General features: G+C 43.8%; 3 protein-coding genes across 7 annotated transcripts; all 3 read left to right on the top strand.

Annotated features, from left to right (window-relative positions):
- The first annotated feature begins 18633 nt into the window (after positions 1 to 18633).
- LOC149768231 (uncharacterized) lies at positions 18634 to 29321 on the top strand. The gene is made up of 3 exons (XM_089927792.1): positions 18634 to 18815; positions 18897 to 19201; positions 29204 to 29321. The coding sequence occupies exons 1-3, from the start codon at positions 18636 to 18638 to the stop codon at positions 29319 to 29321; spliced, it is 603 nt and encodes a 200-aa protein (XP_089783918.1). The 5' UTR covers positions 18634 to 18635.
- A 2313-nt stretch (positions 29322 to 31634) lies between these two features.
- On the top strand, positions 31635 to 61013 carry LOC103713860 (P-loop containing nucleoside triphosphate hydrolases superfamily protein). Of its 5 annotated transcripts, none has more exons than XR_605116.6 (6): positions 31665 to 31964; positions 32959 to 33090; positions 34047 to 34238; positions 46042 to 46388; positions 58266 to 58308; positions 59403 to 59724. XR_605116.6 is itself a non-coding variant. In XM_008800908.6 (5 exons), exons 1-4 carry the CDS (start codon positions 31704 to 31706, stop codon positions 46378 to 46380), a joined length of 924 nt encoding a protein of 307 aa, XP_008799130.3. In that variant the 5' UTR covers positions 31635 to 31703; the 3' UTR covers positions 46381 to 46388; positions 59403 to 61013. The 5 variants fall into 5 exon arrangements, 3 of the variants coding, with proteins under 3 accessions (XP_008799130.3, XP_088571634.2, XP_008799131.3); XR_005510009.3 differs by having other exon boundaries at positions 58190 to 58308; positions 59403 to 59540; XM_008800908.6 differs by lacking the exon at positions 58266 to 58308 and having other exon boundaries at positions 31635 to 31964; positions 59403 to 61013.
- On the top strand, positions 40448 to 42242 carry LOC149768230 (uncharacterized). The gene is made up of 3 exons (XM_089929307.1): positions 40448 to 40697; positions 40744 to 40815; positions 41133 to 42242. The coding sequence occupies exons 1-3, from the start codon at positions 40448 to 40450 to the stop codon at positions 42095 to 42097; spliced, it is 1287 nt and encodes a 428-aa protein (XP_089785433.1). The 3' UTR covers positions 42098 to 42242.
- Positions 61014 to 71453: the final 10440 nt, after the last annotated feature.

The following is a 71453-nucleotide window of genomic DNA, read 5'->3' as shown; positions in this document are numbered from 1 at the left end:
ACACGCATCCTGATTTTTCTTTTGATGAACTTTATGATGCATTTAATAAATTAATGGTAGAATATAAGGCTATAAATCTTAAGAATAAAGAACTGAAAATAACTAATCAATCATACCTACATAAATACGATAAATTAGTTAAGGATAAGGATTTAATCACCAAAGAAAATATAGAACTTAAAACAAGCAACCTACTTTTAACTCAAAAGACTAACACCTTAAGTAAAGAAAATGAAAAACTAACTAAGGAATTTTCAGAACTTAAAAAATATAAACAAACCTTAGATAAGGATCTTACTAAAGAACTTAATGATCTAAAAGCCGAAAAACAAACAATAACTAAAGAACTTAACAAATATAAACCCATAGTTGAAAAATTCACATATAGCTCTGAAAAATTAAACATGATACTAAATAGTCAACGTGCGGTATTTAATAAAGCAGGTTTAGGGTATAAACCAAGGAATAAGCAAAAACTTCTTAGTAACTTTTTTGTTAAAGCTGGAAAAACTAAAATTAAGAAAATAACTTGCTTTTGTTGTGGAATAGTAGGACATAAAGCAAATGCATGTAATTTTTGGAAAAGTAAAACTAAAAGAAAAATTAAAAGGGTATGGGTTCCAAAAGGAACCAACTTGACTAACCATGAAGGACCCAAGAAAACTTGGGTACCTAAGATGACATGACTTGCTTGTGTAGGAGTGTCTTGCAGCCAAGGTCAACAAAAATTGCTGGTATTTGGATAGTGGCTGCTCAAGGCACATGACGGGTGATAAAGACCAATTTTTCACCCTTGAAGCTAAGAAGGGAGGTGCTGTGACGTTTGGAGACAACAACCAAGGTCACATCATTGGTATTGGTAAAGTTCAAATCACCCCTTCTACTTTTATAGATAATGTTAGATATGTTGATGGTCTTAAGTATAACTTGTTAAGCATTAGTCAATTATGTGACAAAGGATATGATGTTATGTTTAAACCATCACTATGCATTATAACAAATCCTAATGATAATAGTTTAGTTTTTAAAGGGATTAGACGTGGAAATGTATATGTGGTAGACCTAGAAGACCTTGCAAAACATAACCAATGTTTAGTTGTTAATGAAACTAAAGATAATGATGCTAGTTGGTTATGGCACCGTAAGTTAGGTCATGCAAGCATGGACACAATAACTAAATTAGTTAAAAGAGATTCCGTGATATGTTTGCCAAAGTTAAAATTTGAAAAGAACAAAATCTGTGAAGCATGTCAATTTGGCAAACAATCTAGGAATTCTTTTAAACCCATAAAATGTGTCTCTACCTCTAGGCCTCTAGAATTATTACACATGGACCTATTTGGTCCAACTAGAACAACAAGCCTAGGTGGAAATAAATATGGTCTAGTCATAGTAGATGATTACTCTAGGTACACATGGGTCATGTTTCTAGCACATAAGGACCAAGCATTTTCCATGTTTAAAAAGTTCCATAAGGAAGTAACAAATGCTAGAGAGTCTTCAGTCATAGCCATTAGAAGTGACCATGGTACCGAATTCGAAAATCAATTATTTGATGAATTTTGTAGTAAAAAGGGGATAACCCATAATTTTTCTGCACCTAGGACACCACAACAAAATGGAGTTGTGGAAAGAAAAAATAGAACACTAGAGGAAATGGCTAGAACGATGTTATGTGAAAGTAACCTCCCTAAGTACTTTTGGGGAGAAGCCATTAATACTTCTTGCCATATATTAAATAGAGTTCTATTAAGACCCATCATAAAGAAAACACCTTATGAACTGTGGAAAAGCAGAAAACCAAAGGTTAACTATTTTCATGTTTTTGGATGTAGGTGTTTTGTACATAATAATGGAAAAGATAATCTAGAGAAATTTGACCCTAAATCTGATGAAGGAATATTCTTAGGTTATTCTACAACTAGTAAAGCCTATAGAGTCTTTAATAAAAGAACACTAGTTATAGAAGAATCTATACATGTTGTATTTGATGACTCTAGTGACATCTCCTCTAGTAAGAAAGCCAATCTTGATGATGATATTGAAATACTTGAAGAAAAGATAGATGAGGTGGGATTACAAGATGGTAATCAAAAGTTGATTGAAGGAGAATTATCAAATCAAGAGCCTATAGTGGATCATGGGCTAACTAAAGCTTGGAGGTATGCTCACGGGCATCCTAAGGAACTAATTCTAGATGATCCATCACAACCGGTTAGGACTAGAGCATCCCTTAGGAATTTGAATAACCATCTAGCTTTTGTTTCACACTTTGAGCCCAAACATATAGAAGAAGCCGAAAATGATGTAAATTGGATAAATGCAATGCAAGAAGAACTAAACTAATTTACTAGAAACAAAGTGTGGGATCTAGTAGAGAGACCTTCTGAATATCCAATAATAGGTACAAAAAGGATATATAAAAATAAACTAGATGAAAATGGAATTGTTATAAGGAATAAGGCTAGACTAGTAGCAAAGGGTTATAATCAAGAAGAAGGCATAGATTTTGATGAAACCTTTGCTCCCGTAGCTAGACTTGAGGCGATTAGACTTCTATTAGCATATGCATGCTCTAAGGACTTCAAGCTATATCAAATGGATGTAAAAAGTGCTTTTCTAAATGGGTTTATTAATGAGGAGGTGTATGTAGAACAACCTCCTGGTTTTGAAAATCATCAATACCCTAATCATGTGTATAAACTGAACAAAGCGCTTTATGGACGAAAACAAGCACCTAGAGCATGGTATGAGAGACTTAGTAAATTCCTATTAGAACATGAATTCTCTAGGAGAAATGTAGATACAACATTATTTCTGAAAAAGAAAAATAAGGATATGTTATTAGTACAGATTTATATTGATGATATCATTTTTGGTGCTACTAACAATCGCCTCTGCGAGAAATTTGCTGATTTGATGCAGAGTGAGTTTGAGATGAGCATGATGGGAGAGCTGAACTATTTTCTCGGGCTTCAAATCAAACAATCTGAAGGAGGCATCTTCATTAATCAAGCAAAATATATCAAGGAGATGCTCAAGAAGTTTGATATGGAGGGAAACAAGTCAATCAGCACCCCCATGAGCTCATCATGCAAGTTAGACCAAGATGAATCAGGTAAATCTGTAGATCAAAAACTTTATAGAGGTATGATAGGTTCTTTACTGTATCTTACTGCAAGTAGGCCTGATATTATGTTTAGTGTGTGCATGTGTGCTAGATATCAGGCTAATCCTAAAGAATCACACCTAGCTGCAGTTAAGAGAATCTTTAAATACTTAATTGGAACTAAGAACATAGGGCTGTGGTACTCTAAAGAATCTAGCCTAAACTTAATAGGGTACACAGATTCAGACTTCGCTGGATGTAAGCTTGATAGAAAAAGTACCAGCGGGTCTTGTCAATTTCTAGGAGAAAACCTAATCTCATGGTTTAGCAAGAAACAAAACTCGGTTGCATTATCCACTGCAGAAGCTGAATATGTTGCAGCCGGGAGTTGTTGTGCTCAAATCTTATGGATTAAACAACAATTAGAAGATTATGGCATTAAACAAGATAAAATTCTCATTAATTGTGATAACACAAGTGCCATAAATCTAACTAAAAATCCAATTCAACACTCAAGAACTAAACACATTGAGATAAGACATCACTTCATAAGAGATCATGTATTGAATGGTGATGTGTCACTCCAATTTGTGTGTACTGATAATCAATTAGCAGACAATTTTACAAAACCCCTAAGTGAAGAGAGGTTTAGTGTGCTTAGAAGGGGATTAGGAGTGATTGATCCATCCTAGTGGGAGTTTTTCACTAGATTAATTGATTTTGATGATTAGAATGAGGTTAAAATAGAGTTTCTATGCAGTGATCATCAAATCAGTCCTTAATTAGGTGATTTTCCCTCATTTGGCACGATTATGGCATGGTTTTTAGGTGCGTGCCAAGGTTAGAGACGACTCGAGTAAGTTTCAGAGCCGGCTCCTAAAGGGGAGTCGACTCGCGCATTTGCGGGAGTCGACTCGCAAAGATAGCAGCTGAGGGAGAGTCGACTCGCATATTGTCGGGAGTCGACTCGAAGTCTACAGGCGCATAAGGAGAGTCGACTCGCGCATATTCTGGAGTCGACTCGAGGTCGAGTCGACTCGCGACTCAGGGGAGTCGACTCGCAGTCGGGATCCTGTTGGGGTATGTGGAGACCTTTAGTGATGAAGAGAATTGAAGGAGAATCAATTCTGAATAGTTCCGTCTGGTGGACTGTCGGAGTCGACTCGAGTTACAGTCGAGTCGACTCGGGAACAGTCGAGTCGACTCGAGGTCTGTCGAGTCGACCCGAGAGGAGAAAGCCGCAAAAATCATGTTTCTGTCTGGACTGTCAGAGTCGACTCGAACTACAGTCGAGTCGACTCGGAGCATCGTCGAGTCGACTCGAGATACAGTGGAGTCGACTCGAGATCGTGCCAGTCATACTGGAAGTTGTCCAGACGTGCCCGAGTCGACTCGAACTAAAGCCGAGTCGACTCGAGCTCGCGGAAATCATACAAATGAGTTTTCTTTTGGTGTTTTGTTGGCGTTTTGACGGCTATGATCATCTGAAGGTCTTGAGACTATATATAGGACTCATGAGAGCCCTAGGGTTATAGCGATTGGCCGTATATTTGAGAGATACTCTTGTTTGTGAGGCTAGGGTTCTAGAGAAGAAGAGGATTGGGATCCTACTTCTTGTGCAAAGGGAATTCTGTGTGAATCTCTTGTAGATCGATCGCTTGTGATCGTTCGGGTGTGTGCTATCTCTGTAATCAGTTCATCCTTATTGAGATTTGGAGCGGTGGAGGACGTAGGCTATTTGTAGCCGAACCTCGTTACATCTTTGTGTTTGCTTTGCTATTTTCTTCCTTCTTCTTCCTTTGATCTTTGATAATCCGTTGCGGTGCTCAAGTGTTTTACCCTACTGATACCACGGGGTAATCTTTTGCCCTTCGTAGGCGGAGCGAAGAGGTGATCCTTGAGTCCGGAGTCGAGGGAGCGAGAGAGTGCTTATCCGTTTGTATCTCTCTTGCTTGTCCGACGTCGGTGGCGGCGCTGGTGTGAGTGGGTTCCGGCGTGGGGTGCCGACAACAATTGGTATCAGAGCTATTGGTTATTCTGCAATGGCGGATGAAGGGAAGTTGCGAATTGAGAAGTTCAATGGCACGAACTTCGGATTTTGGAAGATGCAAATAGAAGATTACCTTTACCAGAAGGATCTCTATTTACCTCTTGGAGGTAGAGCAAAGAAACCAGAGAAGATGTCCGATGAAGACTGGGAGGTCCTCGATCGGAAGACGCTCGGCACCATCAGATTGTCACTTGCATCCCAAGTGGCATTCAACATCAAAAACGAGAAGACGACGATGGAGTTGATGGCAACATTGTCGCGGATGTACGAGAAACCCTCAGCATCAAACAAGGTATTTCTCATGAAGAGGTTGTTTAATCTTCGTATGAAAAATGGCGGCAGCGTAGCAGAATACCTCAACGAGTTCAATGGACTCACGGCCCAGTTGGAGTCAGTGGAGATTAGTTTTGACGATGAGATTCGGGCATTGCTAATTCTCTCCGGATTGCCTGATAGCTGGGAGGGCCTGGTGATGGCGGTGAGCAACTCTTCGGCAATGGGGAAGTTGATTTTTGATGACGTTGTGGGAGTGCTTCTGAGTGAAGAAGCAAGAAGGAAATCTTCTGGAGCTACGGAGTCGTCTGGAAGTGCACTAAACACCTCTGACCGGGGAAGACAAAAGAAGGACGGTCGATTTCGAAGTGACTCGAAGTCGAGATCCAGCAGGTCTCGAGCACCTCAGAACAAGGGAGCGAAGTGCTGGAACTGCGGGAAGACGGGGCACTTTAGGAGGGATTGCAAATCTCCTAAAGGGAAGCAAGGCGACCACACCGAAGGAGTCAGCAAGGATCTGGCAAATCTTGCTGAAGACGGTGATATGGATGCCCTCGTTCTATCTTTGTCTACCTGTGACGAGTCTTGGGTGATAGACTCGGGTGCGTCTTTCCATGCTACATCTCAACGGAAGCTTCTTGGAGGATATGAGAAGGGAGACTTTGGCAAAGTCTACCTAGGGGATGGAGAGCCTTGCACCATACAAGGAAGGGGAAGCGCGGAAGTGAAGTTGGTTTCTGGATCTTCACTTGAGCTTGAGGACGTACGGCACGTACCTCAACTGCAGAGGAATCTGATTTCTGTTGGACAGTTGGCGAGCTAGGGGTACAAGGCTACTTTCACAGCTGATCAGTGGAAGATATTCAGAGGTTCGTTGACGGTGGCTAGTGGCAAGAAGGTTGGGACACTTTATGTCACCAACGGCACGGAGAACTCTATTGGAGTTGTTGCAGCAGATGTGGACACCAAGTTATGGCATTGTAGACTTGGGCACATGAGTTATCAGGGACTGGAGGTGATGCACCAGTTGGGAAAGCTGCAGGGTCTCAGGAGTGTTGAGATGGACTTCTGTGATGATTGTGTTCTCGGAAAGCAGAAGCGTGTTTCATTCAACAAAGAAGGTAAACCTCGGAAGCAAGAAAAGCTAGATCTCGTGCACACGGACGTGTGGGGGCCTGCACCAGTTTCTTCCATTGGTGGATCTCAGTACTATGTTACTTTTATTGATGATGCTACCAGGAAGCTTTGGGTGTTCTTCTTGAAGCACAAGTTAGAGGTATTTGGGGTCTTCAGAAGATGGCAGGCGATGGTAGAACTCGAGACAGGAAAGAGGTTGAAATGCCTGAGATCGGACAACGGTGGTGAGTATTGTAGCAGGGAATTTGAGGACTACTGTGCAGATGCTGGGATCGTCAGGCAAAGGACAGTTCCAGGAACACCACAACAAAATGGAGTTGCTGAAAGGATGAACAGAACAATTAATGAGCGTGCCAGGAGTATGAGGATACATGCTGGATTGCCACAGCAGTTTTGGGCGGAAGCAGTTAACACTGCTGCCTACTTGATCAACAGAGGGCCATCAAAGAAACTTGAATTTGGGATTCCTGAGGAAGCATGGACAGCGAAGAAGATTGATTTGGCGCACTTACGAGTATTCGGTTGTACCAGTTATGTCCATGTTGATTCCAGTCAAAGAAGCAAACTAGACGCCAAATCAAAGAAGTGTATTTTCGTTGGATACGGAGGTCAACAGTTTGGGTACCGGCTTTGGGATCCCGAACACAAGAAGATCATTCGTAGTAATGATGTGGTATTCAATGAGAAAATGCAGCAGAGCACTGAATCAGAAACAAAACCTGTTGAGCCGTGTTTTGTGGATCCTGAAAAGGAGTCTACAAATTCTGGTCAGAAGACTCAGTCAGAGCAAGAACCTGAAGCAATGGCACCCCCTCCACAACTAAGAAGGTCCACTCGTAGTACTCATGGGAAGCCTCCTCAAAGGTATGATGGGACTCTTAGTTATTTGCTGCTCACAGATAATGGCGAACCTGAATGCTTCACGGAGGCATTGGAGGTTGATACCAGGAAGGAGTGGGAGTTGGCCATGGATGATGAGATGAAGTCATTGGAGCAGAATCAAACGTGGGATTTGGTGGATCTGCCCAAGGGGAAGAAAGCACTGTCAAACAAATGGGTTTACAGGCTGAAGGAAGAGCAAGGCGGGAAGAAGCGATACAAGGCCAGACTGGTTGTAAAAGGATTTCAGCAGAGAGCAGGTATCGACTTCACAGAGATCTTTTCTCCTGTAGTCAAGATGAGTACTATTCGAGCGGTGCTGAGCATGGTGGCAGTAGAGGATCTTCACTTAGAGCAGCTTGATGTGAAGACGGCCTTTCTCCACGGAGATCTCGATGAGGAGATATATATGCAGCAGCCGGAGGGATACATTGCAGCTGGCACGGGTGACTTAATCTGCAAACTAAAGAAAAGCCTCTATGGTTTGAAACAGGCACCCAGACAATGGTATCTCAAGTTCGATAGTTACATGCTTGAGATAGGATACAGGAGACGTCAAGAGGATCACTGTTGCTACTTCCGGGACTTCGGTACATCTTACATTATCTTGCTATTGTATGTTGATGACATGTTAGTTGCAGGAGCTAGCATGCATGAGATTGCAAAATTGAAGCTGAAGCTGTCAAGAAAATTTGCAATGAAGGATCTAGGAGCAGCAAAACAGATCCTTGGGATGCGGATCAGCAGAGATAGGTCTAAACATATCCTCAGACTATCTCAGGCGGAGTACATCAGCCGAGTACTCAGGAGATTCTGCATGGAGGGTGCCAAACCTGTTGGCACACCGCTGGGTGCCCATTTTAAGCTCTCAAACGGGCAAAGTCCGAAGACGCGGGTGGAGGAGCTCAATATGTCAAAAATCCCGTATGCATCGGCAGTGGGGAGCTTGATGTACGCTATGGTGTGTACGAGACCAGACATTGCTCAAGCAGTGGGAGTTGTGAGTCGCTTCATGAGCTGCCCAGGCTTGGAGCATTGGCGCGCGGTCAAATGGATACTGAGGTATCTGAAAGGCACTGAGCACATGTCATTGTGCTATGGAGGTTCTGAGATCCGGTTACAGGGCTATGTGGACTCAGACATGGCAGGAGACTTGGACGGCAGGAGAAGCACGACAGGGTACTTGTTCACCTTGGGCAGTGGAGCCGTCAGTTGGATTTCCAGGTTGCAACCAGTTGTTGCATTGTCGACTACGGAGGCGGAGTATGTGGCGGCCACAGAGGCGTGCAAGGAACTAATATGGCTTCAAGGCTTGATGAAGGAGCTTGGGAAGGAACAGAAGGATTGCATGTTATATTCAGACAGTCAAAGTGCAATTCATCTGGCGAAGAATTCAGCTTTTCATTCAAGGACGAAGCATATTGACATACGGTACCACTTCGTGAGGTCATTGCTCGAGCAGGGACTCGTCAAGTTGGAGAAAATTCATACAAGTCAGAATCCTGCAGATATGTTGACGAAGGTCGTCACGGTGGAGAAGCTGAGGAGCTGTTCAGCATCTGCTGGTCTTCATGCTTGAAGACGTTGAGGAGGCATCGTACCGATTTCACTAGGATGATCCAATTTCAGTGGGAGCACAGAGGAGAACCAAGTAACAAGAGAATATACCCAAGGTCTCCAAGTGGGAGATTGTTGGGGTATGTGGAGACCTTTAGTGATGAAGAGAATTGAAGGAGAATCAATTCTGAATAGTTCCGTCTGGTGGACTGTCGGAGTCGACTCGAGTTACAGTCGAGTCGACTCGGGAACAGTCGAGTCGACTCGGGAACAGTCGAGTCGACTCGAGGTCTGTCGAGTCGACCCGAGAGGAGAAAGCCGCAAAAACCATGTTTCTGTCTGGACTGTCAGAGTCGACTCGAACTACAGTCGAGTCGACTCGGAGCATCGTCGAGTCGACTCGAGATACAGTGGAGTCGACTCGAGATCGTGCCAGTCATACTGGAAGTTGTCCAGACGTGCCCGAGTCGACTCGAACTAAAGCCGAGTCGACTCGAGCTCGCGGAAATCATACAAATGAGTTTTCTTTTGGTGTTTTGTTGGCGTTTCGACGGCTATGATCATCTGAAGGTCTTGAGACTATATATAGGACTCATGAGAGCCCTAGGGTTATAGCGATTGGCCGTATATTTGAGAGATACTCTTGTTTGTGAGGCTAGGGTTCTAGAGAAGAAGAGGATTGGGATCCTACTTCTTGTGCAAAGGGAATTCTGTGTGAATCTCTTGTAGATCGATCGCTTGTGATCGTTCGGGTGTGTGCTATCTCTGTAATCAGTTCATCCTTATTGAGATTTGGAGCGGTGGAGGACGTAGGCTATTTGTAGCCGAACCTCGTTACATCTTTGTGTTTGCTTTGCTATTTTCTTCCTTCTTCTTCCTTTGATCTTTGATAATCCGTTGCGGTGCTCAAGTGTTTTACCCTACTGATACCACGGGGTAATCTTTTGCCCTTCGTAGGCGGAGCGAAGAGGTGATCCTTGAGTCCGGAGTCGAGGGAGCGAGAGAGTGCTTATCCGTTTGTATCTCTCTTGCTTGTCCGACGTCGGTGGCGGCGCTGGTGTGAGTGGGTTCCGGCGTGGGGTGCCGACAACAGATCCGACTTTTTAACCCTAGGTTTGTCGTTTCGCAAACACTTTTCCTCAAGCCGCCACTGTTCACAAAGCCCTAGAGCCGACTCCTAGGTCATCCCCGATCGTCTCCAAGCCCTTTTCCCGTCGATTCTTCGCCGGACATTGAGTTTCCGTCCGTTCCTAGGTCATTTCCGGTCCGTCCCGAGCTTCCTCTGTCGGTTCTTCACCGTCCTCTAGGTATTTTTCTTCCCGTTTAGGTCAAGATGCCTCGTAAGACCGTCGTTAGGAAGAGGTCCCGTCCTGAGGCCGGTCCCGAGCGACGCTCCAAGGCGCGGCACGATCCCGCGAGGCAACCACCTCCGGATCGTTCCCCGCCTAGGGTGGTTCTCGTTAGGCCGTTGGCCGGGAAGGCCGTCACCTCCGGGAGGTTTGTCGATTTCGACTATCTCTCCCGGGAGGGGTTCACCATAGGCGATAGGCTTAGAGCCCAGGGCCTAGAGTACTTCCTCACCTTGGACCTTCCCACCTATCCTGGCCTAGTTCAAGAGTTTTACAGTACCGTCCATCGGGGAGATGGAGGTATCGAGGGTACGGTAGTAGGTGTCCCGTTGCGTGTCACAGAGGACCTCATTGCCCATATCCTTCACCTTCCATTAGTAGGGGTGGCTCCCGCACACCCTGAGGATAGAGTTGCGGCCCTTACGGTCGTCTTAGGGCATCCACCTCATTCCCCCCTAGACGAGGTATCTGCTAGCTCACTTCCTATTGAAGTGAGAATCCTTTTGAGTATTCTGTCCAGGTCCATCTTCCCTAAGACAGGAAGATTTGATTTTGTAAATGAGAGGGACCTAGCTATTATGTCTTACATTCTTCAGGACACCCCGGTCAACTTTCCCAAACTCATCTATAGGTATATGTGTGAGCCCCTAGATAGACCTAGGCTCAACCTCCCATACGGCATGATTTTTACTCTTCTCTTTAGGGAGTACGAGATTCCCATTCCTGAGAGGGAACCCTCTCGTGCATTGCGATGGACAGATCGCTTGTGTACGGGGACCATGCACAGGATGGGGTTTCGGAAGAGAGAGGGGGTATGGGTTAGGAAGTCTACCTTCATCGCTCAGACCACCAGACCTTCACCCAGTCCTGAGCCCGATTCAGACTACCCAGACCTTCCATCCACTCCTCCTGCTCCTACCACCTCCGCCGGACCTTCCTCCTCGGCACCACCCTCTATGGCGGTCCGGATTGATCCAGAGCAGCTCCGGGAGCTGCGGCAGGAGATCGTCCGAGATCTGAGGGACGAGCTGCTTCGGGAGCTCCGAGGTGCGGTGCCTGCTCCCACTCCTGCACCCGTATCTTCTCAGTTGGTCCCTTCCTTGACAGCCGTGACTGACATGACGGCTCATGTACGGGAAGAGATCTACAATATCCGGAGTTTGGTCCAGGCCCAGTTCCAAAGCATGAATGAGGTCACGAGCTCCACTCGACAGATGCGAGAGGAGATAGGTCGTGACATGCACACCACCACCGAGGGGGCCGAGCGCTTGTCGAATGTACTCATCGACAAGCTGGACGCACTACAGACATCGGTGACTGGGCTTCAGGCGTCGGTGACAGAGCTCTCCACTACACATAGCAGAGCCACCACGTCTATTATCACGCAGCTCGGACATGTGACAGATGCAGTCACCCTCCTCATGGAGCAGAGCCGATTGAGAGGAGGAGCACCATCCTCGAGAGGAGGTGCCACATCCTCGAGAGGAGGAGCCACATCCTCCAGAGGAGGAGATGCATCCTCGAGAGGAGGAGCCACACCCTCCAGAGGAGGAGATGCATCCTCGAGGAGGCCATAGATGTTTTTGTGTGATGTATTGTTTTACCTTACTTATTGTATGCTCAAATGTGTTCACATTCATATCAATACAATGAGTAGATATTTTATCTTCAATTATGTGCCATTTGATGTGCCATTTGTTGATTGTGCCATTGATTGTGTGTGATTACCTCCTTTTTGGTATGATGACAAAAAGGGGGAGAAATATGTATAAAATATGGTAAAATATGTAAAAGGGGAGAAATATTGAAAAAAATATGTAAAAGAAATCAATGGAAATAAATAAAACGATAAACTCTTAAAAACACACACAAATTTGTTCTAAGTGGATTCGGTACCTCGAGGCTCATTATCTCTCTTTTGGGGCTCCTAATGGAGTAATCTCCAGAATCTATTCAAGGGATATTCGGAGATTAGCTGAATCCTACTCAAGAACAAATTGACAGATTTTTCCTCTAAAAAGATAAAATTCAGTTCAAAAAAAAAAAAAAAAACTTCAAAGCATGAAGAGGAAATTCAGAAAATCAAAATATAGTTGAATGCATATGTTGAGGGGGAGAATCTGAATTTTAATCAAGCTAAATCATTAATGACATATAAGCCAAACAATTGATTGCATAATATGAAGGCTTATATAATTCCAAATGAAAGGGGGAGCTTTAACTCCGAAATTTAATGTTTCACTCCTTTCAAACTTGGATAAATTAAATTATCAGACATTTGAATTCATTTATGGATTTTACTTCATTGTTTTATGAGCAATTCATTTTACATATACTCAAAGTTTTGTCATCATCAAAAAGGGGGAGATTGTGGAGTGATTGATTAAAACCCCATTTGATTTTGATGAGCTCAAAGCAATTGAGTATATCTTGTGATTACTAATGAATTCAATTGAGTGTTTCAGTGAAAATCCTGTCCAAGTGTTTCTAGACTTGGTTCATAGTATTTTGGATAAGTTAAGAAGTCTGCATGAACCAATGTCTGAGACTCGAGTCGACTCCCGAGTATCACGAGTCGACTCCAAGCGTATCAAGTTCACTGGCACGAGCTCGAGTCGACTCCAGATTAGTACGAGTCGACTCCGACTGAGAACAGAAAGAAGAACAGAAAGCTTCATCTCAGAACCTGTCAACGAGTCGACTCCTGAAGTGCGCGAGTCGACTCCAATGTTCACCGAGTCGACACCAGGGAAGTAAGAGTCGACTCCAAGCAGTCACAGGCAGAAAAGTCAGAGAGCAGTTTTCGGGTTTGAGATTCGAGTCGACTCCAGTGGAACGCGAGTCGACTCCGATGGTTGGCAGGTCGACTCCAAAGAAGGTAAGAGTCGACTCTCAGAGGAACACAAGGAAAAAGTCAGAGAACGATTTTCGGACTCTGAGATTCGAGTCGACTCCCGCAGTACACGAGTCGACTCCGAGACTGAGCGACCATCAACAGACAGAAGACCATGTTACTGCCTCTGAGATTCGAGTCGACTCACAGACAGCTCGAGTCGACTCCAAGACAAGCTACACGTCAAAAGGCAGAAGACCAACTTTCGGAAACTGAGAGCCGAGTCGACTCCAAGGAGGTTCGAGTCGACTCCAAGACTGGATGAGCCAAACGACAGAGAATCGAGAGTTCGAGCTCTGAGATTCGAGTCGACTCCCAGGACAGTCGAGTCGACTCGAGTGGACAAAATTCAAATTTGGATCCACGGACTTCAGTGGATGAGCCGACTCCAAAAATTGCCAGGTCAACTCCAGAAGTTGGCGAGTCGACTCCAGGTCAAGACGAGTCGACTCCCAGTCAAGACGGCAACTTTAATTCAAATTTGGAACAGTTGCCGAGTCGACTCCGGAAAAGCGTGAGTCGACTCCTGCTACAGCCGAGTCGACTCCTGATCGCGCGAGTCGACTCCAACCCACCAACGGTTATATTGTCAGGCTGCGCAGAGTGTGCAGAACGGCCAGAAAAAGCAGAGTAACGGCTAGTTTCCGTGGGGGTTGGCTTAAATAGCCACAGAGGATTGTAGCAAGGCAGAGAACAGATATTCCACTCCAAGCATTCAAGTTTTCAAGCTCTCCAAGTGCTCTTAAACGAAAAAGGGGAGATCTGCATTTACTGCTCCAACAACTTCTTCCCAACAATCGAAGCTTCCTCCTCCTGCATTCAAGTCGACCACTCTTTCAAGAGGAGACCGGAGTTCCAGAAGCCATACCTCTTCACCAGCTTAAAAGCGTTTGAGGGCTTCTAACTCCTTTACGATTATATTGTCTTAAATCTGCTTTTTGAGAAGCTATTTTCTATTTTCTTCTATCTCTTGTATTTACTTGATTCAATCGGGGGATTGAATCAAGGGGTTTAAGGTTGGTTGGTGAGCCAAGTTAAAACCAACGTTTGTAAGGGTTTGATTGTGAGCCCGGGAAAACAATCGGGGTTGGTTCTAGTCGGTGAGCCTGGAAAAACCGACCGAGTTCGTTGTGAGCTCGTAAAACAACAAGTTTGGTTGTGAGCTTGCAAAACAACCGGCTGTAATCCAAGGGGGTTATAGTGAAATTCCCAAGTGAGACTTGGGGAGTGGACGTAGGAGCAAGGGTTAGCTCCGAACCACTATAAAACTTTGTGTTTGTAGTGCATTGTCTCTCATCTTCTTCCCCGCACATTACTCACAGCACTAGACTTTAATTAAATAACTTGCTATAGTTTTTAATTAATCATCCACAAAGTTTTAATTAGCCAAATTATATTAAAAACCCAATTCACCCCCCCCCCCTCTTGGGTTGTCTATCTGGGCAACAATATGTATGTTCTTGGGTTGGAGAGAACTCATCCTTGAGTTGAAAGCATCTCTTCTCATTATCTTTAACGAAGTCATTGATATTGAATTATAATAAATTTTTTCTATTAAAAGTGTAAGTGTTCGTCATTCCATCATACATGACCTCTCGATTATATTGTTAAGGATGAATCAATAGTATGTAATAGGCATCCATTGATGTTATGTTGCATGGTACAATATCAATGTAAGTGGCACCAATCAAGAAATTGACAAGACAATGTTTGGAAATCTCTATCTTATTGTCTTTTTGAACCAAGCAATTTCACATGACCTTGATGCTTATCTATCTTTAGATTGAGCTTATCAATGACTTCCTAAAATACAATATTTTTGTACAACCAGCTATTAACAATGACGTTACAAACATGCCCACTAGTAGTGCAGTGAGTGCCAAAATATTGGTTTGAGGCTAATCCTCTTTTTCGACTTTAGGTACATACATCATTCATCATAAGATTAGGCTTTGGTCTTGTCTATTCAAGCTCGATAATGGGTCTATCATCTAGTTCGTCATTATAAATAGGTTCAACAATCAACTCTCATCGATTGGTGTCATGCTCTTCATACTAGAAAGTACGGTGTCCTAGATCTCCATAAGTGCAATAAGATGTGAGGTTTGCGAGAACTTGCCTTGCTTAGAACCATGATATGATGGTTGGGTGACTAGTCATGGTCTCCTTGCAATATTAGATTAAGAAGTTTTATTGTCCTTGGAGGAGGAAGAGTAGCACATATTTTGGCACACACATTGATGGATTCCCTTCTTGTCATCTAGATTCATTGTAATTTCTTCTCTATACGCAACATTTTGTGAAAGGTGTCATATATAAGCCACATAATGTGGTCAATGATCTCATCGTAGATCAAAACCTATAAGCCATACAAGTAATAAGCTACACAAGTTCCCTTGTCCTTAGCGAGCACACCCAAGCAGGGATCTGAAAACTCCTTCGTATTATTAGTGACTCTCATTTTTCTCTGACTAAGATTAATATTGATTGATATAGAGAATAAAAGTGATCTTCCATAAGAAAGTAGCAATATAGATGTTTTCTCTATATTTAGTGTATCATTATTTTTCCAATGCCCACTTAAGAGTGTCGATATTCTCCTAGTCTATAGATGCATAGACTTGAAATTTCAAGGCCATAATCTTCATCTTCTCATTGTTAGAGATGTTCATAGCTTCAAAGAACCTTTTGATGGAGGTGATCTAGTCAAGAAAATTCTTGATTGAGCCTCCTATGAAACTAAGAAAACTCGATTTTGATGTTGAAGAGCCTATTACAATCTCATAAGACTCTCTCATCAAGCAGACGCAGGGGAAGGTGAATAGGCTCTTGATTTAGAGCATGGTGGTAGAAAGGCTTGATGAAGTGCTCAGAAGATGCATCCAATAACATATTATCCTCCCTATTTGATCTTTTAAGGTAGCAATTGTTGCTGGGGGTCCAAACCGAGAACGATTGGCACAGCGGTGTGAACGGGGTTCCCTTGGAATTGCTTCGGTTGCGCTCCACCTTCCGCTGGGAAACCTGCAAGCAAGCCTCGCACCACCACCGGGGTGGTGGGGGCCCTCCGACGGTCAAGTTAGGGAAGATCGAAGGAGAAGGAGAGGTAGCAGGTAAGATGATACTCTGAAAAATCTTGCTTACCCTCCCCTTCCCCCCCAGCCGCATATATATCAGGCTGGGGGGTTTTTTTGGGGATTGGTCATCGTGTGGCACGATGGGGTTGCCACTGACATGGTCGTTACAGGGCGTCGTGGGGCAGCGCCGGGTATGGCCATGGCAGGGCGTAGTGGAGCTCCGCTTTGTACGGCTGTTACAGGGGATCGTGGGGCAGCGCCGGATACGGCCGTTGCAGGGAGTAGTGGAGCAGGGGGCCGCGGCGTGCCTCAGGGGAACAGTCTGTTGTTGTCAAGAGATTGCCGACTTGGGGTCGGATTGCTGGATCAAGGGGCACCCGACTCGGGGTCGGGCTGCGGAGCCGAAGATATCCGACCCGAGGTCGGATTGCTGGATCAAGGGGCACCCGACTCGGGGTCGGGCTGCGGAGCCGAAGATATCCGACCCGAGGTCGGATTGCTGGATCAAGGGGCAGCCGTAGTCTTCCTGGGCGCGCGTGCCGGTCACGTGGGGCATGGTGGCTAAGTTCCCCCGTAACAGTAGCCCCCCACTTCCGAGCTTGGAACCAGGAGGGGAACGGGTGAAGGGAGTGATGCTTCGAGATTGCCGCCATCCCTCGGAAAGGCGCGCGCGCTCCGAGCTCCCCGCCTTCTTTATGGCGTATGGCGGTTGTCGCTGATCTGGCGGTCTGCGGATTTCGGCGGACATCCTTCCTTAATGGCGTCGATTCGCCTTTGGGGCGCGAACGATCCTTCGGTAGCCAGGCGTCCTCTGGCGTCACCGAGGCGTCACCCGCCTTTCTGCCTATTTAACCGGGGGCCCTCCCCCGTCCGCCTTTCTCTTCACAGGCATCCTCGAGTTTCTTCCTTGTGCTGCTGCCGTTGCCGTCGGACTGTTCGTTCGCTCCTCCTTTGACGCTCTCGGAGCCGTTCTTCCTTCCCTTCCGGTGAGTTGCCCCACTCTTCAATTTAGGGCTCACCGTACTTTCTCCTTTCGTATTAGTGTACCCCAGTCGTTCCGGTCCCTTCTCCCCTCTTGACCCCGTCCTGACCGTAGATTCACTGGCCGTTAGGGATGGACGAAGTAAGAGCGGACCGCATTCAGTCGGAGCTGGTCCCCGAAGACCTAGATAGGTTCGTGGCCCGGTACCACCTTTCCGAAGCCTGCAACGTTACGCTTCCGGGGCCTGAGGAGAGGATGTCCCATCCTCCTCCAGGGAAGGTCGCCATCAATGAGGACATCCTTCGGGCTGGGTTCCGCTTTCTCTTCTCGGACTTAGTCGTGCAGGTGCTTCGAGGTTTAAGAGTGGCGCCGACGCAACTGGTGCCGAACTCATGGCGTACCCTGACGGCCTTCCAGGTTCTCTGCCGCATGCACGAGGTTCCTGCCACCCTGAACGTCTTTTGGGAATGCTACGGCCTGAACGGCCACCCCCGGGACAGAGGGTGGTGGTGCTTTGCGGCGCGGCGAGGGTGCGGCCTCGTCAAGGAGGCTCCTTCCTCCATTCATGGCTGGAAGGAGCGTTTCTTTTTCATCGACGTAGATCCCTCTTGGGGAATCGGGACAACCTGGAAGACGCCGATGAAGTCCCCGATCGGCCTATCGAGGTTGTCGAGGGAGGAGTCCGATGGCGTCGCCGTCTTGAGGGGGTTGGTTGCCGAGGGCCGGCTCCCCCTGGTGGCTCGCCTTATTTCCGAGGATGCCTTGGTGAACGTCGGTCTGAGCTCGGTCCCCGCCGACCGTGAGCCCGCCACTACTTCTTCTTTTTAGCTCTTTTCTCCTCTTTCATTTCTTCTTTCCATCAGTTTCTCGGTTTCTAACCATCTCGTCCTTTTTGCAGAAATCGACGATGTCATGCAGTCGGACAAGGCAATGGCTGTTAGTAGGGCGTCCCTACTGGAAGCGGTCCGGAGGAAGAAACGGACACCTCCGAGCGGGGTCCCACCGACGAAGAAGCCTCGCCAGCAGGCGACTCCGACGCCGACAGACGGGTCCGGGCCCACCGATCAGGGGGACGCCGCGGGCTCGGACCGACAGTTGACGCCGCATCAGCCCTCCGGTGATGAGACTACCGTTTTTCTGGAGGTGTCATCCGGGCGCGCCCGAGACGGCCGGGTCAGACGCGGTCGGTCCCCAGCCCGGCCTTCGACTCGGTCGGCTTCGGATGATACGGGAAGGAGGGGCGCGCCGAGGCCCAGGCCGAGCGGGACCCTGTCGATTTCTGGCGCGGCCCCCGCCCCGAGCACGGTCGGCATGACTCTACCCCAAGCGATGGGTAAGGGTAAGGCTGCAGAACCACCATCCGGCTCCGGGGCGAAGTCGGGGTCGGCCTTCACTTTCGCCGGCGCCCGAAACCTCGTCGAGACGGTGCTGCTGGAGGGGGACCGTAGGCAGGTCCGGCAGATGGGTATCCCTGAAGTTGGAGCTGCCAGCTGCGTCTGTCTCATGTCGGTGAGTGTTCTTTTGGTCGCTTTCGTCATTTATAGGCTCTATTGATCCCCGTCTGACGCTCTCATTTTTCCTACCTCTTAGCTCGCCCAATACATGATCCGCCTGGAGGAGAGCCACGAGGAACAGGCGAGGCTTCTGGCGAGGGCCGAGAGCCGATTGAAAGCTGTAGAGGAGGGAGGCCGGGCTGCGGCGGGGAGAACGACCAGGGACCTCGAGACGAGGCTCCAGGTGGCCGAAGAGCGGGCACTCGGCTTCGCCGCCCTCGAGAGGCAACTGTTGGAGGCTCAGGAGCAACTCAAGGTCGCCTCGGGTCTCGAAAGCGAGATCAGGAAGGCGGAGGAGCGGGCCAAAAAGCAGTCCCGGAAGGCTGCCGACTTCCGGGAGAGGTGGGAGAAGGCCCAGCAGTCGGCCGACAACGCCCGCAACCGAACCCGATCTCTTGAAGCCAAGCTGGCCGAATTGGAGTCGGCCTTTGAGGGGACTCGTGCGAGCAACCAGGAGCTTCATTCGCGCCTGGAGGAGGCTGAGGCTGCTCGCGTCGCTGCCGAGGCGAAGCACATGGAGGCTCGGGCCGATCTGCTGAGGGTCTCCTCCGAGGCGGACGACCGGATTGTGGCGAAGGTCATGGAAGCGAAAGCTCAGATTACGGAGCGAGCGGAGGCGGCGCTGGCCGAGAAGAGCGCGGAAATCGGGCGTCAGGCGGTACAGGCCTATCGTCAGACCGCCGAGTTCATCCGTGACATGTCGGACGCGGGGTCCGACTCCTTTGCCTTAGGCTTCGATGAAGGCCTGGCAAGGGTGTCCGCTAAATACCCCGAAATTGACCTGAGTGGGGTCTCCCTCCTCGACTCTCCTCCGATGCCATTGCCTGCCGATTCTCCAACCGTCTCCCTACCCTTCGCGGACGCGCTCGCCGTTCCCGACCCAGGGGTTCCTCCAAGCTAACTCTCTGTACTTTTCTTTGTTCTTTTCTTTGTATGTTGGCGTTTTGCCACGTTGTATGGGTCTCGACCCTGATGCAACGAAAGTTAATGCAAACAAAGTGTTTCCTCATTTCACTTTCGTCCTTCCTCTTTTTAACTCCTGGTAGCGCCTTGCCGACTCCTGACTCTTGAAGTTCTTCCGGCGCTAGGCCAGGCATCCGAGGGTTAGGCCTCAGGAAATTCTTCCGGCGCTAGGCCAGGCATCCGAGGGTTAGGCCTCAGAAAATTCTTCCGGCGCTAGGCCAGGCATCCGAGGGTTAGGCCTCAGGAAATTCTTCCGGCGCTAGGCCAGGCATCCGAGGGTTAGGCCTCAGGAAATTCTTCCGGCGCTAGGCCAGGCATCCGAGGTTAGGCCTCAGGAAATTCTTTCGGCGCTAGGCCGGACATCCGAGGGTTAGGCCTCAGAAAATTCTTCCGGCGCTAGGCCAGGCATCCGAGGGTTAGGCCTCAGGAAATTCTTCCGGCGCTAGGCCTGGCATCCGAGGGTTAGGCCTCAGGAAATTCTTCCGACGCTAGGCCAGGCATCTGAGGACCGAGCCTCGGGGAATTCCGCTCATTGGTCGGCCAAGGCTGGCGCAAGCCGAGGCGACCGGTCGGGGCTTCAGGCTAGTCTGCTCCTGGGATGATCATCGGGTTAGCCTGGCATCCGAGGACCGAGCCTCGGAGAATTCCGCTCGTTGGTCGGCCAAGGCTGGCGCAAGCCGAGGCGACCGGTCGGGGCTTCAGGCTAGTCTGCTCTCGGGATGATCATCGGGTTAGCCTGGCATCCGAGGGCCGTGCCTCGGGGAATTCCGCTCGTTGGTCGGCCAAGGCTGGCGCAAGCCGAGGCGACCGGTCGGGGCTTCAGGCTAGTCTGCTCCCGGGATGATCATCGGGTTAGCCTGGCATCCGAGGACCGAGCCTCGGGGAATTCCGCTCGTTGGTCGGCCAAGGCTGGCGCAAGCCGAGGCGACCGGTCGGGGCTTCAGGCTAGTCGGCTCCCGGGATGGTCATCGGGTTAGCCTGGCATCCGAGGACCGAGCCTCGGGGAATTTCGCTCGTTGGTCGGCCAAGGCTGGCGCAAGCCGAGGCGACCGGTCGGGGCTTCAGGCTAGTCTGCTCCCGGGATGATCATCGGGTTAGCCTGGCATCCGAGGACCGAGCCTCGGGGAATTCCGCTCGTTGGTCGGCCAAGGCTGGCGCAAGCCGAGGCGACCGGTCGGGGCTTCAGGCTAGTCTGCTCCCGGGATGATCATCGGGTTAGCCTGGCATCCGAGGGCCGAGCCTCGGGGAATTCCGCTCGTTGGTCGGCCAAGGCTGGCGCAAGCCGAGGCGACCGGTCGGGGCATCAGGCTAGTCTGCTCCCGGGATGGTCATCGGGTTAGCCTGGCATCCGAGGACCAAGCCTCGGGGAATTCCGCTCGTTGGTCGGCCAAGGCTGGCGCAAGCCGAGGCGACCGGTCGGGGCTTCAGGCTAGTCTGCTCCCGGGATGGTCATCGGGTTAGCCTGGCATCCGAGGACCAAGCCTCGGGGAATTCCGCTCGTTGGTCGGCCAAGGCTGGCGCAAGCCGAGGCGACCGGTCGGGGCTTCAGGCTAGTCTGCTCCCGGGATGATCATCGGGTTAGCCTGGCATCCGAAGGCCGAGCCTCGGGGAATTCCGCTCGTTGGTCGCCCAAGGCTGGCGCAAGCCGAGGCGACCGGTCGGGGCTTCAGGCTAGTCTGCTCCCGGGATGGTCATCGGGTTAGCCTGGCATCCGAGGACCGAGCCTCGGGGAATTCCGCTCGTTGGTCGGCCAAGGCTGGCGCAAGCCGAGGCGACCGGTCGGGGCTTCAGGCTAGTCTGCTCCCGGGATGATCATCGGGTTAGCCTGGCATCCGAGGGCCAAGCCTCGGGGAATTCCGCTCGTTGGTCGCGCCCCTATCACTTGCCGCTCGACGGGGTTTCTCCGTGGCCAGCTGCGATCGTGTTTCTCCTCCTCTCGAAGCGTCGCCTGGGGAACACCAGAAGGCCATTAAATGCTAATTGAGGCGTTACCTGGAAAATCGGACCGGCCAGTTGCTGCTTGCGAGGAGTGCCAGTTAAGCGGCCGCAATACGCGCGTTCTTCGAGGCGGATGCGGCCTGGACGCGTGCGGAGATATGTGGGCCGCGGGATACACGCCGCCCGGAGTGTCCTGCACGAAGAATGCAATTAAGGAGAACGACGCTTAGGAGATCGTGGGGGGATAAACCTCGAGAGCCGGAACGGCTCCTGATTCGATGTGCCCGCATTTATTGGAGCCATCCGCATCGGAACGACCAGGGGGCCACAGTTTGGCTATAAATATAAGCGCAGGTGCGGTGGAGCCTGCCAAGCCGGAGCTGTTCAGGTTGCCATGGATCGTGGACCTCCTCTCCGGCGCGTGGCTGGGAAACCCCCGCCGGAGGAACGGGAGGCGCGCCCCTCGCAACTTCCGCCAACTAGTCGTTTCATCTGGGATCAACAGGGAGATTCTCTCCGGTGGAACTTCGCTCTAGGCGTTTCATCCGGGATCACATCCCCCCTCTTTTCAGTCCCACCTCCCGATTGAGCTCTGCGCTAGACGCTTCATCCGGGATCGCACCTCCTCGCGCTCTTCTCCCTTGTATTCCTTTCCTCCCCTTCTCCTGGGGAGGACCGGAATATCCCTTGGAGGTGGCGTTCCTCTAGAAGCAGTGCGAACTTCTTCTTCGTCCGCGCCGGCTCTTCGTCTTTTGCGTGAGGCGTCGATGGCGCCTCCGGGGGGAAGCACCCACGCCCGGTGGGATTGCAGCTGCTTCGGATGGAGGGTTCGGGATCCCAGATCTTCAGCTTAACGGAGTCCCCACCTCTTCCTTGCTTTCTTTACTCCCCAATTCTCCTCTGGGAATTCTTTGTAATCACACGAACACGCCATTGTAACCAGGAATTATTGAGATGAAAAGGACTATACATTTTTTGAACTGTCTTTCTGGCTTTGTCTTTCTACTGGTAATACACCCGTAGGTTAGCGGAATTCCAGCTCCTTGGAATTTCTCGACCATCTAGGGCCTCCAACTGGTAGGAGCCAGGTCGGTTTACCCAGCGAACCCTATACGGGCCTTCCCAATTTGGCGCCAGCTTCCCACCTTCCGCGGGTTGAGATGCTTTGGCTCGCCTTAGCACCAGATCTCCGATTCTGAAAAGTTTTGGTCGGACCTTGGAGTTATAATATCGGGCCACCCTCCGCTGATACATCGCCATCCGAACCTGCGCCATTTCCCTCGCTTCTTCCAAGAGGTCCAGATTTCCTCGGAGTTGCTCCGAATTGGCCTCGGGTCGGTGCGTAGCCACCCGGGGCGAGGGGAGTCCGAGCTCCACGGGGACAACCGCTTCCGTGCCATAGGTTAGGCTGAAAGGCGTCTCCCCGGTAGGGGTCCGATGCGTGGTCCGATACGCCCAAAGGACGTTCTCGAGTTCTTCGACCCAAGCTTGCCCCGTCCGACCGATTCGCGCCTTAATTCCTTGGAGGATTGTCCGGTTTGTCACCTCGGCCTCATCGTTGGTTTGGGGATGCGACACAGATGTGAACTGATGCTCGATCCCGAACTCCTCGCAGAAGTCACGGAAATGCTTGTTGTCGAACTGTCGACCATTATCCGAGATGAGGACCCGGGGTACCCCAAATCGGACAATGATGTTTTTCTTCACGAACTTCCGGACTTGCACCTCCGTGATAGTGGCCAGCGGCTCTGCCTCCACCCACTTGGTGAAGTAGTCGATTGCAACAATCAAGAATTTCCGCTGGGCGGAAGCGACGGGGAATGGTCCGAGGATATCCATTCCCCACTGTGCGAAGGGCCAGGGTGCGGTGATTGGTGCCAAGGGAACAGAAGGGACTCTCTGGACGTTGGCGTGGCGCTGGCAGGCGTCGCATTTCCGTACGTGATCCTTTGAGTCCTCCAACAAGGTAGGCCAATAATAGCCTTGCCTCATGATCTTGTGCGCCAAGGACCTAGCCCCCGAGTGCGATCCGCAGACGCCCTCATGGACTTCGCCGAGGACGTAGGCCGCCTCCGAGGGGCGGAGGCACCTTAAGAGGGGGGCGGTAAACGAGGTCCGATACAGCCTCCCTTCATAGAGTACGTAGTGGGCGGACTTCCTGACAAGTCGCCGAGCTTGATCTTCGTCTTCAGGGAGGATCCCTTCGGCGAGGTAGGCGACGAGCGGGTCCATCCAAGACGGCTCCGGATCAATCGCCATCACCGCTCCAGCCTCGCCGATGCTCGGGGCATCCAGGGTCTCCAGGTAGATTGCCCTCGACAAGTTGTGCGCCTCTGCGCCCACCAAGCGGGACAATCTGTCGGCCCTGGTATTTTCGCTTCTGGGGACCTGCTGGATGCCGACACTGCCGAGGTCGGGAATGAGTGCTTGCACCTTCCGGACGTAGTTCTGCATGGTCGGGCTCCAGGCCTCGAACTCCCCACGGACCTGCCCGACCACCAGCTGGGAGTCGGTGAAGACCTTCAAACGCCGGATGCCGAGCTCTCCGGCGAGTTTGAGTCCCGTGACTAGGGCCTCGTACTCCGCCTCGTTGTTGGTCACTGAAAATCCAAACCTCAAGGCATACTCGGCTATCACTCCATCAGGACTGGTAAGGACCAGCCCGGCCCCTCCACCCTCGGGGTTCGACGACCCATCGATGTGAAGCGTCCAGGTCGGGAGGTCGAGGCTGGGCGTTTCCGGTGGACTAGGTTCCGCCTCCTGCACCGTGCACTCAGCGAGGAAGTCCGCGAGCACCTGGGCCTTGATGGCGGGTCGAGGCTGGTAGCGGATGTCGAACTCACCGAGTTCTACTGCCCACTTCACCAGCCGTCCCGCATTCTCGGGGTTGCTGAGGATCTGTCGTAGTGGTTGATCAGTTAAGAGGGTGACAGAATGGGCCTGAAAATAGGGGCGGAGCCTCCTGGTCGCGGTCAGCAGCGCGAAGGCGATCTTTTCAGCCTTCGTATACCGCGTCTCGGCGTCCCGTAGGACCCGGCTGATGTAGTACACAGGCTTCTGGAGCTTTGCCTCTTTCCGAATCAGCACCGCACTGACCGCGGTTGGGGAGACCGCCAGATAGAGGTAGAGCATCTTTCCTTCTTGCGGCTTGGACAGTAGGGGAGGAGACGCCAGGTATTCCTTGAGCTGGTCGAATGCTGCTTGACATTCGGCCGTCCAGAGGAAGTCTTTCGGGCGTTTTAACACCTTGAAGAATGGTTGGCAGCGTTCGGCCGATTTTGCCACAAATCGTCCGAGCGCGGCGACCCTTCCAGCGAGCTCCTGAACTTCCTTTACTTTGGTCGGAGGGGACATACCTTGGATGGCCTTGATTTTGTCCGGGTTGGCTTCGATACCCCGCTGGTTGACAATGAAACCAAGGAACCTCCCGGCCGAAGCGCCAAAGGCGCACTTCGCTGGGTTCAGCTTCATGCGAAACTTCCGCAAGGTGGTGAAAGTCTCCTCCAGATCCACGATGTGCTGGTCTGCCCGGCGGCTCTTCACCAGCATATCGTCCACGTACACCTCCATGTTCCGGCCGATTTGCTCTTTGAAGATTTTGTTGACAAGGCGCTGGTAAGTGGCGCCAGCGTTCTTCAGACCGAAGGGCATTACCTTGTAGCAGTACAGCCCCCGGTCCGTTATAAAGGCAGTTTTCTCCTCGTCCTGTGGGGCCATCATTATCTGGTTGTAACCGGAGAAGGCGTCCATGAAAGACAGCAGCTGATATCCGGAAGTCGCATCGACCAGTTGGTCTATCCGCGGAAGCGGGAAGCTATCCTCAGGGCACGCCTTGTTCAGGTCGGTATAGTCGACGCACATCCTCCACTTCCCGCTCGCCTTCCGGACAAGTACAATATTTGCCAGCCACTCGGGGTAACTCACCTCCCTTATGAATCCTGCCTCCAAGAGTTTGTCTACCTCCTGGTCGACCACCCGGATCCGATCCGGGGCACAGTGTCTCTTCTTCTGCTTCACTGGCCGGTGGGTCGGGTCGACGTTGAGGGCGTGAGAAATGACCTCCGGGTCGATCCCAGGTACATCGGCCGCCGACCAGGCAAATACATCGGCATTGGCTCGGAGGAATTCCACCAACCGGGCCCGAGCTCCCGGGTCGAGATTGGCGCCGACCCGGACCACCCGGTCCCGGCGGCCTTCCTCGAGGGGAACTTCGACCACACCCTCGGCCGGCTCCCCGTGCCGCAAGGCCACCTCGTCTCTGGCATCAAGGGACTCGACGCTTAGGGCTTCTGCGGGCTTCTTCCCTTTGAGGGTCGCTAGGAAACATTGCCGTGCGGTCGGTTGGTCGCCTCGGACCTCCCCGATCCCGACCGCCGTGGGGAACCGCATGAGCAAGTGGTACGTAGAGACCACCGCGCGAAGGGCGTTCAGTCCGGGTCGTTCGAGGATAGCTTTGTAGGCCGAGGGAACACGGACAACCAAGAACCCGAGTCGCACCGTGGCTTCTGCGGGTGCGACGCCCGCAGTCACAGGCAGCTCAACGACACCTTCCGCCGGGACAGCGTCACCGGTGAATCCTATGAGGGGGTGGATATTTTGTGCAACAATTGTCTGGACAAGCCCATCTTTTGGAAGGCCTCGTAAAAAAAAAACAAGATATCAGCTGAGCTTCCACTATCCACAAGAACACGCCTTACATCATAGTTTGCCATAGTGAGGGAGATCACCATGGCGTCATCGTGGGGGGTCTGAACCCCCTTTATATCCTCATCACAAAAGGTGATTACATTGCCGACCCTCTGCCTCTTTGCGACGGCCGCCCCTGACGCCTCCGTCGAGCCCCCTGCGTTCCTCACGGGCCGGGGGCAGCCCCCAGTGATAGTGTGGATCACCCCCGCAACGGGTCGATTCTGCTCCCGAGGCTCCGGAGGAGCCGGGTCGGCCGGACGCGGGTCTGCGGGGGGACGTCGGTCGCTCACATATCGACCGAGACGCCTCCGACGGATGAGAGCCTCGATCTCGTCCCGAAGCTGGAAGCAGTCCTCTGTGTCGTGGCCGTGGTTTCGGTGGTACTCACAGTACGCCCGGGAGGGCCTCTTCCCAGGTATCCTCCGCATCTGTCTCGGGGCCGGGAGGTCCTCCCGCCCCTTGATCTCCATAAGGATCTGGGCCCGGGGAGTCAGGAGAGGGGTGTACAAGTTGAAACGTCGGGGCGGAGAACGAGGGCGTGGGGCGCCGTGGTTCTTCGCCGGCGACGGGCTTCTGCGCCGACGCTGGGGCGTCGGGCTCCTCCTCTGGCGTGCCTCTTTCCGCCTTTTCTTCCCAAGCTTTGGAGGGATCTCGACGGCCTCCTTGCTCCGGTGGGCGGCCGCCTCCTCGGCGTCCGCATACTGGTTCGTCCGGGACAACAGCTCTGGGAAGCTCCGCGGCAGGCGTTTGTCCAGGGAGAAGGTGAGTCTGCCCTTCCGGAAGCCACGCTTCAGGGCTGAAAGAGCTACCTCCTGACTCAGGTTCCGGACCTCCAGCGTAGCCCTGTTGAAGCGGGTAAGATAATCCCGCAAGCTTTCTCCCTCGTTTTGCCGGACATCAAAGAGGGAGTCGGAGACCAGTCGCCGCCGGCTACTGATGGCGAAATGAGTGATGAAGAGGCGGGTGAACTGGTCAATGGACCGGATTGAGTCAGCCTCCAGCCCGGCGAACCACGCCCTCGCCGGGCCACGGAGGGTTGCCGGGAAAGTCTTGCAGAGAAGGGGATCTGATGCTCCGTGGAGGAGCATAAGGGTCCTGAAACTCTCGACGTGATCCCGCGGGTCCGCCGCCCCGTCATAGGGCTCGATCGCCGGCATTTTGAACCCCGGCGGATTCGGGGTCCGCAGGATCCTCGAGGCAAGCGCCGGCTGGGAGGAGATCTCTAAGTCGGCGAAGGGATCTTTGGAATGGCCCTTCAGGACCTGGAGTTGTCGGTGGAGATCGTCCACCCGCCGGTCCAGGGAGCGCGACCGGTGGGTGGGAGACAAGGAGCGGCGAGAGGGGGACCGACTGGAGCGCGGGTTCCTCGAGGACTGGGGGGTCTGGGAACGCGCCCGGGCCCGCCTCTCGTACCCCGCGCAGCTCCGGTGGGAAGGTCCCGGCAGAATGGAGCGTGCTCGAGAATCCTCCTCGCGCCGGCGCTCCTCCCCATGGGAGAGGAAGGAGCGCGGGTTGAGGAGGACAGGCGAACGCTCAGGCAGCGGCGGCTTCCGAGCCCGCTGCGGCGCCCGGGACATCGCACCCTGCAGATTCTGCACCGCTTCCGCGAGGGTGCGAACCTGCTGGGTTAGCTGGTCGAACTGGGCGGCTTCGACCGTCTGAATGGGCGGTGGGGCGGTGGAGTGTTGCTGAGAGTGTGTTGGAGATGCAGCGGCCTCCCGGCCAGAGGCGCGAGAGGCCCCGCGACCGGGAGCATTGGAAGCTCCACGACCACCTCGCCGTGCCATTACGATCGCTCTGAAATCCGGCCCTCCTTCTAGCGCCAACTGTTGCTGGGGGTCCAAACCGAGAACGATTGGCACAGCGGTGTGAACGGGGTTCCCTTGGAATTGCTTCGGTTGCGCTCCACCTTCCGCTGGGAAACCTGCAAGCAAGCCTCGCACCACCACCGGGGTGGTGGGGGCCCTCCGACGATCAAGTTAGGGAAGATCGAAGGAGAAGGAGAGGTAGCAGGTAAGATGATACTTTGGAAAATCTTGCTTACCCTCCCCTTCCCCCCCAGCCGCATATATATCAGGCTGGGGGGTTTTTTTGGGGATTGGTCATCGTGTGGCACGATGGGGTTGCCACTGACATGGTCGTTACAGGGCGTCGTGGGGCAGCGCCGGGTACGGCCATGGCAGGGCGTAGTGGAGCTCCGCTTTGTACGGCTGTTACAGGGGATCGTGGGGCAGCACCGGATACGGCCGTTGCAGGGAGTAGTGGAGCAGGGGGCCGCGGCGTGCCTCAGGGGAACAGTCTGTTGTTGTCAAGAGATTGCCGACTTGGGGTCGGATTGCTGGATCAAGGGGCACCCGACTCGGGGTCGGGCTGCGGAGCCGAAGATATCCGACTCGAGGTCGGATTGCTGGATCAAGGGGCACCCGACTCGGGGTCGGGCTGCGGAGCCGAAGATATCCGACCCGAGGTCGGATTGCTGGATCAAGGGGCACCCGACTCGGGGTCGGGCTGCGGAGCCGAAGATATCCGACCCGAGATCGGATTGCTGGATCAAGGGGCAGCCGTAGTCTTCCTGGGCGCGCGTGCCGGTCACGTGGGGCATGGTGGCTAAGTTCCCCCGTAACAGCAATCATGGTCTTGTATAGTCATGCTCTACCTGCAGTTGTACTACTTATTCACACAACTATTGAAGACTTACATCCTTTAGATCGATATCTAACATTAGAGCATTCTATGTATTTTGGTGAACCATAGGTTCAATATCGATGCAAATACCACAAGCAAATTGGAATACACTAATAGTAAAAGAGCACATATGGTGATCTTTTTTCTGGAGGAAGAAGGTCTATCCAATAAAGAAGTAGCAAGATAACAGGAAGAAGCAACAACAGAGAACTCTCAAGCCCACAAAATAACAAAGATAAGATGGCTTTTACAATGACTAGGCACCTATATTTATAGTTGGAGGACCTCTTGAACCCACCTATAAATGCTTCTACATTCAGTTTTTACTAAAAAAGTTAAAAGAAATTTACAAATATGGAAGAAAAGAATATTCTCCATAATATTCTAGGATTTAATTTGGTGTAAGTATGGAAATGGTTGATTTGATTTGGTGCAAATGTGGAAAGAGATTGCAACAATAATCTCCTATAGCTTTGTATGACTACTTTTTAAATGTCACTAGAAATGAGGGCCAAGTCCATAAAAATAGAGCTATAACCACAAAAAGAACACCAACATGCATGCTTAGACAAATCAAATTTTAACTGTAGCTCTCCAACAAGTGAATCCGAGATCAATTTCATGGATTGGACCTCATTATAGAAAAGAGGAAAAAAACAAGCGGATCTAGGTTTCAAGCTTTCCTTTTGATGACCGTAAAAACTATGGGCGAACGACTCAAGCCAACAGAACAAATGGATTTGGATGGTTGTAGGAGTTCCCTACTCTTTTATTTTTTCTTTAATACCTCATTTCCTTATGGATGTGGAAGATATGCTCGACGGCCTGGATTACAATAGCATAGATGGAAGAGAGGGATGCTTCCAAATTAAGTTTGCCCTAACAACACAATAATTTCCAATTAACAATTGGGCTCTCTACTAACCATACTAAATCTTGGGGAATTTTGGACTTTTTAAGCACTAGGCTAATGTTGTTAAGGAGTAGATAGATGGTTGTATTGCATTGCATTAGAAAATTAATTTGTAGGATTCAATTGTAAATTTTTGAAGAAGAAGGGTCTCTATGAAAAATATTGAAACTTTACCGGCTCAAAACATATTTTTTCTAAGCTTTTTCTAGGTAGCCTAACTGAAAAATATCTTTTATATATAATTATTAGTGAAAATTCTATTATATATTGTATAAAGCTTACCTAGCTAAGATGCCATCATTTCCCCTCACTCCTTTACTTCCTCTTCTATCTCTCTGTAATTTACCATTCCCGTCTGTGGTATAAAATGCATTCATTTTGGCTTTTTGAATATTGAAGTGGAAGATTTTAGACATTTTCAATAAGTTAGCTTGGTTCACTTTATCACAATATGTTCTATAAAAGCTATAAAATGATAGGATTATGAACTTGTAAAATATATTATATGTAACCGTCAGTAAAAAAAATAATCTCTACTATATGGGACCCATGCATCCTCTCTACATTCAATTCAGACAGCAATTTTCTATATGGATTTTTTTTTACTCTTGACAAACTATCCTTTTCAAGCGACACCATGCTTTATTTTCCTATTGTACAGATAAAAATCCTCATTTAAACACACCTTCTATATTTTCTTTAAAATGATTATGAGATAAGAAGAATATATGAGGAAAAATGGAGAATATGAATAAGAGTTATTCTTCAAACAACTTTGATTCTTGGATCATACTTATCCATTCAAATTGCTTTTTTGATATGTGCATCAAGCATATAGCACACACTAGCACTAACCTGTATATGTTTCAAGCTAAAGCTGATTATAGGCCGGGCCTCGGGTCTAAATTTTATTTATTTTTAATTGGACTTCGGGTCAGACTTATATAAAATTTAAAATTTTCTGTATCCAAGCTCGGCTCATGATCAGCTTTATTCCTAACTGAACACAGTCTAAAATTTCTTTAACCAACCTTAACCCAACTCAAGCTCATTTTAAGCTAAATTTAGGTTAGCTTGGTTGGGCTATGTAAATCAAGTTATATCACGTCAAATGGGAATTTTAGATGGAAAGATTTGGGATATTTTAATTGAATTAATTTTTGTTGGGTTGGAGTCCTCAACTATTCATCTATTTTGATGGTGCCCTTATATAAACTAATAATTTAGCATGATTAGATATATAGTTGTATGAAACATGCAAATAATTTGTTTGACATATATATATATATATAATATTTATTTATCAAGTTGGATCATATTGAGCTAGACTTGATTAGGCCAGGCTCGAGTTATATCATGATCAGGTTCTGATTAAATCTAAGTTTAAAAATCTATTCTGGCTGCTAGAGGTTGTGGTGAATTTTTTCGATCCGACTTTTAAATTTTTAAAATTTTAAGCTTGTAAAACTTATAACCCTACTCCATGAGAAGGTTCGCTGGTGGCGCCTGGATTTAGCTCAACCCAAGTCGCGCCCCCAAGGAAATGGGATACTTGGCTCGCGCCACCTTCACCTCCGTCGCTGGGTCTTAAACCAAGCCAAGGGCTAAAGAGGGGTTTAAAGGGAGCAAGAGGGGGATCGCTTCAATGGCGAGAGTATGGAGAGGGTTGTGATATTTCCTCAGCTCTCCCTTCTCCCCTCCATGCTCTTCCGAAGGGTCTTCACCTCCATCGCTAGATCCCAGCTCTCTACTCCTCTCTGGAGCTCGATTTCAGTCGCCATTCCCAGGTTCTCCACTCGGAATCGGCCGGAAATCCAAAGAAAGCGCTTCGGATCCCGTCTCATGGCTTCCGCCGCCAGAACCGGAGACGGCAGGCGGTCTCCCTTCGTTCCCTTGCCCCCTCCCGACGCGGATAAGGTCAGAACCTCTCCTATCTCCTTCGCCTGATTCCAAATAAAAGGCCAATTTTGTTCTCATTTCGATCAGTTGTAGCTCGTGTTATCTTGGGATCATATTTGCGTAGTATGTATGTTTTCTCCAGTTTCTTGCGATGAAAATTGAAACTTCGAGTAGATAAGGTTGGAGGCAAAACAAGCTAAGGTTTAGATATAGAAATTTTAAAAATTGTCGCTTACTTGCTGTCTCATGGGCTGGGTTATTTAGTAAAATCAGGACCCCCTCCTCTCTACTTCGCCTGATTCCAATGAACCAAATTTTTCTCTCATTTGGATCAGTTATAACTTCACGTTATTTTTGGTTTTATCTTTATATGTTCGCGTCCAGCTTCCTTCATGGAGCTGAAATTCGGAGGAGATATTGTTGGAAACAAAATAAGAATTTTAGATTCGATATCTATAGAACTTGAGAATATTGTTGCTTCATTGCTCTATCATGGGCCGCGTTAGCTAGGAGTAGGAGCCAAACAATTGGTAATTTTGAACATTGGAAGGGGATAGATATATAATCTTCCGTTTTCTGTTAGAAATGCGAAATCAGTTTGCTAATGTGGTTTGTTTATTAGATTTGTGTATGAGTTTGAAAGTTAAAACTGTTGCCGTCGTAGGAGGAAGCGTACATTGAAGACTTCATCCTCTGCTTTGGTAGTTACTGATAAAAGCTACAATCTTAATACTTGTCATGTTTTGAGTAAAATTAGTTTAACATTTAAGTCATGGATTGACACGTTACATCTATTTGTCATGTTTTGAGTAACATATCCAACCCTTCTATCTATATAATCTCTATTTTTTGACCATATTGGTCCGACAGGTATTTAATAGGCGAAAATGAGAATTTGTTAAATGAATGTTCCACTAACTTTAGATTTGCCCTCTCTTGACTATTTACTATTGTACCTTTGAAGTATTTTATATTTTCTTCTGTTGTGAAACTTATGTGGATCTATTGGCAGGCGGAATTGTACAGGGGCCTTGAAGCAGCAATAGGTTCATCTTTCAGTTCGGAGCCTTTGTCACCACCTCCTAATCCCCTAATAATTGTTATCAGTGGACCAAGTGGTGTCGGCAAGGATGCAGTTATCAAGGTAATATATCTCTGGCCATCACATATGCATTTATGTATGGGCATTCATCTATAATGCTTATAGATACACTTGTGCAACAACTCAACTCAATAAGCCATGATCCTAAACTAGTTGGGGTTGGCTACATAAATCTTTTTCCTTCTTTACGATTCATATTCATAAGATGTGATTATTGTTTTATGCTGGTCGTCAATCTGCCGCAACCCTCCCACTTTATTCATGTTTGGGACTGGCTGTGTACAAAGTATTATGCATTAAGCACAACATAGGCATAGTTCTTATAGATAAATTGGTGTAGTGAAACTAAAATTATTGTTGAGGCTTTAGTTTTTGTTTTTTCATTATTATTTCATGCAATGTTTGATTTCACAAAGGAGTGCAATTGCTTGAACTAACAATGGGCATAAAGAAAGTCATGCTCATGCAACAGTTTGTTACTCTGTGACTGAAACAAACAGTAGCAACCTTACTTTTGTCTTGTAGAAAGTGGTAACTGTTGATTTCTGAATTCAGAAATGAAACATAGTTACATAGGTGACCCTGTAGAGTCAGTGCACTGACTGTCAAGTCTATTTGGGTATTTGTTTGACATAAGTTATGTGACTGATATTGTGCAGTGACTAAAAGCTCATTTATTTGATTATGATATCTTTCAACTCTGGTTATCCAAATATTTTAATTGAACTTCTAAATACTATGACATTGAAATATTGCTTTTATAATATGTCCTTCCTATGCAAATCATGAAGGGGAAGAAATGTTGTTTTTCCTGGTCTTTTTAGGTCTCATCAGATGTTTCTGTGAAGAAAATTTTCTTCCTTCCACCAACAAGTTAGTTGCTGAATTATCAGCATTGTCTTCTTATCCATTATATCATGTTCTTTAGGTGTTAACCAAGGAAACTGAAATCAAGATTGCTAGATATGTTTAATGCTTGCTCATGATTTGTTTTGCAGAGGCTGCTAGAAGTTCGGCAACAAATTCACTTTGTTGTCACAGCCACCAGTCGAGCAAAACGACCAGGTGAAGTTGATGGCAAGGACTACTATTTTGTTACAAAAGAGGAATTTCTTTCAATGGTTGAAAGGAACGAGCTTTTAGAATATGCCCTTGTATATGGAGATTACAAAGGGATACCAAAACAGCAGGTATACTTCTATTTTATATGAAACTGGATGGAAGTAGACTTCTGCCCAACAAGATGCTTGCCAGAATTTACTCTCCCTAGACCATGGAGGAAAAGAAAAGGAGACCTTGGTCAGATACAACTTCAAATATACTCTTTTACTATCATTTAGATCTATTTGCAATTATCATATCTATTTGGGATAGAAAACGTATCTTTCTTTGTCAATTCTTCCGATCAAGGTCAGCCTATTCAAAAGATAATATCTCATCCTATTGGGTTGGAGGGTAGCAAATTGTCTTCACAGGCTTTTACATTATATAACATGGTTCTATTATGGCATTTCTCATGTTTGAGATCTGGCCTAAATTAAAATTAATTGCTTTGTTCGTTAGCAGAACATTTCCAGATTGTAAGTATGGTACTCTGTTCCTGTCATCTTTTTATGCAGTGAAAACTACAATAGCATTTTAAGTGTTTTCAATGTGTTGGTGGTTGTTATTCTGACCCTACTTATTGGTTACTCTAGTTGTGCGTTATTATATTGAAAATGTTGGAAATTATTTTGAAATTTATGATGTTAGGAGATTAGGAAGAAGAGGACCAAACTCCAAAGACCTTATTCAGAAATGTGACAGTTGTGTAGAAAATGAAATATCTTAACATTGTGATCTTTCGTGCCTAAAGGAAAGCAGATACGCTAATATTAACTAGGATCTCTGCAAACCTGACCATAAGGCTTTGCCAATACCTTGATGCACCTTTGAGAGTTTTTGTTTGGTTTGGCTCAATTTTATCACTACTCTCTTGTACACCTGACTCTTTAATTGTGATGCTGCACGCCGTCTATGTTAACTTTTTTAAATGTGATAGTTTGTAAATTTGGAAAGGAAATGTGACAATTAGCTGCTATGTTAATGATATTGTTTTGAATGGTACTAAAAGAATATTATCAAAGTGGATATAGATACCGTAGGTTTTAGCCAGTATTAGTGCTTTTGAGTCAACAAACTTCCCATACAAATTATGGTCTTTAAGAATTGGCTTTCTAATGGTGATTATTTACTTTTTTTATGCATTCATGTTCTCCCCATGGAAAAAGACTCCCTTTTTTCTTCTTCTAGTAAATCCTTTCTAGTAAATATAAAAAGAATCTATAATCTGAAGAAGTTGTTAGATTTTTAACAAATCATTGTAAGTTGTGCATGTTTTTCAGATCGTGTTAGTGCAACCTTTCAATTGGCAATATATTTTGTGAAATATAATATAGAAATACATATATCTTGGAGTCTTTAGAGGCTGAAGTGTTCGGCATTTTGCGACACATAGAAGCTTAGCACCTATAAGATGTTTCTAAGTAACCCTATTTGGAGATACATTTATTAACCTTTCCCAGAATCTAATTTATATGACATGATTGTGGGGAATGTTATGTATATGATACCCAAACACGAGTAACTAATAACAATATGGATCGAGCAAGGAATCAAATATATCACTTGTACTTCATGATATTAGACATGAATATGAATTTTCAGTATCCTTAGCAACATTGATACACTTTTGATGAAAAAAAATAGAACAAAATTCTCTATTTTTAAAGATATTAACAAATACAAAATATTAACAGTTCATTTGGTTAGATGTAATCTTGTATGGGAATATTGTCAAATTTCCAACAATGCACTTGAATAAACAATTCAAGTAACGATATTTTTTTTGGTTCAGTGTATTTGTTGACTATTTATAACCCACTTACATGAACTATTTCAAATACTGAAATATATTTATTTACGTAAGTTAATAAATATTTTTAAATTAATTATACATATATTAGAAAATATATTTCTTATTACAAATTAATTTTAGTATAGTTTTGGTATATTAGCAAATATATTAATCAGAAATTTTATAGATATATTTATTAATAAATAAATATATTAATTCTTAATAAATTCCATGTTAGATTATTAATAATTAAAATTAGTATTTATTAATAAATATATTCATATATTAATTATATTATTATTTATAAATAATAATCTTATTATTTTAATATATTTGCAATAATAAAGTAATTTGTTATATCAATTATAATAAATAATTAACAAATATATTGATAATAGTAATAAATAAAATATATAGTTAATATATTTATTAAAATGAGTATTTTGATCTGATATATTAAAATTAATTTATTAATATATAATAATCAATATATTAGTATAATACATTAATATAATATATATTAATATAATTAATATAACATTAATATAATATAAGTAGAGGCATTTTTGTCAAGAAACGGCAATTTCAGATTATTTCCGCTCGGTAATCTAACGTGGAAAAAAAATACTATCCCTGGTGGTATTTGTTTTACCTTCTCTCTCGAATAAAATAGGCATGTGACCCACCATTTATTTTACCATTTCTCTTATCCTCTTGTTGTACCAAACATGGTAATTTGACATAGGATTTATTTTTCTATACCAGATTATCCCCAACCAAACGTCTAAGAACAGATCAAAATTAAATGGAATGAATCAGGATCTTGTTGGATTGCCCTTGCATTTAAAACAGCCATACTTGTTGACTACATATAATCTTTATTGACTTTAAGAAACTATATGCCGACTTAAGTGAGGTCGATAAACAGTTTGCCGACTTAATTTCGAAATTTTGAAAAAAAATAGGGTTCATCCCCTATTTTGAAACGAAATAGGGGCGGCTCTTGCCAACAAGATGAGGGCTTTCAAGCCCTCCCTCCCTCTCTCTCTCTCTCCATTTCGAATTAATGGGTTGAACTGTGCCAGTGCCCGATCGGTCTGATTCGGTACATCCCGAACTAGCCAGTTCAGCATGGTTAAACACTAAATTGCATTTATGGAAGAAAGCTTTAGTTGACAAGGACTTAATCAGAAAAAAAGAGTATATTGCATGTAAGTTTAGTGAAGATAGAAATGAAGATGAGGCTCTAATTCAAGTCGATGGGCAAGAGATATCATAATATGGTTTGTTTTATTATTTGAAATATGGCATGCAAAATAATGGAGAGATATATAAGCCATGTGATAAAATTAAACTAGTTGAATGAAGTGGAGAGGTGTTTCTAGGTTATTATATGATCAACACATACCTTGGTGGTTTAAGGGAAACTTTATAGAACTAACAATAAGGTTTGCCATGTTGTATGGTTCAAAATGTTAGCGAACAGTCTCTAGGAGATGAGGTTGAGTGCAGCGTAATTGAGAATGTTAAAATGGATGTGTGGTAAAACTAGAAGAATAGAGTGAAAAATTAGCATATTAGAGGAGTTGTTGGAGTTGCAAAAATTATAGACAAAGTGATGGAGAATTGGCCAAGATGATACGGACATGTATGACAAAGATCAAAAAGGGCTTTAGTAAGGAAAGATACTGTAGTTTGTGTTGAAGGATGTAGGAGAGGGAGAGAAGACCCAAGGTAAATTGGATGAAGGAATCTTTAAAATTCCAAAAATAATTGTAGAATCAACTAATAATAATTGAATCCCTAAGGTTGTTGGGTCCCACCAACACGCCTCTCCCATCCTAAAAAATCTAACCTATACAGCAACACGATTGAGTGCATAACCAGCCTATGTGACATATACTTTGACCTCATATATATGTAATATATGTATATATTTATGCACATATATGTATAACATAACAGGGTCTGCTGAACCGACCTGTACCGGTCGGTTCAGCCCGAACCGGACCGGTACCGACTGGAACCGGTCCGGTTCCAGTGTGTAAATCGGTTCCGACCCAATATGGGTCGGAACCGATGGTTTCGAGCACCATACCGGTGCGAACCGAAGTACATGCTCGAACCGGTGCGAACCGCTCGGTTCGCACCGGTACATGATCGAACCGGTGCGAACCGGCTCGGTTCGCACCGGTTCGGTGCTGGCAATGAGGTGCCAGCGCTGTGGCACTATGATAGTGCCACAGCGCTGGTTCAAAGTGCCTCTGGCAGAGGCACTTTCAAAGTGCCACAGTGTGGCACTTTCAGGCACTTTGAAAGTGCCACACTGTGGCACTTTGAAAGTGCCGTTTTGTGCGGCACTTTGAGCTTTCAAAGTGCCGTTTTATGCGGCACTTTGAAAGCGGGAGGTTTAAATTGCCGCTTTGTGCGGCAATGCGACCGAAAGTGCCGCTTTGTGCGGCACTTCGCGCGGCACTTTCGAAGTGCCGCGCTGTGGCTCACAGTGGCACTTTTCAAAGTGCCACAGTGACCCAACGGTTGGCTATAAAAGCCAACCGAATGCTGAAGGCTGAAGCCACAAGTGCATCAGCTTAAGTGAAGGAAAGGCAAAGAGAAAGGAGGAGGAAAAGAAGAGAAAGGAAAAGACAAAGGCATGAAAAAAATTAGAAAGGTCGGAGAGCGTCGTTTTTCTTGAAGAAAAATCCAGCAAAAACAAAATAAGGTAAAATTTCCCTACATTGTTTTTTTAATATTTCATTTAAATTGCTTAAAAAAATTAAGTCAAAAATTGCCAAAAATTAGGAAATGATTCAATGATTCCATTTCGTTTTGAAATTTTTATATGTTGTTGATATATAATTTAATTTAATTGCCAAAAATTAGGAAATGATTCAATGATTCAATGACATTAACTATTTTTTTTACAGAATTTATATAATTTATAATTTAATTAATAAATTTAAAAATTAATTTTTAATTACAAAAAAATAAAAATTGAAAAAAATTAATGTGGTCGTAGGAATGGAGCCATCAAGGAGAGGGCAATCCCAAGAGCGTAATATTGGCTGGGAGCATGGGAAGATGCTCGGTGAACGTCACCAGTTTCAGTGCAATTATTGCCACAAGTGCTTCAAAGGAGGAGGAGTAACCAGATTAAAGCAGCACTTAGCCGGTAATTCTCGTGAGATATCTGCATGCTCGGAGTGCCCACCGACCATCCGTCAGCTGATGAGGAAAAACCTCGCTGAGATCAAAGCAGCCAAGGAGAGGGCTGCCAAGCAGAAAGCGGAGGTGGAACGCCAAGCTGCAGAAGCACCTTCCTATCACTTTATGGAGTCACAGGAGGCCGAGGGTCCAGATGAGGAGGAGGCACAGATCCAGGCTGCCATGCGGGCGAGTCTGGATGATCGATGGCAGCAGGAGGAGGTGGCGAGGCATCGGGCTCGATTTGGGCCCTCGTTTTTTGAGTCGGGCGCCGGTTCTGGTGGAAGCAGACAAGATCCAGAGTTTCAAAGGACAACATTAGTCAGGGAGGGCGAGGGCAGAGGACGTAGCCGGATTGCATCTATCCTGGGTGGTTTTGGTAGCCGAAAGAAGTCTTCCGGAGGGATTCCACCAGGTGCGTCAATCCATGATGTAGATCCGCATGCCTTCCCCAGAAGAGATTCGAAGCAGCAAAGAGTAGACACAATGTGGAAGAAGGAGAAGAAGAAGGATAAGTGGCGAGCTATTGGATCCTGGTTCCACTTCAGCCACATTCCAGCAAATGCTGCAGACAATACATACTACAAGTCTGCCATTTCTGCCATACAGACTGCCGGTCCCGGTGTTGATCCTCCAGGTCCGAGGGACATCTACGGTGAGCTTCTTGACAACAATAAGGAAGAGCTAGAGAATTGGATTGGTTCATATAAAAGCAAGTGACCCACATATGGGCTCACTCTGATGTGTGATGGTTGGACCGGTCCGACAAAGCGGGCCATCATCAATTTTCTGACATACTATGATATGAAGACCTTCTTCCACAAGTCAGTTGATGCTTCGGATAAGGTGCACAACGCCTCATACATCCTCAGACTTATGGAGGAGGTGATTGATCAGATTGGAGAGGAGAATATCGTGCAGGTCGTCACTGATAACGGACCGCAATATAAGTTGGCCGGGCAGGTCTTGATGGAGCGGCGACCACAAATTTTTTGGACCCCATGTGCTGCACATTGCTTCGACCTCATCCTGATGGATATTGGAAAGATCCGTAGGGTGCAACATACGGTGGAGATAGCCCAACGCATCACCAGGTATATTTATAGCCATACTTGGGTTCTTTCATTAATGAGAAGGTATGCAGGGGGAGAAATTCTTAGACCAGGAGTCACACGGTTTGCTACGAATTACATTGCACTTGATAGCCTTATCGAGAAAAAAGGAGCCCTACGTCAGCTGTTTGTTAGTCCCGAGTGGCAGGAAAGTAGATATGCCCAGGCCGGCACTGAAGGAAGCAGGATGGAAGACTTGGTAAGCAGGCAGTCATTCTGGCAGCGGGCCAATGCGATAGTCAAGGCTATCAAACCATTATATGAAGTGCTGCGGGCCGTGAATAGCGAGAGGTATCCCCAGATGGGCTTTTTGTATCACATGATGGAGAAGGCAAAGGCTCAGATCATGGAGGCAGATGTAGCCCATGCCCAGGAGTACATCGACATCATTGAGCGGCGGTGGGGAGCCCAAATGGGTAGGGAATTGCATCTAGCAGGTAAGCGATAATATTGATAATTATACTGATTGATATATTTGTATAGTTATACTAAGATGGTGTCATCTATGTGCAGCATACTATCTGAATCCCCGGTTTCAGTACGAGAGTGGAATTGGTATGGATGATGAACTTCTTCATGCTCTGCGTAATGTTATTTATAAGATGGAGCCTGATCCAGAAGTCGCCGCGTTATGTATAGAAGAGGTAACTATGATTTAGTAACATATGTAAATATATCAGATCTTATATTATTGACATACTACAACAAGCTTCTTTCCACAGACCAAATTATTTAGAGAGGGTAGCCACAGCTTTGGACAGCGACCAGCTGTCGTGAGCAAGACAACTATGAATCCAGGTACAATACAAATCTGCAAGACATTTTTGCATCTGAATTATCTTCAACTATGAGGCCATCATATATATAAAATGTAATTATCTTCAATATTTTTGCAGCTGAATGGTGGATTCATTTTGGCGGATCCGCAAAAAATCTTAAGCGGATAGCTATCCGGATTCTCTCCCAAACGGTCTCCTCGACTGGCTGTGAGCGCAACTGGTCCACCTTCGGCCTCATCCACAGCAAACAAAGGAACCGTTTGACACAAAAGCGCCTCAACGACTTAGTTTATGTGCACTACAATCTACGGTTGAGGCTAAAATGCATTCAAGAGGAAGTGGAGCTCAAGTATGCAGATCCCATCTATAGAACTTTTACAGATGATGATGATAATCCTATGCTCGACTGGCTTGCGGCCCAGCAGCAGGAGCCCGAGCTTGATGAGCCGGGATCACCTCGACGACCAGCCAGTATCATAGCCACCGAGGCTATGGTCGATCCACAGCAATGGGCTGAGCGCAACATTCCACGCACTCCTACAGCTGATATGACGTGGCTAGAGGGGAGCCAGTCACCGCATGACTGGTCCGATGCTCCCGTTCAGAGAGATGATCCTCTCATGCGAGGACGAGGACGAGGACGCTCTACTACCCAGTCGACTCGATCAGGAGGACGTCAATCCCAACAAACAAGAAAAGGAAAGGAAAGGGCCCCAATGGAGAGTGTCGAGGAGGAGACTTGGACCAGCAGCGATGAAGATTCTGGTGGTGATGGATCTACTAGCCATGGAGGAAGTGGAGGACAGTATGGTACTAGTTATGAGACACAGCCGGAGGGAGGTTTTCGATACACCGGTGAGTCTCAGTTTACACATGCTACACAAGATACGGACCACGGTAGGCCGTCTGATATAGGCCGGTCAGATACCATTGCATATCGAAGAAGAGCTCCTCGAGGTCGTTCAAGAGGCCAGGATGCAGCTGGAGATGACCTTCCATATGGAGTCGAATCCATTGATGTATCAAGTTCCGAGTCTTCCTATTATCCGCGGCCTTAGCCAGCCTATGGATATGGTGCATCAGAGTCATCTTCCGGTAGCTACTATCCTGCGCAGCCCGGAGGATCTTACGGATCGGATTTTAGTGCCGGCATATTCGGATGGGCCCCTTATCAAGACACCTCTCAGAGCCAGAGCTTCAGCGAGAGATCCGAGAGTTCTTATGATCCAACGCGCATTCCTCGAGGATTGAGCATACAAGACTACAATGCCGCTTGGTTAGAGGGATGGGTTGATCTGCCTCCATATTATGCTGATGATCCAGATATTGACGAGAAGCATCGCAATTCGACCCGATTTTAGATATTCGAGAGTGATTTAAACGTATGTAATTGATTGTATCTTAATTTGAAATTCTTTTATGTTCTTCATCTCATTATTTGAATCATTTGGAAGTAATAAGTTGCATCATCTAGTTTTAACCTTAAATCTAAACATAAAAACATCCAAAAAACTCCAAAAAAAAAAAAAACGACGATGGGTCGCTAAATGTACTCTATCGGTATGGTATCGGTTCGGCTCGGTTCGGCAACGGTACCGTACCGATACCGGAGCCGACCGGTACGTCGGTACGATCGGTACCGCGAACCTTGATATTATGTATATATATGTGTATATATATGTGTGTGTGTATATTGTGATGTCATAAGAGAAGTTTTGGAGCCAAAATTTGTTGTAGTTGTAAGGCATGGCTCCATCTAGAATTAGCTTTTTAGTTCTCGATGGAATTGTTAAGGACGTTCAAAGCACATAGAAAGTCTATGTAGCTTTTATTGGTTAGAAGGAAGTCCTAGCCCCAACATTTGCCATATGGTGTGAAGATGTGCCGGGGCACGAGGAAAATTAATCTAGCCTTGTAAATTAGAAGCCCTTGCTCCCGAGCTCTATATGTGTCCTTGCCTCTAGCCTCTATCTAAAACCGACACTTGTGGTCTCGTGTTGACCTCTTAGAGCCTAGTGACATTTTTGGGAATCCCAACATGAGCCATATGATTTAGACTCAAGCAGGATCTTTTTTTGTTATTTGGGATCTATTGTACAATTTAATAGAGAGATAGATGAGGATTGATGTACTAGAACTACATCTGATTCGATGAATGAAGAGGTACTTTTGAGGTACTATTGATAGCTTAACAGAAATTTTGTTAAGCCATAATAGAGCATTTGATGTTATATGGCTTAGGATGTTGGGCGACAAGGATGGTCTAAGAAACAAGTTGAGTGTAACAAAATTACCGATGTTAAGAAACAAGTTGAGTGCAGCAAATTTAGAAATGTGAAGATGGATATTTTGTAAAACTAGGAGGCATAGAGCAAGAAATGGGTAATACTAGAAGAGACGTAGTAGTTCCACAAGCTAATGCAAAGTGATGGAGAACTGATTGGGATGTATGGGCTTGAGCAACAAAGATCAGATAGCATCTGATAAGGAGAGGTGATGCAGCGACTTGAGGGATGCAAGAAAAGGAGGGGAAGACCTAAAGTAACATAGAGGTTGTGGGAAAAGATGTAGAAAAGTTTGAAATTAAATCAGATATGATTCTGAATAGTAAAGCTTCACAAATAAGGATACACAAAACTAATACTAAATAGCTGGACAAGATTGGATGGTTAAACCACATCTTTGAAATTTTCCTTAAAGAAATGGATATCATAAACTAGGACCAATTAAGAAGTTTTTATTGGCGAGGCAGGCAAGAAAGGCCTGACGTTAGCTTCAGAGCTACCTACTAGAAGATTAGACTTGCTAAGCAATAATCTAATAATTGAGCATAAGTTAAACTAAACTTAGAAGTAAGAAAGCAGAAAATAAAATTTTAAATCTGCAAGCTTTGGGAAACTAAGTAAACTACCTAGGTGATTACTATTATCTTAGTTTCTCACTACCAAGAGGGCTTCATTGTTGTCAAGGACTCCACCGACTAACACCATCGTAGCACGTGGCGACCAAGGACTCCACCAATTGGCCTCACCGCCGATCCCTATAATCCACTAGGTCTTGCAAAATTCAACATGCAAAAGGTAAAACTGAGAGCAAATATGAGTTAACGTGCACTGAAGAGATAGCAAACTACATTTATTGATGAAATGTGGGCGTACATAAGGGGTATTTATAGGCTTTGGGAAGGGATAAGGATCACTGGATTTCCTTAAGAGTTAAGCACAAAGATAAAATCCTACTACATTACTCTAAGCAAACTTGTCGAAGTAAAGCTTCTAGAAAGGAAAAACCTTTTGATGGTGATCTAATAGCCGTCGGAACAGTGGACGGTAGTTATATTGCTGTCAGAATGGTTCTGACAGTGAATATCCTCCCGTCGGATCATGGTTAACTCAGAGCCTGATTGGGATTTCTTCTACTTTCTTGGAAGACCACTGGTGAAGCCCCTTTTCTTCCGACAGCACCTTGGCTTCTATCAGATGAGGCTGTGTTGGGCTTAGACTTGAACTTTTGATGGTCTTCTAGAAGGCTTCACTGTCTTTCTTTCTTTCCAATGGTGGTTTTCATACCATCAAAATGGTTCTGATGGCACATCTTCTGATAGAAGCCAAGATATCGTCTAAAGATCAATGTGGCCTATTCTGAGCCCCTTCTGGTTTTTTGGCTGGGCCTGTCCTGCATCATATGGAGAGCTGGTGCCCATGTGGTCAAAGTGTCTAATGTGGATATCTGTTATAAGACACCATGAGTGCATCTATTATTTCTTCTTCATTGCAATTGTTTCTTATGTGCTATTGGTGCAAAAGATATGCCCACTCTTTGATATGCACTGAGGCACCTCATTAATGACTTGGCATTAGTGCTTTAGATCTCACTCATGCAATCATGCATATGATGTATTATGGCAATATATGCATTAGTGTTTTAAAAATCGGCTTTGGTATGTGGCAGTCAAGGGATTGTGTAATGTGTATGTGATATGCAGGTTGCATATATGAATGCATATCATATGCTATTTTTAATTATTTAAAAATAAATATAATATTAAGTATATTAAAGAGATAATAATGCTAATGTTTTTTAATGGATAGATAATAGCAATATTGATAACAATAACTAAAAATTGGTACTCAATACTTAGTATCTATTACCCAATAGCAATAATTATAATATAATTAATATTTTAGCACATTTATACTTATATTTGGCCCACTTAAAGCCTAGATCAAGCAAGGCTCATTGAACTGGTACCGAGGCTTGTACTAGTCGGCAACTAGTTCGGTATGGTATGTATCTATCTCGTGCTGTTCCAGGACGTACCGAAATAGGGAGAGGGAGTAGGGTAAAGGGAGAAGGAGGGAGAGTGCGACATGGAGAGGAGGGGAAGGAGGAAGAGAGAGGGACTATCTGAGAGAGAGGAGGGTCAACAGCTGTCGGAGAGAGGGGAATATTGAGGACCTATGCCTAGAGCCTTTCGATTGCTAGCTCCATGACGCTGGGGGGGGGGGGGGGGGGGCTACATGAAGAGGGTCTTACATCTTTGAAGAGGTCGTCACGACGGGGTAGGAGGAATTTATAGGTTGAACCGACTTGCCCGGCCGAACTATCCTGGGTTGGTGCTGGTTCAGTTCGGTATGGGCCGAACCACTTGGTTCGGGTTGGTTTAGCATTTCCTGATATCAAGCTTAAGCGTCAGCTTGAACTTGCTTCATCTACATGGACCCTTATAAGAGTGGTCTATATATGCAGCTTCAAAATGCGAAGTGGTCTCATGTATGCATTATGTGGGCTTATGTATGCGTTGTGTCTGTGAAATGCTAAGTCGACCTCCATTTTGGTCCATATGCGGTATGATTGCATATGGTACTATATGTATGTGTGTATGTGTTGCGCATGAGGCAATATGCATTGTATTTTGCACCACTGTTATGAAATTTTTCCTTGTGCTATTGAATCATTATTAATAATATAACTCAGCAGAGGAATCTTTTATTGTCTCCAGGTTCGTGACTACATGGCCAAGGGTTATGACATTGTCTTGAGAGTGGATATACAAGGTGCAGCTACCCTGAAGTCAATACTTGGTAATTCTGCAGTGTTCATTTTTCTGGTTGCAGAGAGTGAAGCAGCACTTGTAAAGCGGCTAATCGACCGTAGGACAGAAACAGCTGAAATGCTTCTTGTAAGGGTTACCACAGCTCGAGAGGAGGTGAAACACCTGAAAAGTTTTGATTATGTAGTTGTGAATGCTGAGGGGAAGCTGGATGGTGCAGTGAAGCTTGTAGAGTCCATCATTGATGCTGAGAAGGCTAGAGTCCAGCAGCGCAATGTGCAGATTTAGTTAAACAGGTTTTGCTTTGTAGTTTTCTTTTATCACATTTTATGATACATAATATGTCCAAGACGACAGATTCTGATTTACTAGCTAGTTTAAATATTTTAGTACTTCATTGAGGGTGAGATTTAGTTCCTTGTTGACCTAGTAGACATGCTAATCTGCCACAGCAGATTTAGGACACATTGCATCTGATGCTTTAGTATGACCATGCAATTAATCATGAAGTCTCTTATTTCATGAAGACAGAAGCATAAAATTTTATTAAACTTGTAGGTTAAAGATGTCTATAATGTAAAATAAGTTGCTAGGTTCTGTGTGAAAAATAAGGAAATGGTAGCTTATTTGAAAATTTTTTTTGACAAATCCCTTCTAGTAAGGTGTATGAATTTGTCACGTGCTAGTAGTTTGCAATAATGCCTATTATAGTCATTCATTGTTGAGCCCTTCACCTTTTCCAGCTTGACTTAACTTAACTGCAGAGAAAGTTTTTCATTTTCATTTTTATTTTAATTTTATATATGTTCATAAATTTAGGCTATGTTTAGTTGAGAGTTCTTGTTACTTGTTAGCTTTTTCTTTATTTTTTTTGTCACTCTTCTGCTCTAGTTCAAAATGCCATCTAAAGGTTTTTTGCAAGAGAAAGCCTTAAAAAATTCGCATATCTTATATTTCAGGAACTGAAAAGTCATGTAGTTTGGTGGTCAATATAGTATACCAACTTGTTTCTTGAATTTATGGAGCATTCACGCGTAAGCTTGTCTTGTGCATCACTACATCTACCCCAATATACCAAGTTTGCTAATTGGTTATCATGTACATTGCTGATCTCAAATGGTTGGAACAAGGCTGGATGGTTATGGTTGCATGTTGGCTACATAGTTTTCCTATTACTACCTTATATGATTTTTAATCAATATACTGTAGGACAGACCCATAATCAAGGATGGCCGAACCTGCCCGAATCGCCTGGTTCGGCCTGAACTGAGCCGACCCTGTGAGAAATTGGGTCAGTTCGACCATTGGAGTCGGCTCCTTGCCTCACCTTCTGATCCCTAATGGCAACCGATTGACTTGTCTTTTCAAACATGAGGACCCTCCTCTTAGTGCTTGAGCAATTTTAACAAGGGTGCATATCAGCACACCTAGGCACAAGGTGCAGGTGAAGCCTCACCGAAGTGTGCCTTTGCCTAGCCCCAGCTGAAGCCTAGTTTTTCAGGAATTATAAACGCATGTTTTTTAGCACTTTTTTATGAAACCCAAAGCCCAGGCACAGGAAAAAGTGTGCCTTATCATTTTTGAATTTCAGCTACTAGATCATGATGATCTGCCCAAAGGGGAAAGAGATGAAGAGAGGGTGGATTAGGGATATGAAAGCACCTTTGTGAGGAATCGACACTCCTCCTCTGGTGGATCTAGGGTTCCCACCAGCTCTTCTTCTTCTCCTCTGACAGATCTAAGGCTCCGACCAACTTTTCCATTCTCTATTAAGTCCTTTCTTCTCCTCCCTCCTTTACCACTAGTGCCATGTTCTCCTCCTCTACTACCCTGCTGTTGGTGCTACCTTCTTCTTCTTGGTGTTGTTCTTGTTCTTCATCTTCTTCTTCCTCTTTTCTTTTGTTATTCTCCTCCTCGTCGTCCTCCTCGCTTGCTACCCTGTTGTTGGTGCTACTACTGCTACTGGTGCTCTTGCTCCCATTCCTTTATGCTTCTAAACAAGGGATTCAGTCCTTGCTATGTGATGTGAAACAGGGGACTTAGTCACTTGTCTTCTTATTTTTAGTAGCTGCTGTTGCTGTGTGATAGCAAACAAGGGACCTAGTCCCTTTTTCCCCTTATTTTTCTTCTTTCTTTCTACCTGTTAGGAAATTCATTCCCTTTTTTGGTTATTTTGTGGTGGCTTATTATCTTATTACATTTGAATTTTTGATATGTCACATGTCATGTCCTTCGTATGCATGAATCTAAATGCTAATACATCATTTGTTTGTATTTATGTTTATAAATTGATAAATTTATTATTAGTGTTAGAATCATTTACTTATTATCAAGGTCTGCAATCTCGGTACCGAGTATTGTATCGGTAACTTGTTGGTTCGGTATGGTACCTTACGGTATACCTCTGTACCGAAATAGCTTTCTTATCCATTTTTTCAATTTTTATCTCGGTATACCTCAGTATGGACAGTATGCACCTTTGTACATCTAAGTACAGGGCGGTATGGAGCTTGTATCGACTTGAATGTACCGGTTTCTTTCGGTACGGTACGATACACGGCAGATCTTGCTTATTATTATTTGTGTATGTTGATATTTTTGTGCCTCTTTTCACTGCGTCTTATGTTGCGCCTTGATAAGTTTGTGCATTAATGTACCCTTAGCCTTTGATAAGTTTGTGCTCGAGGGAGTTCATCCAACTTTGTTCTTTGATCACTTGATTCCCTCTTCTCCTCTCCTATGACGGCTCTTCAACTTAGAGCTTACATTAAGAATGCATCTTTTTTCTTGATTCATCCCGAATCTTCGTATTTATTCTAGGTTAATGGATTTTGATGGGTAGATCAAGATCTAGGACTGGGGAAAGCAAATTTCTTTTGATCTGGAAGGACTACCACATGGATCTCATGGACTTTAGTTAATGCAATTTGCTTTCAGGTTTTTTGTTTGTTTTTAAAAAAAAAACATACGCGCTTAATTGCTTAACCCGAATTACACAGTTATCCAGGTTTTTTTTGCACTTTTCTTAATTATATACTTACGTGATATAACAGAATATTGTTTTATGTTAGGTTTTTCCCCTCCCCATCATAGCCTTGAATTCTTGTTCAATGCAGAATAGAAGTAAATATTGTGAAGAGGGAAATTAAGCAAGTAACCACAGCAGTAGGCTTTGGCTTATCCAAAAGCAGCACGTAGTGTCTCCATCATGAGGCAATAAGATGATTGGCCCCCTTGGTCCTACTTTACTTGCAACACATTTTCAACTTCTTGACTTTGGAGGAGTGCATTTGTCATTGATGGTCGAAGACGAACCTACATTCAGTTTGCAACAATTTTATCAAGAGATATGAAGATGAATTTGAGTGCAATGCTGTATAGTAAATCCCAGCACTCAAGCACCACAGCTGTCAAGCCCTGAGGAACTTATTCGAGCCTTGAAGTGTGACCCTAACATCAAGCTAAACTAAAATTCAAAATTAATCATCCTCAATAAAAATCGATCAAAATATCACAAATATTTAACATTCTTGATAAAACCCATAATATCAAACAAAGTATGACTAAAAACATAATATAATCCATGATGTTTGGAGTAGAAATCCACTCAGAACCTTTAACATGATTTGTCATGCATAATATGATACCTTCAAAAGTCCAAGTGGAGATGTTACCAACATCACTCCAATGATTGTTAAATCCAAATGTCAAACTCCAAAATATTGAATCCATTTCTTTGAATAAATCCACTAAAGCTCTTTGAAAATTGTACAATAAATGAAGTGAGTTATGAAGCTCAGTAAGTAAATTTCTACCATAATCAAAGAATTTAAGGTTCCATAAAAAACAAATAACTTTAAGATGGAACACATGATCAATTTATTAGTGAGAAGCTTGAGCAAGAATTTACTAAAATCATTTTGTTCTGAAATTTCAAAAGCAAAGTTGTTGATATCCAAACTCCAGTCTAAAAAAAGTTCAAATAATTTACATAAATTTGTAGTCCAATAGTTGTTCAAAATCAAATGGTTAATGGAAAATTTATATTTCAAAAAGCTCTTATATTCTATACAATTTCTTTTTCTTGCGAAGTTTTACTTATACCTCGATGTCACATGAATTGCCATTGTAGATGAGGCCATGTAAAATCCTTTCTAGTAAGGGCGGCAAAACCATTCTTAATTGTCTGGTTCAAACTGTACTGAGCCGTACTGGTGGCGGATTGAGACGGTTGCAGTAAGCAAAATGAAAAACCGACGATGGAGGAGGAGAGGGAGAAGGGAAGAGAGGGAGGGAGAGAGAGTCCAGAGGGAGAGGGAGAGAGTTCAGAGAGGGAGCTCGAAAGCCCTTGTCTCTGCCTCTGGTCATTCACAAGCTCCGTTGGCAAAGCCCTATTTCATTGCTCGGCCCTGCTCTTTTTATTTTTTTTTCGCTTCTTTAAGTGAAGTCGGCATATAGTGTTTTGTTCGAAAATATACATAAAAGGAACACTCCGCCCTGTTTCGAACGAAATAGGAGCTTGGCCCCATTCTTTTTAAGTTTTTTTCGCTTCTTTAAGTGAAGTCGGCATAGGATGTTTTGTTTGAAAATTATATAAATATAATAGGGCCAAGCCTCTGTTTCGTTTGAAACAGAGGCTTGGCCTAGTGGCCCCTATTGATGACCAGAGGAGAGGAGGGCTTCTGAGGCCCCTCTCTCCCTTTCCTGGCATCTCTCTCCCTCCCCCCCCCCCCCTTTCATCCCCCATCCGAGCCTCTATTCATTCAAAACAAGGCTCCGCCTAGCAGGGCTTGCGGACGACTGGAGGAGAGGAGGGCTTTCAAGCCCCCTCTCTCTCCCTCTTTCGGCATCTCTCTCTCCACCTCCCTCCCTCCCCCTCTCTCTCTTTTCCTCTCTCCTTCTTCTTCCCCTTTGTTTTTTTTCGGTACACGCCGGGACAGGATGGCATGGTACCATATTTATCGTACTGCAGGCCTACCAGTAGGAAGTGCCAGTTCCGTTACTGCAGACCTTGCTCTCTAGTAAATTGGATGGGGCCACATAAGTCCTCATTGGTTAACTGATAGACCAAATGAGGTCGCATAAATCCTCCTTGCTAATGCAGATGAGGCTGCATAAAATGGTCGAGGTCCATGTATGTTGCTTTCCCAAAGGTCCACATATCCTCATGGATAATTCAAATAAGGTCACATATACCACCTAGATAGGGATTTGAAGAAATCTTCCTTAACAAATTGAATGAGGCTGATGTACCATGTAGCTAGTGGTCCACATAAGTTGTTTACTTTTGTTATATTTTCAGTTTGCAAAACTATCCAAATGCCTTATGAATAACTTATAATATATTCCATCACAACACAAATGTTCAAATTCCTAAATACCATTTCAAAATCTCATAAAAAATCAGAATTTCCATATCAAATACCAAAACATGACTTCCAATTAACATGGCACCAAGACTTCAAGGAAAGATCAGCCAAAAATCTTTGGAATAAATCATTGGTTCCAAATTCCTAACAACTATAGAATTGAATTGGATTACAGAATCAAACTTTCAAAAGAAACATAGGTTTCAGAAATAGTTTTGAGGTCTAAATCTTTTAAAGAAAAAACATGATTTGAAATTTGCTTGAAGTCATCATGGTTGATAAAAGTAGTCATGAGGAAAACCTAAAACTTTGAATTTTAAAAAGACCATGATTTCAAAGTTTTCAAAACAAGACATAAGCATATGGTGGAACATAAACTCAGAAAACAATACTAAAATCTTGTACGCATGGAGAAGTCATTTACCTAGCAGAATAAAAATCCTCCTCCTCCTCATCATCATCACCACCACTTCTTCTTCTGCTTTCCTTCCTCCTAGCCAAGTTACCCTTCCTTTCCTTAGATTGTCCTCCTTGCTGCTATTTAGATTTATGTGGGGCCCATTTAACTAGGTTGATTACGGACTATCTTAGTAGGTTGGTCACAAGTGGACCCACAAGGTCAATCATGTATTGAGGTCGGTTGGGCAAGGGTGTCCAACAATTAAGTGACTCAGCAGACGGACTAAGATAGGGACAGATGAACAAAAGCTTATTTACATGTAATATCATTTAAAGAAAAGCTTATTTACATGTAATATCATTTATGTACTTGCTTATGACGTTACATGCAAGGAAACACCTCCTGTTTGATATTCAATAAAAAATGTTAAAAAATCTGTTTCCTCAAGAATAAGAAGTTGATATCCAAACTTTAGTTCAAAATACCGATTTTTGGCTCTGAATCAGATTTTCAACTGTCGAATGCTGGGGGATTTCTAAAATCTTAAAGTTTCATAACTTCTCTTGTGCATAAACATTACTAAAAAAATCAGTAGTCTGATTAGAAAAATCTTATAAGTTTAATCTCCAAAGCATGTCACCCAAAATAATGCTAAAAATGCTTAGCATTTCAATGGATTGGTCCATTTTCAAATTTTCTCATCCATTTGTATGTGTATTTTCTATTCATTACTTTTTTTAAAAATATCTTGGGTCATTACAATAGAGCATTGCACAAAAAGCCAAATTACCACAAAATGTCTAACAGCCATCCATGTCATAACATCGTTCTAGGTTTTAGAGTTTAGTGTTATCTTGCTAGAGATTGCATTGTCTCCTTTTTATGCTGGATCTGTTTGCAAAATGCTTAGGTTTGAGGTAAATATCTGTCTTTCGTTAGATTCAGTCCAAATCATTATGTTTATTTGGTGTTCTATACATTCTATCTTTTTTGGATTTGAGCTTAAGAATTGTTCCGAAGTATGAGAGAGCTCATATATTGTCTAAATCAATTTCAGAAGTCACTGTGGTTTTGTCACAATTCTCTTTGTATTCAGTATTTATATTACCATTAAGGACTGATCCAATCAGTCTTCCCTAAGCTTTCCATTTTTCCACACTCGTATCCTCAAATTTGTTAGCACAACTTCTCTTTTACCAACATGCACGTCACTGCACAGATGCAGGGAATTTGCCTAGAAGTTTGAAAAAGTTTCAGAGAACCAAATCTCAAAAAGAAATAAAAAACATAATATGTCATATATTTACATGCTTTTGAATATTAAGGCTAGAATAATATATGCAATTTTAGCTAGAATAGGATGGCAGCAAGTATGCACCCCTTTTGTTGAATTGTTCATTGCATTCTTTACTACTACCCTCAAATTAAGATTCCAAATTGATTGTTTTCCCTTTTACCATTCATATGTTATCATTTATTCTATATGGTTGCTAACTTGTGCAAGATTTGCTATTACCAATGCTAAATATGACAAATTGGTTGAGCAATCTATATGGATGCGTGGTTTGTAGTTTCTGTCCTTTCTTTGAAGCTTTTGCATAATCCAATAAAATTATCATAATATCCTGTAACACTGTTGCTGGTCAATTCACATCATTTAAATGTTAAATGCTTGAATTTTCCTTCTACAAATTCCACATGAAAGACCTTCTTTCAGCCTGTCTGTTCATTGGCTAATTTTCTATTAAATCTTGAGTTATTGCAGCCTATTATCTTACCATTTCTTGTGCTTTTAATATTGCGTCCATATAATAATATTATCTTTTGTGCTTCTTACTCATCCAGAATGTAACTTTTATGTGTCAAAACATGTGAGATGTATGCCTATTGAAATTTTGATGTCTTGGTCATCTTATACTAGTTATTATCAGTTCAAATATTGGTTGGAATTTAAGCTATGATCTTGGATATGAGCTTTTTGCACAATGCTTTTTGGTTACAGTTGAATCCTAGTAATCAAATTTAATATGAGGCTACAAATTTCTGCTCTCCTTATATGAAATCCATGTCGCAATTTCACGCTTTTAGGTTTGAATTAAAATCTCTTGTGCATGTCATAATCTTATCAAGCACAACATATATGAGCTTCTAATAATAATATAGTTCACATCTTGTTTTGCTCCAAAGATAGAACCTTCTAGTGTATTTGATGACAACATCACAACACCATTTAACCCAGCATAGGTGTGAAAAGGCATTGAAATTAGAGATCAACACTTAGCAGATGATACCCCTACACATAACCCTTGATAGACCATTGATAATGCAGAGATGGGTAGTGTGCAAGAAGGAGATGCCAGGCTATCTGATGAGGACAACGGGGATATGGAATTGCATGAAGTTATGACTTCTACAAGCTTGGAAGCAGTGAAGGAAGATTACTACATGTATGCCTTCAAAAAGGGTTTTAGCATCCGCAGGGGATTCTTTTAGTGCGGCCAAGAGCAACATTATTAGAAGGCAGGAATTCACATACTCTAAAGAGGGATTCTATATCTAAAGGGAAGGGAATGGTTACTGGAGATGGCATGCAATAGTTCTCTACTCACAGAAAATCACAAAGTATGCTCACTAGTTGTAAAGCATCAATGTGCATTAAGAACATAGAGGTTGGGATGTGGGAGGTTGCAATTTGTAGACAAGCACAACAACCATGAGCTGACATAAAGTCTCTCCAAAGCATGCTTTATTCGATCCCATCGAGAAATTGGGAAAGAGGAAAAAAAGGAAGTTAGTAGACACTCTACATGAGTCGAATTTTGACACAACAAATCATGAATGTCATCTCCTTATTGTGTGATAGTTTGGAAAACATGCTATTCACGAGGAAGGGCATCAATAGCCATCGAACAGATCTCTGCAAATAATTAGTATTTATTTGCAAATGACTTTAGATCACTTTCAAGATCTCCATGAGGAAAACCATTTTTTTTCTTTCAGCTTATTGTTGGGTACATCGTGAGAACTTTTTTTAGGTTGATGAGAAGTTGTTGAATTGATATCAACACTTTGGTGATGTGATTACGTTTGCCATCAACTGTACCAGCAAATACAACATGCCATTTTCCCCATCCTTGGTGTTAACCATCACATGCAATATATGATGTTTTTTTAATAAGAGATGAGGAGGTCGAATCTTTTGTCTTGGTTTTTGAAACATTTCTAGAGGTAATGTACTGTTGGCACTCAAAATCCATTCCTATGGATCAAGACCTAGCTATGAAGAAAGCAATTGCACAAGTGTTCCCCAATAATGTGCGTAGTTTCTACAAGTGGCATATATTACTAAATGTAAGGAAGGATTTTCTGCCTATTCCAATACTAGATGGGTTTTGGACTAGTCCTAAGAATTGTATAAGTGGCAACCTTAGCAGTAGAACAATTCGAGACGTCATGAGATGCTTTAATAAAGATGCATCAACCATTGCAAAAAGAATGTGTTATCCTCATCTATATTTCAAAAGCTCAACTCTATTAGCTAGACTAAATTACCAAATTAATTTGAGATTATGCCTATAATTGTATCAACCAAAATTTGCCGTCTCGGTACTGGACCCTGTACCGGTGCCATACTAGCATAGTGTTGGTACGGTGCAGCATAAAATTTTTTTGGCGTACCGAGTGTCGGTACGCCATCCGTACCGGATACCGGTACTGAACCAGTATGGTATGGTACGCTCTGTACCGATCGGTTTGGGCCGGTATGGTGTACAGTGGTAGATACTATTAATTATCTAAGAGATTAAATTGGTACATGCAAAAAGCTCAACCCAACATAAGGCTAATCACCCCAATAGAGGACAATCAAGTTGAACAAGCTTGAATTAGAGAAGAATTAGATTTTGTTATATGTTTTAGCATTGAATTAGAGAAGAATTAGATTTTGTTATATGTTTTAGCAACCGGATGTTCAAGGTTGTAAAGTTAAGCATTTTGAATTTATGCCTGTAAGTGAAAGTTTGAAACATGAATTGTATATTAAAGCATCCAAATGCACTCAAAATTATTTATGCTTGTATTGAATAATGGTCAGAAAAACTCACTATAATGAAGTAAAACCTTGACAACTCTAAGTTCAACATGGTCTTACATCTAGGGATAGAGTAGCATAACAAAATGTTCAATGACTTGTACAAATACGGCAATGTGTAGAGCCACATCGGATGAGAAAAGGAACCTCTCAGTGATACTAAGTACGAACCCTCAAAATCGACGCCCATCTCGGCCAACCGATCTTCTGGTTGGTCGCCTTCTCTAAGAGTACACAAATCTTGAAAATGATCTCTTTATCAATTCAATTCCAAATATCGAGAAACATAGGGCAACAAGCCTGAATGTTGTCTTTCCTCCTATTGATTCAAGTAGTGATAATTTTATGGTCACCATCTAGCCAAATGTGCTTAATTTTTGAGTTTGTGCACAGCAAAACTAACATTGTCCCAAGCAGCACAAATGTTAGCACTAGGAATAGAAGGCTACAATGGTTCCCCTCCAATTTTTACCAATTTTACCCTTCATTATTGGTTTTGTCCTTTCCAAAGCTGCCCCCTTGCAACATTGGTAAAAGCATGCGGTTTTCTTTGATATTTGTGCTTAGATTTATGAATAGCCAACACAAGTTAGCATTTAGTGAAAAAATGTAATAGAAGAGAAGACTATTGTGCCTCAAATAAGACGTTATAGTCTTGTAAGACTATGGGATTTTTACTTGAAATAAAAATTCTAAAATAGTAGACAAACTTGTTTGTCATGCAAAGTCCAACAAAGAATTAAGGAAAGAAAGTAATGTATTAATGGAAGAGCTGAAGTATAATTAATTTGGAGTTTTGACAACCTAAATCATATTGCTTGATGGATCTGGAAGAAGAAAATAGCTCTACAATTTTCAATTATGGTATTCCCAAAAAATGACAGGTAAATGCCTTCATGTCGAACTAATAAAGGAAGAGATAAGAAACAAAACAACCCAACAAGAAGTGAGAAACAACCATCACAGAAAGGTTTGCGGACATAATCAACAAGTCTGATAGTTGAATTACTGAATTCGTTCCATGTTGATACGAAATTTTGAAATTCTCAATCAAACAGACTATGAAACATAGAAACTTGATCTTTGAGTAGCATTTAATGACTTAAAAGAAAATTGAATAGAAATATAAGATATTAAACATGTGTCAGTAGGCTGCACACTTCCTAAAGCATTTTGGTACTGCCTTTGATCTGAAACCAACAGACTTTGCATACTTGTTTGCCTTGGAAAGAACTTCATCATGAAGTTTGTTCTTTTGATAGGAAATCTAGTCTATGACAAGCTGTTATAGAAAATGTTTCATTTGCCCCATTCAGGTTAGCTGATTATTTCGAATTGGTCAGCCGAGTTGGGTGCTGATTTTTGAGGGTTATTGTTGCCAAGAAGTTCCCTTTTTTCATTTGATATGGCTCTATATATTGTTATATCTCTGCAAGTCATTGAACACTTTGTCATGGTACTCTACCCCCAGATGTAAGACCATTGAACATAGAGTTGTTGATAATTTTTCTTCATTCTAATGAGCTTATTTGATTGTTATTAAGTATAAGAATAAACACTTTTGAGTGCATTTGGATGTCTTAAGATCCAATTCGTGTTTCATTCAAGGACTCAAATTTTGTGGGACAAGGCTGTCTTGGTTTTTTGCATGGATGGGACGTGCCCCATCTTAACACTTGGGATGGTGGACATCCCATCCCATGCTATCATGTTCTGATCCTATCCCAACGCTCAGGACATTGCCTTGTCCTGACACTTGGGATGCCTTGTCATTCCACTGGGACATAATTTCTTCATTTCATTTTTTTCTTCTTATATCCATAAATCAAAATTAGAATGCTTAACTTTGTGGCCTTGAACATTTGGTTGGTAGAATGTACAATAGAATCTAATTCTTCTTTAAAATTCAAGCTGGATCAATTGGAATGATTAACCTCTTTACATGTACAAGTTTAAACCATTAGATTGTTTAGATGATATAGCTACAAGTGTAATTTTGAATTAAATTGGCATTCTAGTTTAGCTAATAGAGTTGAGCTTTTGGATCATAAATGGGAATAACGAATTTCTTTTGAAATGGTTGATACTTCTTTATTAAAACGTCCCATGGTGTCTCAAATTGTTCTGAAGTTAAGACTGTTTCTTACACAATTCTTAAGATCAACATTAAAACCCTCTTCTCTGTGATAATAGGAAAGTAACTTTTTCTTTATATTTTGTAATATATTTTACTTACAGAAATGATGCAGTGTACGGAAAAATTTGTGCAATTGTCTTCTTTGTAGCTGGGTCCTGATCTGGGAGTGGATTTCAGGTGCTGTCTGTACGTCGCTTCTGGAAATGTTTTAGTGGCCTAGGTGAATGATTCTCCAGTCATTTTTTTTTATTAGAGCACATCAAAACATCATAGACTGCATGTTATGGTTAATGCCAACGTATGGGGCAAACATCATGTATTTTTTTAGTCACATATGTGTTTTTGATGATACCTCATCACCAAAGTTTTGAGATGCAAAGCTTGACTTCCGCCAAAGTGTTTTGTTCCTAGTTTCCTATTCGCTATATCGTATAAACACTTTAACAACAAATATGTTTGTTTTTATTATTGTATGATGTTTACTTTATATTATTTATAGGGATGCTCCATCCCTTTGAATTTCCATGCCCAAAATTTCTTGAAAGATCTGTTTCTCTCCTGCACAAGAATCTGCTCCTGCACATGCTCCGAACTTAGATAACTGGAAAGACAAAATCAAATATGAAAAGACCATCTATTGTTGATTGTTGACATACAGTTTAATCATTTGAAGCACACGTTTTGAACCAACCAATTGTTAATTTCATGTGGTAACCTCTAGCACTGTTATTAAAGGTGAAATGGTAGAATGACTGTTGACCATGCACCTGCAGTGGACTGGAAATGATCACCTTGCTTTTCTATAGTTTCCACATAGCATATCGATGCAGACTGGCAAACAGAAAACATGCAAGCATGCGTGCCCAATTCTTTCATGCAGACAGGGCATGGACATGCATAGCAAAGACATCTAAAATTACTAAGAGCATCTCATGCATTTTCTACCAAATATGACAGTAACTCAGAACTAGTTAATAAGCATGGCGTGCTTCTTTCTAAATCACCATTTGCTTGCATGTTGGTGTCTGAGGCATCATCTCCTCATGTTCTTGTCAAAAGAAATTCTGGACGTTTTGCTAGACAATCCACCACCAAATGCCAAGGCATAGTCAATTCTGTACTTCGATGCTTCTTATTCATCTTCTCCAAAATATATGTCATTATTCATTACTTCTTCACTACATAAATGAGTTCATGAAAATGGAAGATTTTGCATGTTAGATAAATGTGACAAATTTTTTGAATGAAATGGCTGTTATTTATTTCTGTATGATTCTGAAATGGAAACTAACTTCTTCCTACTTCTATTGATAGGTCACTCGATGTTACTTTGCTTTCTCCGAAGGACATTATATTTTCCTTATTTGCTGTGATTCTTTTGAAGGGGAGATTGCTGCAGGAGAAATCTCTATTTGTGAGGAAGATTTTTAGTGAGAGCTGTTAGTGGCTTTGACAATGGTTGAAACCGAAAGGGATTTGGAGGCACCAACTTAATGACAGGAAAGGTCTTTTTCTGTATCACGTTATTGCTAAGTGGGCATCTTTCCATGTAAATTATGAATTCATCAACCCATAATCACCATCAGAATATTCATATCTTTCCTGTAACAGTAATAAAATTCAAGATATTAGCCTACTGCTCTTTCCAATCGCATGCATCACACAAACTAACTAGAGTGGCAGCCTGGCAGCTACACTGGAATGCTCCAATTGGACATGCTGAAAAAGTTGGTCCAGAAGGATTATGAGAATCCTGTTCCACGGTGCTTAGGTTGATGAGGTGGTATCAGGGAACTCTCCTTAAATTACCAGTTATTCAGACCAAATGAGTTGTCCCTGACTCAAGTAATGTATTTCTGTGGAAGTAAATTGAAACCATTTCCAGAATTCTATCTGAAGCAGCAAGGCATTGTGCTTTGAAACTGTAAAGAACAGTTATGTTGGATCCTGTTAGCATGACAAGATCTAGCATGACGTTATTACAGCTTGGAGGCGCGGTTTTGACGTTTGACCATGACTTTATGGACTCTCACAACAGGATTGCTTTCTCCAGCTATCTAGTCTATCACGCTGTTCTAAGGGAGATTGCTTGCCTGGGGTATCAACATTATCAGGCTATCTTACTCAGTATACAGGCACAGGACAGGATATTTGTTTGACGGAATTGTATACGACCATGTCGACCATGTTATGAGATACTCTATAGGCCAATGAGGATGAAAGCGCACAGATGCTTTCATTTCCTGAAATCAGTTGCTCTTTATTACAAATTAACCTTTCAACTTTTATATTTATGTGCTCTGCCTTTACGAATTATTTTTTGTTGAAAAAAAATGAACCATTTGTTAACTGTATTCAGTTTGTTTCTGGTACAATTAACTGGCTTCATCAAGAAGTGTTTCTTTGGGATGCTGTTGCTGCAGAGCGAGCGTTCGCAGCGGCTCATGCATTTGTTAAGAGGAGGCTTGGGAGCGGGAAACAACCCACCATGGTTTTGGGGCCAAAATTCAGCAAAATACTCACATTGATAAAGAGCGAGGACATGGAAGAAGAGAAGAGTGTCTATGCGGTATGCATGGAGGAGTACAAGGAATTTCAGCCATGCCATATGCTGCTCCGCTGTTTTCACTTCTTGCACCATCGCTGCCTTCTTGTGATAGTCCCAGACTCGCCAATCTCATCGCCATTCGAAAATGCAGCATCGGTGGGATGCATAATCTAGTGAAAATGATACGGTAGATAGATTTGAAATGTTTGGAGTTCAATGTTAGTCGTTCCTCTTGTTATTAAATTAAATTGAACATTTTTGGAGTCTATTTTCTGTTGGATTTCAAAGACACTTGAAAAATTATGGTGGAGTTTTTTGTTTATCAATGTAATTGGAATATATGAGTTTTCCCAATGGACACATTCCCTTTCTATAAACTTCCCAAACAGTCTATCAGTTTGTTCTGTCTTTTAATTTGGATTACATCTGCTATTAAGTTCACGAGCGGGTTCTTTCTGAAACCTTTTGTCCACCCTTCCAATTTTCATATAAACGGGTGTATACCAAAAGAAAGGATATATAATCTACCGAACATATGTGAGACAAGATGATGTTTCAACCTTTATTTACTTCACCTCCGAAAAACCGGGAGTTCTGTCGTTGATCAAAATTAAAAGACAAAATCTTTAATAAATAGAGAGAATTTGTAGTAGCATGAGATCAAAATCTATTTGTTTTACAAATATTGGTGTCCGAATGGTTTAGTCTTGTCCTCGATTTGATATTTGGCCCAGCTTCCACCCATCCTAGTTCCAAATTATTAGAAAAATTTTTGAAGGATATTGAAAGCTACTTTCTCATCGGTTACAAATTATGATTTTTTTTTAAAGCTATCTTTGAATCATCAAAATTCATAGATAAGTAGATACTCAACTAAACATGAGTTACTCGAAAATGTATTACATTCCTATAGTCAACCAGACATGCCTAAATCATTTTTTCTAGCATCATATTTCTACTTTTCAGAAAAAATTTTCCGCGAGAAAGAAATTTTCTTGCTAACCAAAATTTCCCGCGAGGAATAGATTTTTAAATTTGAAATTTAAATTTGAAATCTTTTCAAAGGAAGGAAATAATAAAAATTCTTATTTAAAATTTATCCGTTTTAAAAGGAAATTAAAATTTCCAGCCGTAACTGTCACTATGTGTGTCTTGATTGAAGTCGTTGAGCTTCAGGAGGTTTGTTAGAGCCTATTAAAACCAAAATCCTGACTTGCATACCACGACGTTTACCAGCTTCTATGAATCCAAATCCGAACCAAACAGGGATATTCGTATCTCCTCTCTTGACAAATCCTAGTCGGGTTCTATTTTTCCTCAGCCCATCTGACCATCTGACCTCAAAGCTAGAGCTCGATCAGAAAAAAATATAGGACATTTATAGCGGTGAAAGTCATACCTCGTGTACTCTTTATCCTTCATACTAACAGGTAAGCAACGATATCACTTCCAAACCATATTTCGGGATCTCTTTCATTGTCACCAATATTTATGTCTCAAAGGGTGAAAAGAAATATCCACTATTTATTTACACACAATAGTTTTGTAGTTCTTGTGCCTCTTTGATATTGTAAAATTTTATTGTAGTGAATTCTTAATCCCGAAGTTTCTGGGATTCCATATCAGTTTATCACCTTTCAATTCTATTTTATATTTTTCCATCCCAAACTTCCTCGGCTTCCTTATCTTACTAGGATACTGCATTGCTCCGAAACTCTCCACCGTAATTGGAAAGTGGGCTCATAGGATATCTATTTGCACGATAAATTTCCCACCCCACAATCGTCTTCTTGGTCTCTCTTTAACGCACAGTCGTTCTACAAGGTAATCCTCTTCCCGTAGTGTCTTGCTCATTGCTTCTTTTTGCCTGTTATGATCTGAGTAGTTATCAGAACATGAACGATTAATGGCTCCGATGATATATGAGGTTCGAGACGTCCTTATTTTTGATAAAGTTCAAGTTCTACAATGTCGTTTCTATTCTAGTTTGGATTGATTTCAGTACTTGGATTATAAATTACCAGGATAGTTTGCAGTATATTTGATTGAATTGATAGTGTGCTCATAATAATAAGCTTTGGCTTTCAGAAGGTCTTAAGAGAAAAGTGGATTTCATCCAACCCAGCCATGTCTTCTTCTAGCACCCGTCAGCGAAATCTGAAACGACCACACTGTTTTATGTGTGAGAGTGTGTTGTCTGCTAGCTCGTCATCTTCAGCAGCTTCCACCCGACAGAGGCAGAGGCAGCGGCAGCGGCGTCTCGGGACAATCCACGAGCCATCTGCTACAAGTGTGCCTTCTAGTACATCAACTTTATCTTCATCTACAACGGCTTCCGCTGTGTCATCATCTACAGCTTCACGGTTTGCGTATTTGCCATCGCATTCAACATCTTCAATCCAGCGGCAGCGGCGTTCATCGACAGTTCTTGTGCCAACTCCATCACCTCCACCTTCATCCGTGGCGACTCCTCCGAGGGTGCCATCTACACCATCGACACTACTTCCATCCACAGTGACTTCTGCTGCTGCTGGGTCATCAATGTCCTCATCGTTATCGACACTAGCTCTTGCAAGTGTGCCATCTATGCCACCATCACTGGCTCCATCTGCAGCAACTCCTGCGAATGTGGTCGAGCCATCATTTCGGGATCCATCTCTGGCCGAAAGATACTGGAAATATGATCATCAAAAAGTATCGCTTTCCAATGCTGTCGCTGCGGAGCTAGCGTTCGCAGCAGCTCCTGCATTTGTCAAGAGAGTGCTTGGGATATGCAAAAAACCGCCATGGTTTTGGGGCCAAAAAAAATCAGTAGCATGGCATACATCCATAACGAGGGAGGACGTGGAGGAGGAAAAGAGTGTCTGCGCGATATGCATGGAGGAGTACAAAGAATTGCAGCCATGCTATATACTGCTCCGCTGTTTTCACTTCTTCCACAAATGGTGTCTTCTAGAGTGGGGGGTTCATTGCTTTGTCAAGGGGAAAGAGATGAACTGCCCAATCTGTCGCTCTATAATACCAATCTCGCCGATGTCATTGTTAGATGCAGCATAAGAGGGATGTATGATCTAGTGAAGATGATATGGTAGATAGATTTGAAGTGTTCAAGTGCAATGTTAGTATTGTTTTTTTTTTTTTTTTGTGAGAAGAGAAGTTTCATGTTTCTTTTTTTTTGAGAGATTCCTTGTTATTAGTTTCTACTTTTTGTTAATTAAATTAGACATTTTTTTCATTAATCAGATTAAGATCATGTTGAGGTTGACTTTTCCGGTTTCGAAGCTGACTGTTGGTCAACCTGTTTAATTCAACGTTCTGCGAAACGGACATGCAATTCTGTAGCTATTGTACCCGAAAAAGTTGTTCAGTTTATTCTGCCTTCTGGATTGCGCCTACTCAGTTCACAAGCTGGGCCTTTGGAACGTTTATTTCCCACCTTTCCAATGTTTATATAAAAAGGTATATATAGTAGATCAGAAGGAAGCATTCTACCAGACATATATAAAGTGCTGTGTCAGTCTTTTTTGCTGTTTACTTGCTTTTTATAGTTCAATCACTTGAGAAATTAAAAGTTGTGAATTCAAAGTATTTGTCGACCACTGCTTATACATGCAAGAGCAGTCCATGGCATGTTTTATTTATATTTCAAAAAGTGCACAAAACTTATGCAGCATTAGTGGTTCAATATAATTCAAGGACAACATATGGAGATGTGCCCACTTAACTACTGAATCCTATACATGATGCTTGTTACATGTATAATTTAAAAATAATGATAAAATTAACGCAAAGTAATTCGAAAGATTCAGTTTAAGGAGAATTGACCTCATAAGATCCCCCTTTTGAGGGGAGCAATCATCTAAGTTTCTTAAAAAGAACATAAATTGGTTAAAAAATTTCTCCTCTTTGATTGCAATTAAAATGAAAATATATTGATATATCGATTAAGAAAACGACCATCATTTTAAATGCAACCCTTTCTCTAAGTTGGTCTCTTATGCTTAGATGTAGAACGTCAATGAACTTTCTAAGCTTCGCAATTCCATGATCCGCCTTCCTTCCAGCATTAGAGTTATGCTTGCCATATTTTTCTGATTTACTTTCTTTAATAGAAGTTCCACTTATCCAAATTGTTCTGATTAGATCTAAGCTTTTATAATTAAAGAATTAAAAATGTAATTTGATATATATTTTATCTTAATTTTTTTTAAAAAAATACAGAAACTTCACCGTTCTGCTTAACTAGCTATTATCTATCTAAAAGTTAAAATTATAGAGGCACCCCCTCACTAAGGGCTTGTCCTGGAGACGCCCCCTCAACTTTAAAAGGTTCCAAACAGATTCTTCAAGTTTCTAAATTAATCCTATCATTTATCTATCTCCATTAAAAGAATCATATTACATGAGTTTCACATGGTGGCATAAAATTATATTATGACCAAAATGCCCTCCATATTAGTTGTTTGTGGGGTAAATTTTTAGCACAAATCTCAAAGAACTCTTAGCACATGACCTATAGTTAAACTATGGCTTCACTTAGTATATGATCCATAATTAGGACCAATCGTATAGATCTCAAAGCACTTCGAATTTATCCATCCACTTATATAGATCTTAAAGCACCCTCAATATATGACCCATAGTAAAAGATCTCCAACTATGTAAATCTTAAAGCATATCAAACTCTTCATTTATCCACCCACACAACTCTCAAAGCACTTCTAGCATATGTCTCATAGTTAAAGATTAAAGATCGCACATCGCATAGGTCTTGAAGCACTCTAAACACCTACATTCATTTTCTTGCACAAATCTCAAGGCACCCCTAGTATATGGCCTATAGGGAAGGATCACCTACCACAGATCTTAAAGCACACTGAACTTCTTCACTCATCCGTCCGCATAGATCTCAAAGCACTCTTAATATAGACCTATAGTTAAGGATCACCAACCCATAGTTAAGAATCACCCACCATACAAATCTCAAAGCATACCGAACCTCTTCATTGATCCACTTGTACATATCTTAAAGCATCCTTACTATATAGCCTATGGTTAAGGATTTGCTATCGCAAATCTCTTCGTTCACTCCGAGCAGCTATGGAGGTTTGATACTATGGGGAGGAAACCTTATAGAGATCTGAATTGGCCTCCGAAGTTGCCCAATGACGATCAAAGGGCCTTGGACAGGCTTTTAGAATCTTGATTTGAGATTCTTGCCTTGTAAGAGCTATTGTCCAAGAAGGTTCTGATTAAGGCCGGTCTGAACCCAACCGACCTCTAGGATAAGTTTCTTCTAGATTTTTCCTATCTTTTCACCTCGGTGTCGCAGGCTAATTTTGTTTTTGGTTCTATAGTTTTCGCCGCCATGAAGATCGACCTTGCATAGATTTGCCAGAGGAAGAAGATGAAGAAAAGGTCGGCCACGGCCGCTTAGAGCGAGCCCCCCCAAAGCAAAAGGTCGAAGGGGGATTCCTCTTTGGCTCCTACTACCGAGGCTATCCCCGAGGTCGTTGCTAAGGCCCCGGTCTTTAGGGTCTCATCCGAGGTACCCATATCCCGAGGAGAGATCGGGACCTCGACTCCGAGGTCGAGGTAGCACCGCCAATTAGGTCGGCTCCTCAGGAAGGGGTCGTCCTCGCCCAACCTTGCACTGCCATAATGCCTCCACACCGGTCATCCCCCGAGGCCCATGCCTCAGGTTGGTCAGATCCAGGCCCATCTGCTTCGGCCTTGACAGGCCTTAGCTTCGGACCGGTCATCCCTCGAGGCCCATGCCTCAGGTCGGTCAAGGAGTCCAATTTGATGCTAGAGTCTCCGGAGGTGACAAGGGAGTTGGTTTGTGCCATGCTGCTCCAAGCTGATAGGGAGACTATGCACTCCCTTGATTTCGTTGATTTGTTCGACGAGGCCTTCGCTGCGATCATCCGGATAAGTTTTGGACTTTTGAATCTCCTTTAAGTTGCTTACTTCGATACCTAACTTTTCTTCCTCTTTTCAGCAAGTTCTCAAGGTCGGCTGCATGTATGAAGCATTAAGGTATTCTCATGGAGTGTCTCAGAGTACAAGGCGAGGGTGTAGACCATTGAGGAGCACACCCATCTGGCCGAGGCGGGGGCTGAGGCTACCGAAGAGTGGGCTTAGGAAGCCAAGCTGAGGGCAAAGACAGTGAAACACAAAGTCGAGTCGACAGACACTCATGGCTCAAGCTATGATCATGGAGAGGCAATTGTTCACAACCAGGGAGGCCTACCGTATTGCCAACTAGAAGGCCGTGGAGCTCTCTCAAAAATTAGTCCGAGCCGAGCGGAAGGCTACCGAGGCCAGGGAGAAGTCCATTCATGCCAAGGCAAGGGCTGTAGAGGCGGTCAAGGAGTATTGTGCCTCGAAGGAATTTCGAGAGGAGATTTGGACAACGCAATTGATGTGTGGAGTGATTGATTAAAACCCCGTTTGATTTTGATGAGCTCAAAGCATTTGAGTATATCGTGTGATTACTAATGAATTCAATTGAGTGTTTCAGTGAAAATCCTGCTCAAGTGTTTCTAGACATGGTTTACAGTATTTTGGATAAGTTAAGAAGTCTGCTGAACCAATGTCTGAGACTCGAGTCGACTCCCGAGTTTCACGAGTCGACTCCAAGCGTATCAAGGTCACTGGCACGAGCTCGAGTCGACTCCTAATCAGTATGAGTCGACTCCGACTGAAAACAGACAGAAGGATAGAAGAGCAGTCTTTCAGATCTGAGATTCGAGTCGACTCCAGTGGAACGCGAGTCGACTCCCAGCGGTGCACAAAGAAAAAGTCAGAGAGTGTTTTATGGACTCTGAGATTCGAGTCGACTCCAGTGGAACGCGAGTCGACTCCCAGCGGTACACAAAGAAAGAGTCAGAGAGTATTTTATGGACTCTGAGATTCGAGTCGACTCCAGTGGAACGCGAGTCGACTCCCACCGGTGCACAAAGAAAAAGTCAGAGAGTGTTTTATGGACTCTGAGATTCGAGTCGACTCCCGCATTACGCGAGTCGACTCCAAGATTGTGCGACCATCAACAGAGAAAACCATGTTACTGCCACTGAGATTCGAGTCGACTCCCAGACAGCTCGAGTCGACACCAAGACAAGCTTCACGTCAAAAGGCAGAAGACCAACTTTCGGAAACTGAGAGCCGAGTCGACTCCAAGGAAGTTCGAGTCGACTCCAAGACTGGATGAGCCAAAAGACAGAGAATCGGGAGTTCGGGCTCTGAGATTCGAGTCGACTCCCAGGACAGTCGAGTCGACTCGAGAGGGCAAAATTCAAATTTGTATCCACGGTCTACAGAGGAAAAGCCGACTCCAAAATTGCCAGGTCAGCGCCAGAAGTTGGCGAGTCGACTCCGGGCCAAGACGAGTCGACTCCCAGTCGTGACGGCAACTTTAATTCAAACTTGGAACAGTTGCCGAGTCGACTCCTGAAAAGCTTGAGTCGACTCCCGCTACAGCCGAGTCGACTCCTGATCGCGCGAGTCGACTCCAACCCACCAACGGTCACATTGTCAGGCTGCGCAGAGTGTGCAGAACGGCCAGAAAAAGTGGAGTAACGGCTAGTTTCCGTGGGGGTTGGCTTAAATAGCCACAGAAGACTGTAGCAAAATAGAGAACATACATTCCACTCCAAGCATTCAAGTCTTCAAGCTTTGCAAGTGCTCTTCAACGAGAAAAAGGGGAGATCAGCATTTACTGCGCCACCAACTTCTCCCCAGCATTCAAAGCTTCCTCCTCCTACATTCAAGTCGATCACTCATCCAAGAGGAGACCAGAGTCAAGAAGCCATTCCTCTACTTAAGCTTAAAAGCGTTTGAGGGCTTCTAAACTCATCCTTGAATATATTGTTTCATACCTGCTTTTGAGAAGCTTATTTTCTGTTTTCTTTCTACTACGTGTATTTACTTGGTTCAATCGGGGGATTGAATCAAGGGGATAAAGGTTAGTTGGTGAGCCAGTTTTAAAACCAACGTGTGAAAGGGTTTGATTGTGAGCCCGGGAAAACAATCGGGGTTGGTTCTAGTCGGTGAGCCTGGGAAAACCGACCGAGTTCGTTGTTAGCTCGTAAAACAACAAGTTTGGTTGTGAGCTTGCAAAACAACCGGCTGTAATCCAAGGGGGTTATAGTGTATTCCCAAGAGAAACTTGGGGAGTGGACGTAGGAGCAAGGGATAGCTCCGAACCACTATAAAACTTGTGTTTGTGATTGATTGTCTCTTCCTCTTCTCATTTCATATTGCTCACAGCACATAGTAATTAATTAAATAACTTGGCATAGTTTTTAATTAATCATCCATAACGTTTTAAATTATCCAAATTGTTTTAAAACCCAATTCACCCCCCCCTCTTGGGTTGTCTATCTGGGCAACAGGTGGTATCAGAGCCAAAAACTCTTCCACTCAAGAGTTAAAAGATCAAAATGACAACCCCATTTGGATCTTCTCACATTGAGGGTCAGTCCACCCAAAGACCCCCTTTCTTCAATGGATCCGACTACTCATACTGGAAGGCTAGGATGAAAATATTCATCCAAGCCCAAGACTATGAGATGTGGACCATTGTTGTAAATGGCCCATACATCCCATCCATATATATAGATGGTGTCAAGGTACCCAAACTAGAAACGGATTGGGATGAACATGACATGAGGAAGGCACAATTAAACTCTAAAGCAATGAATGTCTTCTATTGTGCCTTAGACCGTAATGAATTCAATAGGATTTCAACTTGTAATTCAGCAAAAGAAATTTGGGACAGACTTGAAGTGACCCATGAGGGCACGAATCAAGTCAAGGAATCCAAAATAAACATCTTGGTTCATAAATATGAACTATTTAAAATGGATTCAAATGAAACTATCACATCCATGTTCACTAGGTTTACTGATATTGTCAATGGCCTAAAAAGCCTTGGCAAGAACTATACTAACAGTGAGCTTGTCAGGAAAATCCTTCGATGTCTACCGAGGTTGTGGGAAGCTAAAGTGACAGCGATCCAAGAAGCTAAAGACTTGAACAAGCTTCCACTTGAGGAGCTCCTTGGATCCCTGATGACTCACGAACTCACCATGAAACAACACGAGGAAGAGTCTTCCCATAAGAAAAAGGTAATAGCTTTAAAATCTACTTCTTCTAACAAGGACTTATCTTGCAGCAGCAGCAGTGAAGAAGAAGAAGATGAGGAAGATGGTGGTGAGGCTCTTCTTGTGCGCAAATTCAAGAAATTCATCAACCACAAGAAGTCCTATCATCAAAGGAGAGGGCCCTCAAATTTCTACCGGAAGGACAAAGGTAAGGAAAGAGAAAACGAGGGGATTGGATGTTACGAGTGCAAGAAGCCGGGTCACATAAGAGCTGAATGCCCCTTACTGAAGAAGGGGAGTAAGTACAAGAAGAAGAAAGCTCTTGTCACTACACTATCCGACTCCGACTCATCATCCTCCTCTTCTGACGAGGAACAAGAAGAAAAGGCCAATTTCTGCTTCATGGCCAACGAAGACGAGGTAACTTCCGATACGCATCCTGATTTTTCTTTTGATGAACTTTATGATGCGTTCAATGAATTAATGATTGAGTATAAGAATATAAATGTTAAAAACAGAGAACTAAAAGTAACTAATCAAACTTATATTCATAAGCATGATTCATTAATTAAGGATAAAGATAATCTTACCAAAGAAAATCTAGAACTTAAGACAAGCAATCAACTTTTAATTAAGAAGACTAACACCTTAACTAAAGATAATGAAAATCTAACTAAGGAACTTTCAAACCATAAACAAGTCTTAAACAAGGATCTAACAAAAGAACTAAATGATTTAAAAACAGAAAATCAAACATTAACTAAAGAACTTAACAAATACAAACCCTTAGTTGAAAAATTTACATATAGTTCAGAAAAGTTAAACATGATACTAAATAGTCAACGTGCAGTATTTAATAAAGCAGGCTTAGGGTACAAACCAAGGAATAAGCAAAAACTTCTTAGTAATTTCTTTGTTAAAGCTGGGGAAACAAAAACTAAGAAAATCACCTGTTTCTGTTGTGGAAATATAGGACATAAAGCAAATACATGTGACTATAGGAAAAGGAAAACTAAAAGAAAAATTAAAAGGGTATGGGTTCCAAAAGGAACCAACTTGACTAACCATGAAGGACCCAAGAAAACTTGGGTACCTAAGATGACATGATTTGCTTGTGTAGGAGTGTCTTGCAGCCAAGGTCAACAAAAATTGCTGGTATTTGGATAGTGGCTGCTCAAGGCACATGACGGGTGATAAAGACCAATTTTTCACCCTTGAAGCTAAGAAGGGAGGTGTTGTGACGTTTGGAGACAACAACCAAGGTCACATCATTGGCATTGGTAAAGTTCAAATCACCCCTTCTACTTTTATAGATAATGTTAGATATGTTGATGGTCTTAAACATAACTTGTTAAGCATTAGTCAATTATGTGATAAAGGATATGATGTTATGTTTAAACCATCACTATGTATTGTAACAAATCCTAATGATAATAGTTTGGTCTTTAAAGGGATTAGACGTGGAAATGTATATGTTGTAGACCTAGAAGATCTTGCAAAACATAACCAATGTCTAGTTGTAAATGAAACTAAAGAAAATGATGCTAGTTGGTTATGGCACCGTAAGTTAGGTCATGCAAGCATGGACACAATAACTAAACTAGTTAAAAGAGACTCCGTGATAGGTTTGCCAAAATTAAAATTTGAAAAGAACAAAATCTGTGAAGCATGTCAATTTGGCAAACAATCTAGGAATTCTTTTAAATCCAT

Source organism: Phoenix dactylifera, chromosome 2 (genome assembly GCF_051530095.1).
Source record: "Phoenix dactylifera cultivar Ajwa chromosome 2, Ajwa_hap1_PhDact_Kaust_v1.1, whole genome shotgun sequence".
NCBI lineage: Eukaryota > Viridiplantae > Streptophyta > Magnoliopsida > Arecales > Arecaceae > Phoenix > Phoenix dactylifera.
Note: the sequence above shows the minus strand (reverse complement) of the source record. Positions and strands in the feature narration are given on the sequence as shown.

Excerpts from the sequence above, each read along its gene's own strand:
- LOC149768231 (XM_089927792.1), top strand. The coding sequence starts at position 18,636 with ATGGGTAAGGGTAAGGCTGCAGAACCACCATCCGGCTCCGGGGCGAAG. Across the intron at positions 18,816-18,896 it reads GCTGCGTCTGTCTCATGTCG|CTCGCCCAATACATGATCCG; the intron begins GTGAGTGTTCTT and ends CCTACCTCTTAG. Across the intron at positions 19,202-29,203 it reads GCTGCCGACTTCCGGGAGAG|GTTCAATATCGATGCAAATA; the intron begins GTGGGAGAAGGC and ends GGTGAACCATAG.
- LOC103713860 (XM_008800908.6), top strand. The coding sequence starts at position 31,704 with ATGGAGAGGGTTGTGATATTTCCTCAGCTCTCCCTTCTCCCCTCCATG. Across the intron at positions 31,965-32,958 it reads CCCCTCCCGACGCGGATAAG|GCGGAATTGTACAGGGGCCT; the intron begins GTCAGAACCTCT and ends ATCTATTGGCAG. Across the intron at positions 34,239-46,041 it reads AAGGGATACCAAAACAGCAG|GTTCGTGACTACATGGCCAA; the intron begins GTATACTTCTAT and ends TATTGTCTCCAG.
- LOC149768230 (XM_089929307.1), top strand. The coding sequence starts at position 40,448 with ATGGAAGACTTGGTAAGCAGGCAGTCATTCTGGCAGCGGGCCAATGCG. Across the intron at positions 40,698-40,743 it reads TAGGGAATTGCATCTAGCAG|TTATACTAAGATGGTGTCAT; the intron begins GTAAGCGATAAT and ends ATATTTGTATAG. Across the intron at positions 40,816-41,132 it reads TCAGTACGAGAGTGGAATTG|TAATTATCTTCAATATTTTT; the intron begins GTATGGATGATG and ends ATATATAAAATG.